The 53939-nt window shown below is 36.5% G+C and overlaps 1 protein-coding gene across 3 annotated transcripts; it reads left to right on the forward strand.

The window, feature by feature from the left end:
* Positions 1-3586: 3586 nt before the first annotated feature.
* Positions 3587-45028, forward strand: LOC140169817 (thrombospondin type-1 domain-containing protein 7A-like). Of its 3 annotated transcripts, none has more exons than XM_072193119.1 (21): positions 3587-4124; positions 10648-10800; positions 11691-12441; positions 12735-13001; positions 16243-16391; positions 18194-18361; positions 20569-20774; positions 23117-23309; positions 23990-24218; positions 25269-25384; positions 26313-26549; positions 29977-30171; positions 31475-31708; positions 32156-32337; positions 32886-33037; positions 38760-38913; positions 40345-40614; positions 41488-41605; positions 42704-42849; positions 43347-43569; positions 43939-45028. In XM_072193119.1, exons 2-21 carry the CDS (start codon positions 10698-10700, stop codon positions 44163-44165), a joined length of 4320 nt encoding a protein of 1439 aa, XP_072049220.1. In that variant the 5' UTR covers positions 3587-4124; positions 10648-10697; the 3' UTR covers positions 44166-45028. The 3 variants fall into 3 exon arrangements, with proteins under 3 accessions (XP_072049220.1, XP_072049219.1, XP_072049221.1); XM_072193118.1 differs by lacking the exon at positions 3587-4124 and adding an exon at positions 8071-8195; XM_072193120.1 differs by lacking the exon at positions 3587-4124 and adding an exon at positions 8071-8195 and having other exon boundaries at positions 18197-18361.
* The last annotated feature ends 8911 nt before the right edge of the window (positions 45029-53939 follow it).

Here is a 53939-nt window from a genome sequence, read left to right on the forward strand (position 1 = left end):
CTATTCTTTGATTATTAATTAATTTATTAATTAATTTATTTATTAATTAATTATTAATTAATTAATTTATTTATTTATTTATTTTACGAGGCGGTATTGTCACAGACAAACACTGTATGGGCTAAGTGCTCATTGGTAGAGCAAGGCGACTAGTAATGCCAAGGTTGTTGGACGAGTCCTCATGTCAGCAAAGTTTATTTTTGTGATTTTAATGCTGCGCTACGATTTGTTTATTTATTTATTTATTTATTTATTTATTTATTTATTTATTTATTTATTTATTTATTTATTCATTTATTTATTTATTTATTTATCGAATGGGTCTGAGAAGGTGTAGGCCTATAGGCCTGTTTGTTTGTTTGTTTGTTTATTTATTTATTTATTTATTTATTTATTTATTCATTTATTTATTTATTTATTTATTTACGAGTAGAACTTGTGGAACGAAAATTGTAACTCTGAGTTTCACGTTAATGCGATCGTCAGAGTTCATGTGATACACTACCGTCGTATTATTGACACCAATTCCTAATTTCGACATTACTTTTGCGACAGGTCATTCCATAATCAAATTAGTACACTTTCTGTAAAAAAAAACCAAATCACTGGTGCCTGGTCTGTGCCTGATGGGAAATACTAGTACGCCACCACCGGTTTGCATTCGGGTCTCATAGTGGGCGCGCTTTCAAGCTTGCTACTTGCATTGAACAGGCAAAGTTCGCAAAATTATCGGCGTGGTTATTTGCCAACCTTTAGTCAAGGGACGCACCATTAGATACCAAGGGGGGGGCTGGGTAGTTTTTTGAAAAAAAAAATTTTGTCGCGCCATCTGAGCAAAAAAAAAAATTTGCTCCACCTCAGACTAAAAAAAAAAATCTGCTCCACCTCGGACCAGAAAAAAAAAAGATTTGATTGTAAAGGGTGAAACAAAATTTGTCACAGTTACTGAAGAAAAATTAACCCCATATAGCTTATATATTGCAAAATTTTTCGCGCTTCGCGCAAATTTGCTCCTTATTTCATCAAGATTATTTATTTTAGCTTAGAACTGGTATGTATTTTGTGTGCATTTCTTTGTGAAAAGTTATTATGTGAGCCGGGTCTGTGAGTGAAAACACTTGATTACTTCACAGATTTTCACCAAATTCCCCCAATATTTGCTAGGGAGTAGTCCATACAATCATCCCCAATGTTGACGCCTGTGTGGGTTTCTGACGAAATTAACCTAAAAAACCCCAAATTTTGCGCGCTTCGCGCGCATTTATTCTACATTAATGTACCATATTTCCCCAGTTTAGTTTCAATACTATACCGTATGCCAAAATTGTTCGCGCCAAAAGGGGTTCATTATACTTCAAGAAAATTTTTACACATAAAAATAATGATGTTTTTTGTGGCATTCGAAATTTAGGTGCTACAAAACGTAGAAATGATTAAAAATATGGACAAAATTTTACAACTCGACAAACAAATTGTTGAAAATTATAGGACTTTACGATTGCAAAAAAAAAATTTTGTCTCTCCGAGGTGTTGAAAAAAAAATTTGCTTCATCCAGGGGCTAAAAAAAAACATTGCTTCACCGAGGTGCAAAAAAAAAAATTGTCACGACCCCAACTACCAAGCCCCCCTTGATATCTAATGGTGCGTCCCTAATTACACAATATGAATTTTTGATAAACGATCGATAACTGGCCTCATTTTTTGTGTCAGTTCCTGCAGAACTGACACCTTTAGTACAGGTTTGACGATCACGTGACAAATCGAATCTCTGACGTCAATATTAATATCGATATCAATTTAAGGCTGTTCTAGTTAAATTACATACCCATTGGCATTTGGCTGTTCCATTTAATTTATATACTCAACATTTCCCTGTGCACTTAGTCCATGAATTAATCCTGATTTGCATTGTCGTATAGAGTTATATTTTTGTACACAACAGGGATGTTACTATTGTTTTAACTAAATGAAGCATACGTTTGCTTAAATTAGTTTGTCCTTTATTAATTATAAATTAGGTGATTTAATTAATATAATTCTTTGTTTCAGCGACCCAGGGGTAAACAGACAAACAAAAACATGGGTCAAAATCCTTCAATTTCTGTTAAAATTGAACAAAAAGTACCCCAATCCCTACATTTTATATCTCCCTGTGTTATAGACAAATTGTATACGTCACATTTAAAATCATTTAAAATGACTTATAAATTGCCTTATGCTATAATGGGGTCTTTTATACATTTGTATTGTGTGAACTTTGTTTTTAAATGCCTTTGGCTTCCAGGTTAGTTTCTCGGAGCTGGTGAGGTGTATCTGGGTGTAACTTGGTAGGGTGGTGGTAAGTTGCTGCCCTAAGACTTGATGCATTTTTTGGCGCAAAATATGCAAATTAAGTAGCTAATTTGCATATTTAACTTAATTTTTTTTTGCCATTTCGAAGAACTGGTGAGGCGTATAGGGATATAACTTGATGAGGTTGTGGTAAGCGGCAGTTTCACGGAGCTGGTGAGGTGTATTGGGGTATAACTTGGTAGGGTGGTGGTAAGTGGCTGCCCTAAGACTTGATGCAATTTTTGGCGCAAATTAGGTAGCTAATTTGCATATTTAACTTTCAAAATTGTTTTTGGGTGGGTTTTTTTTTTGCCATTTCGAAGAACTGGTGAGGCGTATAGGGATGTAACTTGATGAGGTTGTGGTAAGCGGCAGTCGTAAGATCCGATGCAATTTTTGTCGCAAGATATGCAAATTAGTCACCACATTTGCCTATTTTTTTATTTGTCGAATTGCTTTTGGCCAATTTTCGGAACCATCTTTAACATTACATTCAAATAATAATTACATTGAAAATTGGAACTGACACCAATTTTTTTCAGGAATATCTTGTTTAGCAAGCAAACAGTGGGATTTGTTATTCGGTTTGGCGTGCTTCATAGAACAACCGTGAATTTAGTGTTACCCCCTTGGTGTTGATCTAATCTTCCTTCAAGGTGACCTACTACCCAGTATATACACTATGCATAAACCATCATAAATCAGAACTTTAGCATGTATGTGTTTTAGGGCAAAAATTGAGGATGTTAAAATAAAAGCTAATAACTCTAAATGGGGTCAAGTCACATTAACCGCATTTCAAGCAAAGTGGCAAATAATAATATTATGTCCATGTTGGTAAAATGCAAGGTGGAGGTTATAATGTTTCGATACAGCATTACCATGATTACCACACTATTTCACCATGAAACTTGCATAGAGGGTGCGGAGAACCCACTAATAGCAGAAACTGACACTATAATAATAACTCCATTATCAAGACATTGTGACAACTTTATTTTTAGATATTGGGTCCTCAATTTATCAACCTAACAAAATCATCAATCTTTTGAAACTTATGTATATCGCAAATAATATTTAGTAAAAATCCGGAATTGAGAGAAAAACAATTAAAGGCCCTTTCAGAGATCCCAGCGAAAGTGCAAAAATTAAAATTGTTTATAAATTGCCTAAAAGTAAAGAATAGGTCATTAAAATTGTAAAAGGTATTTTTGAAATAAAACAATTTGGCAAAAAAATGAGGAAAACAGCAGTATTGTCAAAGTTGAGGGCCCATTCAAATACATGTAGCTAATTTATATATTGTCAGTATATAAATTACAGATTTCATGTAAATGCCTTATTTTGGCTATGTTAATAGCACATCTATGACAATGACAAAGGTACCAAAATCTGAATTTTGAAGATTTTCACGATTGTCCGGATGAGCAAATCACTCAATGGGCCTTTAATGGATTATCCTAAAACAGATTTTTTCCACCTCATAGACACCATTTTAATTTTTTATTTGACAAACTATAAAGCATAACGTTGTATAATGAACTAGTGACCCAACCTCCTAAATCTTGGCTTCATGCCCTGATCAGGACACATTTTAAAAGGCATAATCATTGCTACTTCTGTATTCAACCTCAAGGCTGGGAACACTTTATACATCCTGCTTCTTCTGTAGTTGCGGTTATTTGAAACAAGGACATAATCAGTAAAGAGATTTCAACGGGTGTATTTCTTGACGATCTAAATCTGATTTGTGTATTCTATAGTTTTTAATCTTTCTTGGAGTGACAAACAAGTAAGTGTATACAATTAAATAGGAAACTGACTTTGCCTTTTTTCATGTGAAAAAATCTTCGTCTTTTTTCTTTTTTGTTGTTGTTGTGTATTTGCGACGTATGAAGCTTTACATGGCCATTTAACCAATAAATGGAGCTGTATACAGCTATCTCGCCTGAGAGTGTTTATATAGCTGGACAAACATAGTGACATACCAATGTACACCAACTTGACATAGGGAAACAAGTAAAATACAAAGGAAAAAAACAAATGTGCCTCGTCGACACACATTTTAATTAGTTATTGCAGTAAAAAGACTCATAAAAATAAAACAGTTTTTGTGATTTAATTTATTTTTTCACAGAAGGTGACTGTTGAGACCATTTATAGACACAGTATATCGCGTCTTTGCCCTAGTGCACTTTTTTACTCGCCCTGTACTTGCTGATTGACATTATAACCCATTAATCCAGGTATGCAGTAGACGTGTTCAAGTTTGCCAAATTGGGCATCGGCTTAGCGGAGATACACAAAAACGACAAATGTAGGCATAGAAGTAGGTAAAGTTCGATAGCCAGAAATGACCAATTCCAAGGCCCACAGAAGTGTTAAACAACAGAGATCAATGTGATTACAAAAGTGCACGTGATAGCAATCCCCGGCCCATAAATGCGGACATCATTTCAGCAAACCATGATATGGCAATGTTCATGTAACATTTTACTTGTTGGAAAACCCCGGGTAAGTTACCGTCAAATCCCGGTTCTCACCTGTCTAAAATTCCCACCCAATTTTTTCCCGCGCTTTGGCCGACGTCAATTCTTATAGCAGTTCCCGGCCAACATCCTCCACAACAGTAATTTGAATCAATTTCCGGGTACTACGATGTCAAGACCCGTGCCAAATCCCGGGTACAAAAGTTGCAGGTATATAATTGCCAATGAACTTTGCTTTAGGTGGCTTGCATTTTGAGTTACTGGAGTAGGCCTACCTATAGCAATCGGTTAGATACTTAGGTCTGTATGCACAAAACAAGTTAGACCAGGTCTAACTTCAGACCAGGTCTTACCATGGAGATTGGTCTTACGGAGAATGAACTTTTTGGTATTTACATACCTTATTCTATATTATTGCAGATCTTGTTATTGGGCAAATACATGTAGCTTAATATTAGATGGCGGTGGTTCAACTTTTGTACTTTGCTAGGAGTAAAGGAGGAAAAGAAAAGATTAAAGGATCCTTCCCTAATTCTAACCTCCATGGGTAGACCAGGTCTAATGTTAGACCAAGTCTAACTTGTTTTGTGCATACGGACCTTACAGTTTGATCAGCTCGTAATCGGCGGGCCTCATAACATACAGGTCAACTATATCACTTTTAACGTAGGTCTACTTTTCGGCGTACGAGCTGATCAAAGTATAGCTGTTGTGGCATTGTTACAAGCCGACGACAAAGTCGGCTTGTTCTGTTTTACGCTAATTCTTTCTTTCTTTCTTTCTGGCAATCTGCCTCTTCTTCTACAAACAAAATGCGCCGAAGCTCTAATTAATACATGTTGGTCACTAGTGGCATGGGTATTCAGGGTGTTCACAGCTTGACCATTGCTTGACCTTTGACCCCGTATGCAATACAAACTAAATTTGATCAACAAGATATGTCAAGTTATAGTGCTGCATATGATAAACCTTAGTGAGACAAAACAAAAAGTCAATGGTGACATCTTTGTACAATGTTTACTTTGGGGTCAAAAGGTCAAAATGTGTATAATTTGAAACAACGAGGTATGGCAAATCTGAGTGCTGCATATGATAGACTTTAGTGAGACAAAACAAAAAGTCAATGGTGACCTCTTTGTACAATGCTTACTTTGGGGTCAAAAGGTCAAAATGTGTATAATTTGAAACAACGAGGTATGGCAAATCTGAGTGCTGCATATGATAGACCTTAGTGAGACAAAACAAAAAGTCCATGGTGACCTCTTTGTACAATGCTTACTTTGTGGTCAAAAGGTCAAAATGTGTAAAATTTGAAACAACGAGGTATGGCAAATCCGAGTGCTGCATATGATAGACCTTAGTGAAACAAAACAAAAAGTCAATGGTGACCTCTTTGTACTTGGGGTCAAAAGGTCAAAATGTGTAAAATTTCAAACAGCGAGGTATGGCAAATCTGAATGCTGCATATGATAGAGCTTAGTGAGACAAAACAAAAAGTCAATGGTGACGGTCAAAGTTATGATAGACCTTAGTGAGACAAAACAAAAAGTCAATGGTGACCTCTTTGTACTTGGGGTCAAAAGGTCAAAATGTGTAAAATTTCAAACAGCGAGGTATGGCAAATCTGAATGCTGCATATGATAGACCTTAGTGAGACAAAACAAAAAGTCAATGGTGACGGTCAAAGTTTAGGGGTCGAAGGTCAAATTTTGAAATTGGTCAAAATTGACCCATTAATGTTATATTTACTGCCGGCGGCTTGTACTCAGAATCTATTGACTCTAGTTCTGTCTTACGCTAATTCTTTCTTTCTTTCTTTCTTTCTGGCAATCTGCCTCTTCTTCTACAAACAAGATGCGTCAAAGCTCTAATTAATACATGTTGGTCACTAGTGGCATGGGTATTCAGGGTGTTCACAGCTTGACCATTGCTTGACCTTTGACCCCGTATGCAATACAAACTAAATTTGAACAACAAGATATGTCAAGTTATAGTGCTGCATATGATAGACCTTAGTGAGACAAAACAAAGTCAATGGTGACCTCCTTGTACAATGTTTACTTTGGGGTCAAAAGGTCAAAATGTGTAAAATTTCAAACAACGAGGTATAGCAAATCTGAGTGCTGTATATGATAGACCTTAGTGAGACAAAATAAAAAGTCAATGGTGACATCTTGGTACAGTGTTTACTTTGGGGTCAAAATGTGTAAAATTTGAAACAACGAGGTATGGCAAATCTGAGTGCTGCATATGATAGACCTTAGTGAGACAAAACAAAAAGTCAATGGTGACCTCTTTGTACTTGGGGTCAAAAGGTCAAAATGTGTAAAATTTCAAACAGCGAGGTATGGCAAATCTGAATGCTGCATATGATAGACCTTAGTGAGACAAAACAAAAAGTCAATGGTGACGGTCAAAGTTTAGGGGTCGAAGGTCAAATTTTGAAATTGGTCAAAATTGACCCATTAATGTTATATTTACTGCCGGCGGCTTGTACTCAGAATCTATTGACTCTAGTTTCTGTCTTTATTTGTGTATGTATTAATTTAAATCTACTCTTTCGGTCTCTCCTACATTCAAAAGATTATAGGCCCATTCAGTGATTTGCTCATCCGTACGATCGTAAAAATCATTAAAATTCAGATTTTGGTAGCCATGTATTTAAGACAAAATAAGGCATTTACACGAGATCTGTACTATGCTATCAGTATATAAATTAGCTACATGTATTTGAATGGGGCATCAACTTCATCAATACTTAATACAATTATTTATTTATCCATTCATTATAATTAATGAATTAATTCATTAATTCATTCATTCATTCACGCATTCATTCATTCATTCATTCATTCATTCATTCATTCATTCATTCATTATTTAACTGAGTACTCTTTCTTTCTTTCTTTCTTTCTTTCATTCTTTATTTCTTTCTTTCTTTCTTTCTTTCCTTCTTTCTTTCTTTCTTTCTTTCTTTCTTTCTTTCTTTTTTTTTTTTTCTTTCTTTCTTTCTTTTTCTTTTACATTTCCTCCGTGCATTTAAAAGGATAATTATGGAAGGTTATTTTATATTTATACGAACTCTGCCAAGTTCTCTCTTTAGAGCAAGTGCCAACAGCCTATCGCGCATACATGCACATGCACCTGTAGGCCTACTTAACTTGTTGATTGACCCCGGGATTGACCTTATAACCCATAATCCAGGTATGTAGTAGACGTGTTCAAGTTTGCCAAATTGGGCATCGGCTTTAATAGCGGAGATACACAAAAACGAAATAGGGCCCAGTCCTAAAAAGTAATTTTGATGCTGGCTGGCTTGCTTGCTTGAGACATTACTATTTCACTCAGTGTACTTTGCTTGATTGCATGGAAAGGTAAGCGGAATATGTTATTGTAGAAGTGCGAGTGATTGACTAGTGCATGGGAGGTTCTGCATTCAACACGGGGATTCAACCGATGCTTGCATAATACATTTTGCATGCTAGGCCTATAAATGTAAATAATCATAGTCAACATTTGGACACCTATGAAAGGAAAGATATGCTACCCGGGATATGTTACTGCTTCGGTATGGTGTGTTTCTTGATGGTTTAGCAGTATGAATGAAGGAACCAGTTTCATCTTCAATTTAAGACAATATATGGGGCATGGGGAAAGTATACATTGGGTACTCCCACGCCACGTCTGTTTGAAGACACTGGGTCTATTCATATAAAACCTTCGACCCATGTGACCCATGCATAAACATCTTACTGATGTCATAGAAGGATGCACTTGAATTTTTTAGATATTTTGAATAAAACGCAGGAACCGTCGTTTTATCATTACGATGGAACTATTCGTCGAACGCGTACACGATGTGTATAAGACAGTACGTACATGGCGTGCGGGCAGTCGTGACATATCAAAAGAACAGACACGACTCATGTTCGAATGGCGACATAATGCGCTGGTATTAAGGGGGGTCGATCTTTTGTGCGTAATTATAGAGGGCAAGGGGATTCACTATAAAATAAAAAAAATTATTTGAAGAAGTCAAAGAGCCCTAGGAATAAAAACTATAGTGTAATTCACGCCAGATACAATTTCTTTATACGACAAAAATTAATTTTTGTAATCGATCAAAAACAAACGTTTTATATCAATTTTAAATTTAGCCTGAATCCGTAAATATGGTACCTCTCGCCCTTTTTTTAGGTCAAGGCTATTTTTACCATTATGCAGCGAACCATTGTTGAAGCTATTTCACATACATGCACAAAACATTCTAGAGAAAGAATGAGGACATATAGTGTTGAAATATCTTTTGTTGATTTCGAATGATAATATCATGAAGTCGTAAATTTTAAGGTCAAATTCCTAAAACCAAAACAAAACATTGCGACGCAGATAATTCCCGACTTACGCAATTTCATCATCACATCAGTGTCTTTATTATTTGTTTGAAACCTTTCCCAAACGTTCGTGCTATTTATGCATAAAACGGCTAATCTATCTTTACAAAACGCGTCTTTTTTAGTAAACAAAAGGCTAAAGATGGCATTATGAGATTTATCTTTTATCATTACACTCATCCGCTCAACTGCCACGGTGGCCGAGTGGTAAAGCGCTAGACGCGTAATCGAAGGAAGTTTAGGATCGCTGGTTCGAATCCCAACGAAGCCTGTGGAAACTTTTTTTTCTTCAAAATTCATGATCGCATTCCGAAATGAGTCACTTGTCGGTAAATCATGTATCGTATCCTTAATGCGTCTGTTTGCATGGCTTGGGTCCAAATTAAAAGAGGACATATCTGACAGTGAAAACTAAAACTAACATTTTATACCAAAAAAATAAAATTCTATTTCTTATAGAAATGTTATAACATAGCTTTAAAAGCAATAATTCATCATATCTATCAAAAGAAACAATGAATCCTGCTAGCAAAATGACTTTGGCCATTCATCAATAATGTCAGATTCAGTCTAACTAGTATTATTTTTACGTATTTTTCTCCATTTTACTACAAAGTCACAAGTATATTGATGGTAGATTGTAAATGGTGGATGGACGGAAGCAATGATGAGTAATTTTGATTTGTTGTAAGTCAACTTATATTCTAGTCTCGCTCCCAGCCGCTTTGCGCTCCTCCGTCAGCAATCAAACCTTTTTAGCGACGGAGGAGCACAAACGGGCTGGGTCCGAGACTACTTATATTCATCCAAAAATACTTTACTATAAAACATCATTACATCATTTAAATAAAACTTGAAACTACTGGCAGTTAGGGAACAAAGATCTTGGTGGATAAAGTTACACTCCAATATAAAAGTGACGTACCTATGCCTACTGAAGTAGGGTCTATATATTGAAAAATGGGGTCATTCAGTGGCGGCTCCAATAAAATGGGGGTCATTATGTGTAAAAAATTGGGTGTCATTGAACGTGAACAATAACTTTCTGGGTCAAAGTGTGCATAAGTTTGAACGAGTTTGCCATTTTGAAGCTACAATTGATACCAAAATGTTAAAAAAATTAATGTGCGTATAGCGCTTGCAAATTTGGTGCAAATTTCTTTAACAAGTTGGTCATTGGGTGTAAGCTGAAGAAAAAAGGGGGTCATCGGTGCGACAGATGCAAAAAGGGGGTCTATTGACAAGCACATTGCGCGTGCCAATCCTCGGGAGAGTTACCTGAAGGAATATATTACTTACAACTTTCCTTCTATGTGGTGCTCAGTTACAAATATGGATTAATTGATTTTTATGATAATGTGAAGCACCGACAACGAAGAAATACTTGAAACTAATTAAGAAAGTTTTTTTGATTTACATTATTAATACATAGTTGCGTCGTTTTGATGTCATAATACGAGCCTACCAAGAACGGGTTTGAACATGGAGTATTTAGCAATGGGGTATGTGCTTCTGTTCTGTTCGCTGTTTGCATTGGTGAATGGAGTTGGTGTGGTCAGCCCATCGGAATATGTATGGATGACAGGTAAAGTGTAAATAAAATTGATTAGAAATAAGTTGACGATTTGCATAGTAGAGTATATTAAATGTCATAGGCATGGGAAACATGCACCCCTCGTTCATCAAAGTAAACAAATTAAAGTATTCTGTAGAAAAATGGAGTTTACCCCTCAATTAGGCCTTAATAACTTGTATGTAAACAATGGACTTTACTCTTTGAACAAGTTCATTAGGAATGTTGATTTCAACTGTGAATTGTGTTCATAATGAAAAATCCCAATTAAAAACGAGGGTGATTTACTGACGTTTTAGTAAACAAGAAGGTTCGATTCCCTTCCTCCACACCCTAATTACCAGAACACCAGTGAAACTCTGCATCTACCGCAAGAAAACTCACATTGACCAATATCTTCAGTTTTCCTGCCACCACCTCTTATTACATCAAGACCTGCGAGTTGTTAGAGCGCTGTTAGACAGGAGTGACGCGTTGGTAACTGAGCGAAAAGAGAAAAGATGACAGTGAGAAAACCAAAGCCCCCCATCAATTAGAGGACTCCAAAGTAATTGATCGTGAGTCTCATGGAAGCATCCTAGAGGCTCCAAACACCAGCTGTACTACATCCTCATCTACACCGTACCATCCACAGTATGCTCGTTAATTAAAAGGATAGACTTCTCCCTCAACAAAAAGCGGAAGCCATTTACGAGATCCCTCCGGTGACTGCTCCAGTTCCTACATTGGTGAAACGGGCCATCTCTTTGGTATCCGACTTAAATAGCACCAAAAAGAGGCGGAGACTCTTTATTTATATGATTAAAGTCCTATTTATTCATTCATGATCTTACTGTGGTAAGTGAAGAATATGTTGTAATTTTTATTGAATATGTCTTTTTCCAATTTTCCTTCTGTTCTAGGTGAATGGGACAAATGTCAAGGTGCTCAATGTGGCTTTGGTGGAACACAAAGCAGGACAACGTGGTGTGAACACATCGAAGGCTGGACAGCCAGGACATCAGACTGTGACCCCATGTCTGTGCCAGAAAATGAAAGCACTTGTTTCAAAGTGTGTGCAGAACACGCAGAACTATTTGAATGGCAAATAGAAGAATGGGGCCCATGTGAGAGAGACGGTGAACAGATAGAGTCTCCAACAAGCTCAGGTGCCTGTGGGGAGACATCATTAGGAAAACAATACACAAAGATCAAATGTGTGGAAAAGAATACTACCTACATTCAGAGACCACATGAAAGCTTTGTAAGTAATGAAGTCTGTTTGCAACTTCACCCTGAGCTCATTATATCCCAAGAATGTATCACCCCTTGTCCTCAAGACTGTGTTGTCACAGAATTTACACCATGGACAGAATGCACAAATACTTGTGGCAATGGCACGCAAATACGGACTAGACGAGTTGTCATACCGCCCTCAAGAGGCGGCTGGCAATGTCCGCCACTTAATCAGTCGAGAGTTTGCGAGGATACACCCCTCTGTGAAGTGGAACAGGCATATACATATTCTTTCAAGATTGGACCTTGGGGAGAATGTGAACGATTTGAGACAGAGTATCCTGAAGTTATGACATGGGGCACAGGATTCCCAATAGTAGGAATGCAGAACAGAGACATCTGGTGTATACAGAGTGATGGAGCAGAAGTCAATTTATCGTAAGTGAACATGAATTTAGATAAAATCTTATGACAGTGATGTTGGTTGACCAGTTAGTTTCTTTGCAATAGTTACCACAATTTCTGTTATATAGTCTTTACAGAGAGGAATAGTAGGTTATAAAGGAGAGTATGTCATAAAATTTACAACTTTGTTTATACTGATATTGCAGTGTAAAGAAGTCCTTTGATCCAAAATTTATGTAGGCCTAGTTCATTCCTTTTTCTATTTTTGTGATATTTCCATTCATTTTGAATAACAATATTTTCTTATAAATTATATTTAATCTCAGAAATTGTCTCACCGGTTATCGATCAAGATATCCTGCTAAATATCAAGCTTGCATCATCAGCCGAAACTGTGAGGTATCCCAATGGAGTGATTGGTCATCTTGCCCGGTCATGTGTCCACATCCTGATGGAATCACTAATACATCTCAGGACAGGCCTACAGCGTACAGGATTCGTAGTAGACAGGTGTTGCAGTTGTCGTTGGGTGCTGGAAAACTTTGTCCCAATCTGGATGAGAGACAACCATGTATGATTGAAAGCTGTCCAAGGTTTGTATGAGTTGAAAGGTGATAGAAGACTGCAAATTATGATGATAAGCAGTGGTGGTGGGGACAGTGTTAGTGGGTAACAATCATGTAGGATTGAAGAGGTTTAACCATTAGGCCAAGAAAAAAAAATTGTTTGCTTGCCCTCAATTGAATTTTAACAATTGGGTCGGTCGGTCGGTCGGAATTTCTTCTCTTTTTTTTTTTTTTTTTTTTTAAATTACTAGGAAACTCTACTGTTTGTATATGAAAAATCAGACAATTTTGGTGTCAAAATGAATCAACTAACATTATGAAACAACTAAAATGTTGAACACAAGTTCTAAAATATATTTTTTTACATTTTCAGTATGCAGAAATTTGAAAAGAAAAAAAAACTTTTTCAGGAATTTCCAAAAATAGGGTCAGTATTCTTTTGTACAGTAAATAGAAAAAAAAAAAAAAAAAAACAATTTTTTTTTTGATTTCCAAAATTAGGGTCAGTCGGTTGAGGGCAAGCAAACATCTTTTTTTTTTTTTCTTATTGCTGAAGCATTTCCAAGGTTTGTGGGCATGGATAGATAAGATGTAGGAAGAGAACTACATATGATATATGAAGTACACTCATCAAAATGATGACCTGCCAAAGCTACTCAAGTTTGTGTCAGATTTACCGATTTTTATGGTCACATTTTGTTACGAGCCGCAATGAATTAAGGCCAAAATCACCTTTTACCCAAATTCACACGAATGCACAACACAAATACACTGTTTGATTAAGCTAACAAAATCTAAGTCTTTAATTGAAAGTAAAATATGATTGGTACATATTAAACAACAATTGCATATACAATATAATTACACAATCACAGTTTTAACTAATTAGTACTTAACCAGTAGTCTTCTTCTAGGTTATCATAGAGTTCTTGCAATGTTCTGGATGGCTGATGTATATCTTTATGACTTGTGATGCGAACATCAGTCCATTGTACACATGCATACATAAATCCTTGTGTAAAAAAATCCTCTCACAGAAATGGTGCTGCTTTCTCCAAATACTTTACTTCTTGCGCAGTTCTCCTAACACTTAACACCTTGCGCAGTTCTCCAAACACTCAACTCCTTGCACAGTTCTCCAAACACTTATCTCCTTGCGTTCTCCTAACACATAAATCCTCCAGGAAACAGGCTTCTTTTTGCACTGCTCATACTGCAGTTACTGTCCGTTTTCCTATACACAATACACAGTGCTCTTACCATTAACCCGTAACCTCTACACATAGCCTACGTTTAAAGTATGGGGATATGCCTAGTTAACGTCGCTGTGTGAAAAATAATTCTAGAAAATATAGTTTTGTAACATGTCCTAAATTTTTAGCTAATTTTTGTTTGGAAATATTCACACTTTGGTGTTTTAGTGTATGTTATAGATAAAAGTACATTGCCTAGTTAACGTCGCTGTGTGAAAAATAACCGGCCAATATTAAAAGTACTATTCTGAAATTCTAGAAAATATAGTTTTGTAACATGTCCTAAATTTTTAGCTAATTTAGGTGTTTGGAAATATTAGCACTTTGGTGTTTTAGGAAGGATATGTAAACGACAGATAACACCAAAAAATATGAAGAAATTATTTCCAAACCGTGTTACGGCCCACAGCCATTATGTTTCTCATTTTCAAGAATGTGGTTAACAATATGCACAGTATTGTCTCATTTCGTGAACAAAGGCCACACAGTAAGTGTTACCTTGCGTTTGCTTTATACTCGTTCACCCAACTGAAACTATAATACCAGCTCATTGCTCATTGTACAGGTAAAACAGACACACGTGTGTGTGGATTTAACCAGAGAAGATCTGATGTAACATAGTTGAGCTGTTTTCAATGAGTGTTATCTTGGTTTAATAGCTTTTAATGGGGTTTAAGTCCTGCAAAGGTCGTGGTGAATTCTACTGTAGACATGACTGCATCATGTTCACTTTATTGACAGATGTGTTGTTTTATAAGCCAGACTCCATCAAGTCTCTTAACATCCCCTTCGTTGCTGTATTAAAATAGCACATTATTGGCTATGTAAACCTCCTTTTGAAGCACAATGATGAACAACACACACATGTAGAGAGTCTACAATCTCTCTTCACATTCTGTCATAATAAAGATTATTGTCGCCTGTCAGATCTGTATCCAGATGATAATAATTGTAACTTTTTCCATAAAATCCAACACAATCCGCAGTAGACCCTATGTCTTACTTTGGTCCATTTTTGTAACCATATACTCCCAGCATGTCGGTGAAGACAAATACGTAAGCCCTGTGGGCAAACAACGAATCCGCACTTTACGCTCAGAGGCTGCTTTAAGGCACTCTGGGAAATTCATGTTATCCATGGGCCACACTCAGTAATACTCTTTCACAAACAACTCCTTGAGTATCCTGATTTTAACTGGTTAACATTGCTCTCTTTTTGAGAGCTAGCTACATCCATTCACATTACAATCATATTGATACATGTCTGCCTAGAATTCCTAAAAACATGTTTTATAGCAAACAATCTGGGATTTTTCCCAATAATAGACATTAACATTACTTCCTGTGAGGTTTTGTGATGATGTCATATTCTCTTTACAATCTCAGGGATTTTCCCCTTGACATAAAAAAGTCTTGATAAATGATGTTGTTATTTCCATCATAGGGGTTTTCTAGAAAAGTCATAATAAACAAAACTATTTCAGGATTATAAAGGTAACTTCCCCTATTTCATGATATAGGATTATACAGGGTACACCACATGGATGCTTGATAAAACCACTATACCCAGCAAATGTTTTAAAAAAAACTCTCAAATGTCGGTTTTCAAACGTGTCAGTAACAGAAAAAATTAATACACTTTTGAAAATTTGCTTTAAAACATTCTAACATAATGTCAATGCTGACAAAATATTTTGCAAAAAATATTTTACACTGAAAAAACATTGTGACAAACAACATTTTAAAAATGTTGTGGTGTTTTTTCACATAAAATGTTTTTAAAACGTTTTACAACCTTATACAGCCCAACATTTATGTTATTAAAATATTTAAACCAAAAATATATCCATGTTGATACACGTTTGTAATGTTTAACAACATTTTCGTGTTTTGTTTGGTATGTCTCTAAATCACATAGCTTTTGGCCAAATCATACATGCATCAAGTGTATCAGTTATTCACAATTAGATTAGACAATAAGCCTTAATGATTGTTTTCCATTTTTTTTTGTCCAGGTTCATATGGCGTACAGGACGCTGGAGTAATTGCAGTGTGTCAGCAGTCATGTCACAACGTCATGCTGTAGAGTATGCCAATAACAGGACTTTGTGTGGAGGAGGCTTACATAAGAGGCATGTCTACTGTACTAGAATGAATGACACAGGTAGGCTGACCAATGGGGTGTGCGGTAGGGGTGGTATATACGGCATGGTGTGCCCAATGTCATGTCAGAGTTCAAATTCATAGAACAAACATACTCACCAATAACTGTTGGAAGTTCTAAGAAAAAAAAGTGGTATATAATGCAATGTGTTTGTTTATTGTTATTCAGAGGATCGTGGGAAGTGGGGAGGGTCTTGGGCAGGGCCTAGGAAGAGGGGGGGGGCGGATTGATGGCAAAGAGTTATGTCTACTTAAAATGACTGACAATGGGCCACAAATTGACAAATGTTGACGAACAATTGGCTTTGGCCCCTCACAGCAAAATTCTGGCTACGCTACTGATCCTGGGTGTGATGGTCCAGTATGATGGGTTGTCATAATACAGCTAACTTCGACTATGGTTATAGATACGCATTTATAAATATGCATGTGACCCATGGCATCGTCATAAATAGCAAAATTATCATATTTTGGGATTCTAAAATTTTCGAATGTTATGAATAACAACATTTTAAAAGTATTTGCCGGCGGAAAAAAATATTTATCGACCGAAATGTTTACAATAATACAGTCTGTCTCCAAAAAAAACATTGTGCAAGTGAAAAGTGCCCTCTATGGCAAAAAATTAATACCGTTGTAACATGATGCTTAAAACAACGTCAAGGGCGTATTCTTAGCTCTCAAATGCCGTTTCTTCTGTTCAATTTGCTTGTTTTAATCTCGAGATATGTGTAGTTAACACCGAAAGGGCAACATCACAATTGTGCCACTTTTACTAGGGAAGAGAGCTGTACATGTAAATCAATGATAGCATCAGGTTTATCAAGAGTTCCTTCGTGAAATCAAAATAATGCATCAATTACACAACAATACAAAATTGCTTTTACTGTTTTATCACGATACAGGTATAATAATTATTCTATTTTTCCACTTTTAAACAGATTAAAAGATAAATAAATATTTCACATCTGCTGCAAAATTGAATAGATGTGCATGTCAATGATTTTATCATGGTAAATAGGCTACTGTTTTCTTTGTCACTCAAGACATCTTAAAAGACAAACAAATATTGCACACTTATAGGCTAATGAACGCGTATTACTTGGTGGGAGAGAAATTAGGCAAAATGCGCGTGCCCTGATGTTAATGCGTCTAATGCACCGAAGGGGGGGGGAGCGCATTAGACGCATCAACATCAGCAATCACTTATTTACATGTACAGCCCTCTTCCCTAGTAAAAGTAGCACAATTGTGATTTTACCTTTTCATTATTAAGTAACATATCTCGAGATTAAAACAAGCAAATTGAACAGAACAAACGGCATCTAAGAGGCAAGACTGCGCCCTTGACGTGGATTTAAGCATCATGTCACAACGGTATTTTCTAATTGCCAAAGAGGGCGCTTTTCACTTGAAGAAAAAAATTGCGCACATTCCGGTGTCGCTTTATTGCCTTTGCATTTAAATGTCAGGAAGACCACCCGCGGTGCTAAAGGTCACTCTTCCAAACTTCCTGTTTACAAGCTGTTATGGCAGCGGTCACATGCGTATTTATAAATACATATTTATAAATATAAAAGTGGTTGACGCGAGCTGTAATATACGCTGACAAGCATAGGCATAAAAGAATATTCCAAAACTGCTAATGCTGGATGGATAATGAGTGTTGTTAACTTTCACAGCAAAATATTGCTCTATCTTGCAACATCTTGATAGTTTGCATGATAGCACCATTATATTGAATTTGTGTACATCAAGTAGTGGATAATTTTACATAACATTTACCTCCGTGTCTTCCATCAGCAGTTTTCATACCAGTGCCAAATGAGTTATGTGAATCTTCCAGTAAACCACCATCAAATGGAGAGTGTAGTGTACCATGCCCCAAAGACTGTAAAGTATCTCACTGGGGACCATGGAGTGTTTGCAAGACTACATCATGTTCGGTACAATCATACAAAAGAGTGAAAGGTAGGTTTAGTTTGGGGTTGGAACACACGCATTTGAGGCAAGCGTATTACAGGAACCAATTTGGTCCAGTTGTAGTTTAACTATAAAAATGTAATGTAGTTTTAATATTATTAAATTGTTTTACATGATGCAGTCATGTCTACAGTAGAATTCATCTCGACCTTTGCAGGACTAAACCCCATTAAAACCTATTAAACCAAGATAACACTCATTGAAACAGCTCAACTGATTAAATCGGATCTTCTCTGGCTGTGCACATGTGACTGTTTTCATGTGCGATATCGCAATAAAGTTTGTATTATAGCTTCAGTTGGGTAACCGATTATAAAGGAAACGAAAGGAAACAATGGTATGTGTACTTTTGTTCACGAAATGAGACAATGGCGTGCTTTTTGTAAACCAGCATTCTTGAAAATGAGCAATATAATGATTGTTGACTTAACACGGTTTGGAAATAATTTCTTCATATTTTTGGTGTTATCTGTCGTTTACATATCCTTCCTAAAACACAAAAGTACGACCCTCTCCAAACACCTAAATTAGCTAAAAATTTAGGACATGTTACAAAACTATATTGTCTAGAATTTTAGAAGAGTACTTTTAATATTGGCCGGTTATTTTTCCCACAGCGACGTTAACTAGGCAATGTACTATTACCTATAACATTAACTAAAACACCAAAGTACGAATATTTCCAAACATCTAAATTAGCTAAAAATTTAGGAAATGTTAAAAAACTATATTTTCTAGAACTTTAGAAGAGTACTTTTAATATTGGCCGGTTATTGTTCACACAGCGACGTTAACTATTCATATCCCCATACTTTTAACGTAGGGTTATTTGTAGAGGTCACGCGTCAATGGGAAAGAGCACTGTGTATTGTGTATAGGAAAACGGACAGTAACTGCAGTATGATAGGAAATGAGTCACGAAATCGCATTTATATTTACAGAGGTCTTGTGTATCTTGGGTTAAGGCCAACGATTATGTCAAAACTAATAACTATTATAAACTAACTGGTAGATATTTGAATCTTCTATTTCAAAAACAGAGCGGTCAAAAAGTATGTGATAACTGATACAGGGTGTCCCAAGAAAAAAGAGGCCCCTCATTGTGCCCTCTTTTTCTCCTATTTCAGAAATATTGATCAAGTATATGTTGGTATGTAAAGAAGCCTTTACCCGTTAGCTTTAATAAACCGAAACAGTTATTTCAATCGGCTTTTAAAGAAATGTATCCGTTTTTCACTCTGTCCACGGGGGAGGTTTGGCTACTTCAAAGATTAAAAAATGCATGAATATAAAACATTCCTCGATGATAACTTTATAAAATAACAACTTTATTTTAGGGAATGGGCTTTACCGGTGGGCTCATGGGTTATGGATTTTGTTAAGTGTCATTAATTTGGGCGAAATTGATGTGGGATGGGACTTCTTTTGCTATACTTGCAATTGCTTATATTTTTCTCAGTTATTTTATGCCTTTTTGTTTTATTATTTTTATTACTTTCTTGCTTTATTGTTTCTTGCTTTCTTTTTATTGACAACATAAGTCATTTCTCTTTTCGGAATAAAAGGTAGCCCTGAAAAGGGCTGTTTGTCTTTGGTTCTTTTGAAGTTAGTTTACTGTGCTGCTCTGCCCTCTACCTGGTTGCCTCCTTGACAAATACAGGTTTCAGCCCTAGTCCTCATTGCATCAATTGCGTTGCGTACCAGCCGTGTGCGCCGGATACTTGCGAATATAGCAGTAATACGTTTGCAATGATCTTGGATTTTGACACAAATGAAACAATTAAGTGGTGTGAGGTCTGGTGATCTTGCAGGCCACTCCACAGCATGACCCATGCCAACCACTCTGTTTGCTATCCGTGGACAGAGTGAAAAACGGGATCTTCAAAAGTTGTGAGCCGATTGAAATAATTATTTTGGTTTATTAAAGCTAACAATTAAAGGTTTCTTTACATACCAAAATATATTTGATCAACTTGTCAAAAATAGGCGAAAAAGAGGGCGCAATGAGGGGCCTCTCTTTTTGGAACACCCTGTATGTTCCTCGACCACAACTGTTCTGGTATTTAGTTTTAGTTTAGGTTTAGTTTGGGCGTTAGTTAAAGTGCTCAAACATTTCAGTGTCCGACTATTCAGTTCTTTCTGGGACAACATGTACCACAATGTCAATATTTGATGAAATTGTCTGTTGCTTCTAGGACATCGGATTCGAACCAGAGATATAATAACGCAGCCAGACATCGGTGGTAAACAGTGTGCTCATTTGGCAGAGTTTCTTCCATGTAACACTCACATGTGTTATGAATGGGCCATGGAACCTATTGAAGAGTGCGTTATCCAAACTGGTGACCATTGTGGTGAAGGAATTCAGCAATATAGAGTTACTTGTGTTGGACCTGATAAAGTAAGTTAACAAAACCGCACCTATTGAAATTAGCAGCGTATTAGATGATCTTGGAAGGGGGTTAGGTAGTGTAAGATTCCCTTCACCATAAATGGATTAAAGAACCCTGTGAAGTGTATAGTGGTAGCTTTTGTGCATAGTTTAGCAACCAAAAAATATATAATTGTTTGTGATGGACCTAGTGGCATAGCCAAGAGTCACAAAATGGCCCGGCCTTAGTACGTGCCGTGTAATGAGAAGAGACCATAATTTTTTAAGAGACAGTCCCGATTTGAAAGCCATGGATTTATATGCAAGAATTTTTGTAGTATTGATATATAATTAGCCCCACCCTGCATCTGTCAATCACCAATGCACCATGTGCATTGCACATCCAATGTTGAACATACTGGCTATACCGTATATCCTCGAATAGTCGCCCCTTCTATTAAGGAGGCTGTGTACTCAGACATGCATGTTTTTAAAGTGCAATAACTTTGTAATTATTCGCGCAAGACATATAAAAGTATACATTTTTATGAAGGCAAGACATCAATAAATCTTAATATAAATACAGATTTGGGGTAAAAATAACAATTATGAAGAAAATCACAATAAAGTGAGTTTTTGGCAATATTTGTTAGGTACATCATAACAAAAAAACACTATTTCCAAAATAGTTTATTTTGTTTTTAGCTCAATCTTGAGGCTCCATTCCAAAAACGGTTTTTTAATTTTTTTAATATTGGCCTTATTTTTTGAGATATTGACCATATAAGGCAACAAATTGAACTTTTTTAAATTCACAAACGCCTATTTGCACAAAATGATGCCTAAAATCGGAAATAGACCAAAATATAAAAAAATTTATTCTTGAGTCGATCATGTTTTTTACGATGATCATATTTGCTTACCTATAAATGCTGTATTTATTGAGTTATCGTGTACCTAAATCGTCATTTTACCGAGAAAATGAACATTGAAATAATGGCCGTTGAAGTTTAAAGTGGTCACATTTTGCACTTTCATCGAATCTCGCAGGAGAATGCGGCAGTTTTTATTTTTCTACCTTACATTACATAAACAACGGGTAAATCCACGGCCCCTTGAGAAGTTTGAGCGAAATCCATTCATAACTTGATATTTAAATCGGGGGGAAGAACTTGAAAAAACCCACATTTTATCAGCTAAAACAGAGCCATTTGACCACTAGGTTTTTGTGCTTCCGTGGTGTTTCCATAAGATGCGCCGCGCATGCAGATAAGCGTCGCGTATGCGTAGCGTATTTGTGCGTTAACAAATTGCGCGATACGCAACGCGATGCGTTGTTGCGCGCGTGTACCCTGCTGGTACAACAAAGATTTTCTTTCCATTTCAATTTCAAACACGAGTGGAATAGTGAAATAAAATCCTTAAAATATTGCAGTTGGAGTTTACAAATCTAGATTTTCATTCCTCGTATTTATAAAAAACATAACAAAGTACAAACATATCAAAAAAACTCAATTTTGCGATAGAAACAATGTCTAGAGTACACAGCTGCCTTAAACAACCCCACCATTATTTCCATACAATCTTGTGCAGTAAGCTTACCAAGGTGCACACACAATCGCGCGCTATTAAATGGCATCGGTAGTTGACAAAAGTCTGATCGTAAAACCAGAAGTGAACCGGAAGTTATCGTACCTAATTGCATAGTTCGTCACTTCAGCGTGAATTTTAAATTTACCTAATGATTTTAACGAGCAATATCTTCTAAAATGACAACTAATAAACGCCCCCTTTTGGAAAATGCAACGCCGGGGTGGGGGGGGGGCTGGGTGGTGGGCGACTAATCGAGGAATACGGTACTTATGATGAAAATGTAGAAACAAATGTAAATAGCTAGCTAGCCCTACGACAAAGATGCATACTTGGAGCTTCCTGAAAGGTTAAAAAGGTTATGTCTTTTGTTTGTTTGTGTGTTTGTTTGTTTGTTTGTTTGTTTGTTTGTTTAGGGGATCAAATAGGGTGCAAAATTACGCTGAAAATCATTGTTTAGGGGTCGTTTTCGGAAAAAAAAACCTAACATGTTTTGATCTCACGAGTGTAGGCCTCCCGGGGGCATTAGTATTTCAAGTTGTATATCACCCGCGTACAACGGCCTGGGGCAATACGCGACTATATCGTTCAGAGTATCAAAAACGAGCAAAAATGGGGGAAAAGGTTACCTTATCGCACAGATGTTGCTCAAAAAGTGTAGGTAAATTCGGCACCAAGATGCTGAAAGAATTCACTTGAAAAGAAGATTAAATTCTGGAGGAAATGCAGGACTATGTAAATGAATGAACTGAACAAGTGTTTTGATGTGTTTTGTCTCCTAGACACCTATAAATGATCGTTCCTGTGCTTCTACCATCTTCGAAGATAAGCCTACTGCAGAACAATCATGTTCTATCCCATGTCCGGATGACTGTGTCCTTACTGAATGGGGACCATGGAGTGCTTGCTTAGTGGCTTGTGGACGAGGGGGATTAGAAAACAGACGGAGGTCAATAGTGGCAAGGAATAAACCAGGTTTGCTTTCAGCGGTGTTCACTGTGTCTCTGATTGTGTATGTGCAAGCATGACTTGTGTTATCATCTAGTAAAATGTGTACACATATGTGACGTGTCATGTCAAAAGGAGACACTTTTGGGCAGGATATCAATTTTGAGGTTTTTACATATCTTAAATATAGGGATATTTTGCTCCACAACGCCGTTTTCCCCAATGAAATCGGACATTCACAAGCGAAGATATTGAGTTCGTAGGTTATGGTATTATAAATTTGGAAATTGAGATATTGGCCTTTAAAAATATTATTGACAATGTTGAGATTAGTAATTACCTTGAATAATGTCTCAAAAAATACAAGATGCCAGTTATATTCCGGTCTGAAACTATCAGACGATATTTTAAACATTAATAACATCACAAATTTGCAACAAACCCAAATTGTGAAAAAATCTTCCCCGGGCAGATTTTTGGCTATTTCTCCATTATATTTTACGATCCTACCCAAAAGTGTCTCCTTTTGACATGACACGTCACATATTTTAAATGTGTAGTGTTCCTGTCCAGACATTGCATGTCAAAACCTATTCATATTCTACAGAAGAAAAGGGATCTTACTTTTATTCAACACTCAGAGATGCAATTTTAACATTCAATTTGTGGCATGATGAGCTTTTGATGTTGTTCATTGTACGCTGCAGGTTCAAAGGAATGTGATTCGGAGCTTACAGAGGAGAGACTGTGCAACAGTCATAGTTGTGTTGGTTTTGCTTGGATGGCTACCGACGAGTGGACTACATGTCAAATTGTTAACTATCCCATTCCCCTTAATGAACTGATTGAATTAACCTGTGGAATAGGGCGTCAGAATAGAATACAGGAGTCAGTGTGTGTAAGAGTCAGTAACTTTAAGGAGGCACCTGATAAAAGGTTGGTTAAATGTCACATTTAAGGTTAAGATGCAACACTAAACAGTGGCAGCGAAAATGATCATTTAGGGGGTCTGGGGATGAGCATATTTTCTTCCGGTTTTACTGATTTCTTTTTCAGGTCATTTTAGGCCCAAATGAGGTGTGTTTTGCCATTTTGTGGGCCAGTGCGCCCACAAAGCGTGCACAATTTTGCAATTTTCCCCTATTTGGACCCAAAACACACATATTATTTATTGACGGGACCTGGCCAACCCATCTCCACCCCGCCCCCGCCCCCGCTCCCACAAACACACACCCCCACACACACCACCACCCCTCCACCGCATATGACACAAAACCAGCACGGTAACAGCATTATTATAAAATCACATACAAATATTAATTTCCATTGATTTGCCTGACCAGGACAAATTCATCAAAATTCTATTTTTGACTTTCATTTTTGGAGCAAGCATTCATGTGGTAATAAACTGGGGTTTAAGTCACTATAGTAACATCAGTTGCAAGATTAGGATGTGCTGTGTTCATCAAGGTGTTTACTATAAAGACACATGTTGAACTGTATAGCTTAAAAGAACAAGTGGGAAGTGTAATGCATCTTGTTTGAATGTGAGGTTTTTATTATGATTAAACTACGATTGAGCTACTTATAATAATGTGTAGATGGAGTAGGTATGCAAAATATTGTACAGAAAATCGGTGAATGTTATTGTACTGCACTGTTCACTACTATATGTGACGTGTCATGTCAAAAGCAGACACTTTTGGGCAGGATCGTAAATGGAGAAATAGCCAAAAATCTGCCCGGGGTGATTTTTTCTCAATTTGGGTTTGTTGCGAATTTGTGATGTTATTAATGTTTAAAATATTATCTGATAGTTTCAGACCCAAATATAACTGGCATCTTGTATTTTTTGAGACATTTTTCAAGGTAATGCCTACTCTCAACATTGTCAATAATATTTTTAATAATATTTTTAAAGGCCGATAAAAGTGTCTGCTTTTGACATGACATATCCGATATGTTTATGTATTTATTTTACAACAGATGTAGCGATATGAAGAAGCCACCTATCAGCCAATACTGTAAAATCCCCTGTCCAAGTGACTGTGAGGTCAGTGAATTTGGGGAGTGGTCACCGTGTCCAGAGTCATGTCCGGAAGGTAAGTGTATCGGAATACTTAAGGTGGCAGTAAGGGTCACTATAAGTGGGATATGTTGGACATTGTTTTGTATTGTATATTAAAGTAATGAATGTAAACTTACCTATCGTGCAAGTATACCGCCCCTCCCTAACAGACCTTTTCAAATCAAAGTTTTCCGAAATCCGCTGCCGTTTGTTTACGTATGACCCAGTAAATTTATAATAGATATCAACAAAAACACTACCGCAACTCTTTAGCTTGAACCCAAATCTGCCTGGAAGACTTGATCAAGCGCGGGGTATGTCTTGTGTAAGAGATTGATGTTTATGTTGCAAAGTGTCAATCTGTCGAAATCTATAAAGTGCCGAAAACTGACGAACATTTATTTGCACTTTGCTTTTCCATTACTGGCATATTGTGAAGTGCCAAATAAGGGAAGGCGTACACAATTTACATGATGATTCTGTGTTGACATTGGCTAAATACGCTGCATTTTTGCTCAAAATGGTACCGTGATTCATGACATTTCTTGTCTGCCATTTTGACCCCCTAGCTTCCGAATAAATACCGCTCACTGCACCTGGTTTGAAATGGTCTATTAGAAATTATACGGACAATCTCATTTAGGCACCAGAACCAAATCTATTCGATCTTTGGATCGACCGTCGATGCTGCTTCGATCCTTGTTATTAAGGAACTAACAACTAATTAATGATAATCAATGCTAAATTTATATTGGTCAATATCAAAACATACTAAGATTTATCTGTCACAATTAACAATAGTCAATTAATTGATTTCATAAATAATAAGGATCGACCAAGCATCGTTGGTCGATCGAACGATCGAACTAATTTGTTTCGATTGCCTTACAAGTAAGAATGTTGGTCCATTACAATTACATTTAATAGTATGATATTGCATCTTCTTATCATGTGAATTTCAGGTCGAGGAGCAGATTTCGTCCAGACAAGGCAACGTTACATCCTCAAACATGCTGTCCATGGTGGGACTATCTGTCCTGCTTTAACAGAGAAGAGGTTATGTATCATTCCAAGTTATTGTTACAAATTTAGGTGGTTTCCAAGCGATTGGAGACTATGTGAACCAGTTTCAGAGGAGAATGGGATACCAAGATTGAATGAAGATAATCAGAAGTGTGGAATGGGACTCAAAACTAGAGGTAGGTCTCTGTGTCAACCAGTATCAGAGGAAAATGGGATACCAAGATTGAAAGAAGATAATCAGAAGTGTGGAATGGGACTCAAAACTAGAGGTAGGTCTCTGTGTCAACCAGTATCAGAGGAAAATGGGATACCAAGATTAAATGAAGATGATCAGAAGTGTGGAATGGGAATAAAAACTAGAGGTACAATACATGAATACATGAATACAAAACCCACCCAAGTCCATGGGACGTGATTTTGAGAGAAAAACCTGTGTATCATTTTAATTCCTTCAGTTAGATTTACCTGGTCAATATGGTAAGTTTACGTGCAAATGAGTGGATTAACCTGTATTAGGTATGACGATTAGCATTTCAGGGACTTCGTGGGGTTCATTTTAAATTCTGGACTTGGGTGGTTTTTTGAATCATATACAAAGACATCAATGTTTGAATGAGATTACCACTAGTAAGATAATGCAAAATAAAGCACACAGGTATGTATAATGTTGACAAGCATTCTGCCATGTAATATAAACCACACACTTTTCTTTATTAAACCCATTTTTTTTTTTTTTTTCACTCTCCAGCAATGAATATGTTACAAGTGGACTTTTATACATACTGGATTTCAATCAATGTGTTACAAGACTCAAATCATGGAATTGGGTGGTTCTTTCATACATGCTATTTTCTCATGCTCAATTGACACAGAGGATGAATTTGAGTTGTTCTTTCATACATATGACAGGCCTATGTATAGCAACAATTTCCCATGCTTAACTCAATTTGGCCAACGTATGGACTTGGGTGGGTTTTGTATTCATATATTTAATTGTAAGTCTCTGTATAAGTCAACCAGTATTAGAGAAGAATGGTATACCAAGATTAAATGAAAATGATCAGAAGTGTGGAATGGGACTGAAAACTAGAGATAGGTCTCTGTGTAAACCCATATTGGAAAAGAATGGTATACCAAGATTAAATGAAAATGATCAGAAGTGTGGAATGGGACTGAAAACTAGAGATAGGTCTCTGTGTAAACCCATATTGGAAAAGAATGGTATACCAAGATTAAATGAATATAATCAGAAGTGTGGAATGAGAATGAAAACTAGAGGTAGGTCTCTTGTAAACTAGTATCAGAGAAGAATGATATACCAAGATTAAATGACGATGATCAGAAGTGTTAGGACATAACTAGTAGGTCTCTGTGTTAACCAGTATTAGAGAAGAATGGTATACCAGTGTTTAACGAAGATGATCAGAAGTGTAGAATGGGAATGAAAACTAGAGGCAGGTCTCTGTGTAAACCTGTATTGGAGGAGAATGGTATACCAGGATTTAACGAAGATGATCAGAAGTTTGGAATGGGAATGAAAACAAGAGGTAGGTCTCTGTGTCAACCAAAAATCAGAGGAGACCAAGATTGAAAGAAGATGATCAGAAGTGTGGAATGGGACTGAGCGCTAGAGGTAGGTCTCTGTGTAAACCAGTATTAGCAAAAGAATGGTATACCAAGATTAAATGAAGATGATCATAAGTGTGGAACCAGTATCAGAGAAGAATGGAATAACAAGATTGAATGAAGATGATAAATGTAGGTATTTATAAAGCGCCTTTCACATAGGCACATGTATCAAAGTGCTTTACATGGGATGTATGTAGGTCTCTGTGTAAACCGGTACTAGAGGAGAATGGTAGGCTATACCAAGATTGAATGAAGATGATGTCACATGGGCACGTGTATCAAAGCGCTTCAAATGAGAGGTAGGTCTCTGTGTAAACCGGTATTAGCGGAGAATGGTATACCAAGATTGAACGAAGATGATCAGGAGTGTGGAATGGAACTGAAAACTAGAGGTAGGTCTCTGTGTAAAACCGGTATTAGAGGAGAATGGTATACCAAGATTGAACGAAGATGATCAGGAGTGTGGAATGGAACTGAAAACTAGAGGTAGGTCTCTGTGTCAACCAGTATCAGAGGAAAATGGGATACCAAGATTGAAAGAAGATGATCAGAAGTGTGGAATGGGAATGAGGTAGGTCGTCAGCTGAATTAAGCACATGATATGAGAAACATCACTTTCAAAATTTGATGGGTAAGCTTGTGGAAAACCATGCATTGCTTGTCGCTTTTATACTCAAGCTGTAAATGACATTGTTTTGTAGATTTCATTAAAATGTTTTTGAAACAGCACAAAGAACATTTTCAGGGCATCCATTGATTATTGCTATAATGCATTGATTCACTTCTGAAACTTTATTATCGATAGGAGTTTAAGGTATGTGACCAGATGGACAACCTCATCCCCTCCCCCATTTCTTCTCATTAAAACTGAGATTTTTAATAAGCTCATATTTTTCTTATTACCCCAGGAAACATTAACACCCGATAAAAACGTGTTTTGTTTAGATGGTGGAGAACAAGTATGTGAGAAATATGTACTATCATATGGGCATTGTTATAGATGAGGTGACATGTGTTTACATTTGATACGCCCTCTGTTGGTCTGTGATCAAAATTGTCAGGCAAAAAACACTATAGTTTACATGGAAGAAGTTGATTTTTATTCATTAACTTTGGTTTCAAAGCAAATAATACAAAAAAATGGTATCAATCTTGTTTATAAATGCATCAAGCTATATACATAATATCACACAAAACTTCAAAGGTTTTTAAAAGTTGAGTTTTAAAGAGATTTATGTAGTCTGTCATAGACACTTCTGTGTTATTTTGCCTGCTTTGAAACAACAGAGGGCGGTCTGAATGTAAACATGTGACATCATAGGTCACCTCATCTATACACTTGTTGTTTCTCATATCAAAATCGCTGGAGCAATATAGGCCTATACCTTAAAATTTGGAAACATTGTATTAGTGGTATACCTCAAGATAGAAAACAGTCATAATTGGCGGTCATTTCAAATCATCCCCAAGTCAACGAGGTTTAAGAAAGTTCTCTCATTGTTAATTGTTGGTTATGCATACCTATACAAAATACAATGCCTGGTAACCCACCACTTGAACAGGATTTAGCAAAAGGAAACAAAGACCAGAGCTATTAAAAGTTCTATAGCCATCAGGCTTCATAAGGTAGAAGCTTACTATCCACTTCAACAATAGGATAATTGATTAGTGTTTCACTATCAAAATGAGATCGATGTCGGGCCAGCTTAAGTTACCGATGAATACGACCTTCGTACACATTTTACACCGTAACTCAGAATACAATTTAGGGAATGTACGGTTCATTTGTGCTGCCGGGTCACAATTATTATTTAGGCGATGATTGGTCAATGTAGTTCATGAGACAATAATGACATCGCTCGGTGGTTAAACATTTTTTAACATGCAAATGCGACTATTCATAATCTATTTACTTTACCTTATATATTTTGCTAGCCCAGGCCATTAACTAAATTTGAATCTATTTTTCCACAGAGATCCGTTGTGAGCGTAAAGACGGCTATCCTTATCGTGTAGACGAGTGTTTGAAATACAGTGGTCCTATGCCGACCTTATCGGAGCCATGTCATCTGCCATGTGATGATGAATGCGAGTTTATGGAATGGGGAAGATGGACAGATTGCCCCACATATTGCCAGGGAGAACAAATTAGAAGAAGGAAACTAACTGGTAAGGAAGCTCGCTTTTGCCATCATCTACTAATTGTCTCATGGGTGGTCATACCGGGTGTCCCAAAAAAGGTTACATGTAGATTTTTGAAAATAATGTAAGTTAAAGTTAACAAATATAAATATCCTTTTCATGACATAATCTATGTACCCTCTACTAGTTACCCTGTGAATGTCAAGTTCACAACCTACGTACTTAGTCCACATTCCACGCATTCCTGAGCAAGCTATTTACGTGACATAATGCTACACGAGGTTCTGATTATAGCACCGTCACAGCCACCGTGCATTTAGCGGGGCACTTGAGTAGGCCCAGCCATATCATGGCAGATGCAGTATTTTATTCTGATAAACAAAAAATAAAACTTGTTCAGTTTTATTTCAAGAGTTCAGTCAGAAATGTCAAAAACAAACAGCAGCGATTTCAAGTCAACAAAATTCAAACAAGGTCTAAATGCAAGGATGTTATTCATTTCACTATGTTGATGACAGGAGATACAGCGTGCAGAACTGCTTTCACCAAAAACATGTTCTTCTCTAATGACCTTCTTCCTTTATTTGCTTCTACCAAGAGTCAAGATTAAGCTCTAAAACTGATTTATTTTCAGTGTACAATTTATAATGTTTCCATATTTTTCTTTTGTGCAATAAGTTCAACAATGAAAAATAAGAGAAACATAAAAAGTAATAGAGAAAAAAATCTGAAAACAAAGGTGTGCGTGTGTTCACTTTCGTTGTGCGATATTTTGATGGTTAGTCACTCTTGACACCCCTGTCATCTTGCGCTCATAAGTTAAGTTGCTTTTAAGATACGGAATTGAAACTTATCACACAGTTAAAATAAGGAATAAGGATCAATAAATAATATCTGAAAAAAAGACATTGTTTTGTTGTACCATCACTAAATGCGGTCCATTTTCTACATGTAACCTTTTTATGGGACACCTTGTAGATCACACCTCTGCTACCACACCGGGCCACCACACCAATATTAGGATTAAAGGTTACTCTGATGTGATAATCACATCCAGAAACATATTTTAACTTCACTTGTGTAGCATATTAAAAGAGTGAAAAAGCAAGCTTGATGTGGCTAAAGTTCAAGTGAATTTTCCCAAGTAGATTGTGATGTCTTGCCAATTATTGGACCTTGGCCACCATAAGCACAGCATCTTTTTTAGTGCAGAAACTTCCCACGCCCCAAAGATGACCTCAGATGCAACATTCAGAGTTTATCTCTGCCGGTGATTGAGACACTGATTGCATAATTACTGCTAATCAGTCTTCACATTGTTTTCTTTCAGGTATAAGTCGTAAGAGAGAAGAATGCAATGATCGGACACTATTCATAGAGCGGCGGTCTTGTACATGTTCGTCGTTCTATCTGGTTCCTGCTGGTAGAGAATCAAATTGCATCTTGCGTGCAAATTCTCCCTTTGGCTTTGGTGACTGTGGATTTGGGTACAAATATAGAGCTTGGCAATGCCGAGATGAAAATGAAAGAATTATGCCTTTCTCCTATTGTAGTTCTGATTCAGGTGAGTTGATTTATGTCCTTGTGTATGCTCTCAGCGAGCATTTTGAATGCCCAAATGCCCAAGTCTTAATTGGGTTTTGTCCGCCCTCCTATCAAAACAAAAATCATGAACAAATTCCACAACTTTGGTCAAATATTGTCCAATTTTAAGCTGATTTTCAGATTGTAATACAATGCTGAAATTGACTTTGCCCATGTTCCCCATCCCTCAAAAGAGAGAAAAATCCTGAAAAATGTTGGCGGTAAACAAACTTGAGGGAAAATGTTCAGCTGAAAATCCCCAAAGGTCTTATTGACTTCGTGTAGTTTGGAATTTTATTTCTGTGAAAAAGCATATAAATGGAATATAGCTTATATTAGCCAATACACATACAATGAAATATAGAACAAGATCACTTATATTGTAAATATATAATATCTTTTAGCATTGTTGATCATTTTCCTGCAGAATTCACAGAGTCTTTGTGCGAGACACCATGTGCACGTGATTGTCAATTAAGTCCTTGGTCTGAGTGGATTGAATGTGGTCAACTGACAGACAGTGTTGGACAGAGAACTAGACGACGACATATCCTGAAAGGGCCTGTCAACAATGGAAGGCTATGTCCTATGCATGATAGAGAAGGATATGTAAGTAATGAACAGGATCTATTTTGGGGATAAATTTTGATTAAAAATAATTTACCATATTGTGGTCCACAACATGGTGTTGCCGTAACGGGGACCATGCACAGGGCAGTTTTGGGTAAAGCCGGCTCTCAGTAGCGTAGCGACGGGGACAGGGGGGGGGGGGGGCACGTGTCCTAGGGGGCGCCGAATTGATCAATTCAGCATCGCTTCTGCGACGCCTCCTAGCGATGAAAATCAAAATGTTCGCGCGCATTTCAACACAAAATCATTAAAAAAGATCAGTTTAAGACCGATAGGCTTTTCCACTTCATTGTAACCATAATTAATCAGTGACAGGCCCTATTTGTTCAAATGTTTGAAAAAATTGGGGAGGGGCGCCATTGTGTATCCTTAGGCCTGGGCGCCACAACCCCTATAGCAACGCCACTGCCGGCCCTGCTAAAAGGGCCCCGTAGCTACTGTTTCTTTTCGTCCATAGGCCCCCGAGGCTCTTGCTACGCCCCTGTTGTAACTATTATCATCATTTATCGTTATTATTTCCAATTTAGATTTATGAGATCAAGCCATGTCAGTTATTTAATGATAGTAATGTGGAGTACTATTGGAGTACTGAGATGTGGCAGGAATGTCATTTAGATGTCAACATTGCACATGAAAATGCTTCTTGTGGGTCTGGCGGATTCCAGAGAAGAGCTGTCAGGTAATGGGCTATTCCGGTTAAAATCCATAATACCTCTAAGGAAATAATGATCTTGATCTCCCACACAGGAGATGTATTTCAAATGGAGTCTCCCATTGAGGTTTGAAATCTACACTCCGTGTGTGGAAGATTAGCGTAATGTCTTCCATATATGGGTTTTAAATTGAATAGCCCACTGGTCTTTAGAGGTATGTTATCAGTATTTAAGATTAGGAGTGAACGTTTCCGGATGTTTTTGTAAAATTTACAAAAGCAACGTTAACAAATAAAACTGCAACAACATTTTTCAAAATGTTGTCAATAATGTTATTGCAAACATATTTGCAAACATATTTACAAAATATTGTTGTCAACACTTGGATAACATGTTACAATGTTTTGCAGCTAGTTTTCACGCTTTTCTAAATGTTATTAAAACATTTTATACCCTTTATCTTGACATTTGTATTTGCAGGATAAGCACCGCCTTAAGGGCTGGGGTAGCAACGTTGACACAGTATTTATTTTGGGACCTGAGAGCACATCAGACACATCAAATTGCATTCTTAATATGAAGAATGTCCTTCTGATATCAAATAATTTTGATTTTTTGAAATTGGCGCTATAATACAAATTGTATGGCAAATTATTAAAAATTGATATTTTTACCATTTCACAGTCCTCGAAGTCCGAAAATTAAACTCCTTTTGCAGACAGGTAACACACATGATTAGGAAAAATTTCCAACCGTTTTTGCTAAAAATCACTACTGCCGGCAGTAAATATGAATATTTTTTCCGAGGAGCTTACAATTTTTATGCCTTTTGGGAAACTTGATTTATATCTTCAATACGGACGGTCAATTTCGTCGCAATTTCGTCTATATTTCATACACTTTAAGTACATAGCATTAGATTTATGAAGAAGTTTTGGTGAAAATGTGCACTTTTGACATGACACTCGGGGCCGAATACAGCGAGAATATGATTTGTAAATATAACAGCTGAATGCTGAGACGTTTGCAACCCCGTCACTTTCACACCCAACCATTTACACATCCTGTCACACCCATGTCACGTACTTTTACAAGGCAAAAAGCAGCTTTTCTAAGCATTGTGAACATGGTGCCTTCGCCAAAGAAAGTTTCCTACTATAAAGACCTAACTTTTGAGATGGTTTGCATGTCGAAAGGTGCAAAATTAACAATAAGGCGCCCGGTTATAAATCCGCGTTCAGCAAGTCATCATCACGACACTTGTAAACAAACCGTGCTCGAATTTGATTGACAGTTGACGTCAGACGAGATAAATTGTTTTTATCTTTGTCTTTCATTATAGTCATAACTCATTACGGCAGCAAACACCGCTGGGAGTGGAATGCACAGCACGGGGCCAAAAATATCTCACGTTTGTTTTGCTGTGCACATTTGTCTTTAAGAAATTGGATAATTATTGTTTTTTTCTTTAGGCCTACAAAAATATTGGTAAAAGATGGGATCTTAAAAGAATTTTGTTGGAACTATAAATAGGCCTATGCCTATCTGATAACAATTTATTTAAATTTGTGACAATATTTCTGTAACAGAGTATCTTCTCTGATATAATACTCGTAATTATGTTTATAGGACTATCAATAACATTGTAAATAAGAAAGTTCAGAACTCATAATCGACCCAGGCCCCACAGCTGAAAGGCACCAAGCCGTGCAAAAAAGAAATAACAATTATCATAGCTGGCTCAGTGATGGTCTCCCGTAGAACACCATAGGCCCCATACTAAAATTGTGTTGAAAGTAATGTAAAATTTTGCACTTTCACTCTATACCCAGCAAACACAAAAACGTTTTAAAAACGTTTTAAATAAGTTATATTTTGGCTTTTGGTTTAGGTAAAAACGTTTTAATAACATTAAAATGTCGGGTTATATAAAGGTCATGATAACGTTTTAAAACGTTTTGTACGAAAACACACAACAACAATATTTTTAAATGTTTTCAAAAAATGTTATTGTAAACTATTTTTGCAAACATTGTTGCCAAATATTGTGTCAATACTTAAATAACATTATGTTAAAATATTTGAACCCAGTAAACACAGAAATGTTCTTAAAATGTTTTTTTCAAAATGTTTTAATAACATTTAAATGTCGGGTTATATAAAGGTCATGAAAACGTTTTTAAAACGTTATTGAAAATATTTTGGGCAAACATTTTTCGCAAAATATTTTTTCAACTAAAATAACATTCTGTTTAGAATGTTTTGTATCAAGTTTTCAAGAATGTTTTTGGAATGTTATTAAAACGTTTTTATACCCTTTATATAACCCGACATTTAAACGTTTTCTGTAAAACATTTTTGTTTGCTGAGCAGTAGATTATCAAAAATGTTGTTTAAGGTTATGAAAACGTTTTATATTCTTAATATACCCTTTATATAACCCGACATTTAAATGTTTTCTGACAACCTTTTATAACCTTTTGCGAATGATGTCGAAAACGTTTTGTGTTTGCTGGGTACCTAGGTAGTGAACCCTCGTTCAAGTGCACATTTCGCTATATGGAGCTATATGGATATTAGGCTATGGGACTGTAGAATTAGTAGGAACCTATATTGCACTAATTTAAAATAGATTTCCGGGGAAACAGCCCTAAATTATAATTTAAAATCTTCATTCATGAAAACATACCTGCAATTTGAAATTAAGTGCAGAAAGATTTTAACACTAAATATAATTATAATGCTATGGAACTGAAACAGATTTAATTTCCACATTATTATTTAGAATTAGAAATGATATATCACTAATGCTTTAATTTCAGACATGAATTATTTTTCATGAAAATGCAATGTGATCAATGGTGTATGCAACGAGTGTGTATTAAATAAACTGAAGTTATGTACATCGTATCATTATATCCACATACCGCAGTTAGTCCGTTCACATCATGCATTAGGCCTACTATGTTTATGAATATCAATTTTCTTCATTCGAAGCACATCGTCCCGGAGGCGTTATTTCTTTCTGCAACCATAATGGGCCGCAATGCGATAACACATAGTACATACATGTAATTAATAGGCCTATGAGGCTAGATATAACACGAGTTTATTACCATTATTATTTCCTCTTACTTAATAAAATAAAAAGAAATCGATATAATTAAAATTCTATAACGGTTTACCTGGGGTTCGAACCCACAACCTTTGTATCCATAGTCTAATGCCTACACGACTGTGCTATGATTCGTTGTGCCAGAAAGGTGTTTGTTTATGATACTTATTGATTACGGAATAAACTGCATACACACAATATACTATTACTAGTATAATAAATACGAATATAATCCTAACCCTAACCCTAACCCTAACCCTAACCCTAACCCTAACCCTAACCCTAACCCTAACCCTACTAACCCTAACCCCTAACCCTAACCCCTAACCCCTAACCCTAACCATAAGACCCTAACCCTAAGACCCTAACCCTGACAATAATGAACCTTGCCTCGGACTATGCGGTTAGTGATATATTGTGGCCCATTATGGTTGCAGAAAGAATTTACGCGTCCCGGAGCACATTATACATGTAGGGCTACCGGACATATAATCAAACCGGAGAGCACCATCAGCATAATAGGTATGCCACTTGTTTATTAGTACACACCTGGGCCGGGCTTCAAGCAATCGATCATGCCGCTACCCGCAGTATAGACAAAAGTGCACAGGAGTGTGTAATTGAATGGGAGTGAAATTGCGAAGGTGCGCATAGGTGCGAAGGTCCGCATAGACTGCACGGTGTAATTACGAGTTACCAAAAATAGAGCGTACAGTGCAAAGTAAGTTCACGGGGTCACGTCGGAAAACTTGGATTTATTTATTTATTTTATACTTTGAAACACTATATGCACTTTATAGATAGTTAATATATTATTTGCTGATATAATACGGTACTTCTATTTGATTTGGCATCGTAAATTGCTGGCATGATGCAGTCATGTCTACAGTAGAACTCATCTCGACCTTTGCAGGATTAAACCCCATTAAAAGCTATTAAACCAAGATATAACACTCATTGAAGCAGCTCAACTGATTAAATCAGATCTTCTCTGGTTGTGAACAAGTGTCTGTTTTCAATGTGCGACATCGCAATAAAGCTGGTATTTATAGCTTCAGTTGGGTAACCGATTATAAAGGAAACGAAAGGAAACAATGGTATGTGTACTTTTGTTCACGAAATGAGACAAAGACCTGCTTTTTGTTAACCAGCATTCTTCAAAATGAGCAACATAATGATTGTTGACTTAACACGGTTTGGAAATAATTTCTTCATATTTTGGTGTTATCTGTCGTTTACATATCCTTCCTAAAACACAAAAGTGCGACCCTCTCCAAACATCTAAATTAGCTAAACATTTAGGACATGTTACAAAACTTTATTTTCTAGAACCTATTTAGAATAATTTAAATGTAGCTTTTACCGTTTTTTGTGGCATCCTTCAGAAGTGAGCGGTCCGATACCAATATTTTTGGTCAAATCTCCATTCAATTAACACGGGGAGTTGGCTAGCTATGCCTTGCCCTCACTCATATTTTACAAAAGTGCGACCATTTCTGAACATCTAACCTAGCTGTAATTTTAGGTCATGTTAGAGAAATATATTTGCTAGAAGTTTTGGAGAATAAATAAAATATTGACTGGTTATTTTTCACACAGTGATGTTAACTAGGCAAGTGTCCATTCTCCCAACATACATCATTTATAGGGGTCACGCGTCAATGGTGAGAGCACTGTGTATTGTGTATAGGAAAACGGACAGTAACTGCAGTATGGATTTTCGATCCAACAGTATTGATCACTTTTGCTAAGATTATTGTATAATTAAATCGCTCTCAATTCAGCATGTAGTGTAGTGGTTTGATCGCTTGCATGTTGATGCAGGAGTCCCGGGTTCGATTCCCACCAGCGGGTTATTGAAAATAATGAATACTTCATCCTTTTTCAATTTTCTATTACGAAAAGGAAAAATTATATTGTAAATCAAGATGTGTGATTAGTTATTAGCCTATTTTGCGCACACTTTTAGTTCATACTCTTCTGTGGCTATTCCGTTTAACGACAACCCTCCCTCTGGAATCTACCGGCGGATGGGTACATTCCACTGCCCTTAAGTTACCTTATATCAACATTTAAAAATTATTGATTGAATGTTATAAAACAATTAAGGGAAAACAAAGAAGAGAAAACATTAAACATATGATATATCAATCTGACCCAGACAAGGAATATGGCAAATATAGAAAGTACAAAAGCCCTCTAATTGTGTTTGTCACTTGATAGAGTGAAAATCTTAGCGTTCTTAGCACTAATACTAATGTTGTTTCTTATTAGGACAGACAATGCCCTTTAACTTTTCCTTAGATTCTACAACAATATGAGTGTCCTTATTTAAATTTACATTGCAGTTACACACATTCCCTCCTTGTACAGATACACGTTTGCTTAGGAACCGGGCCTGAGGTGGGTGTAAGTAAGAAAATGGGATCATATACTGGAATACAACATTTCCTGATTCCCAAACATTAACAGGTCATCAACAGAATTTAGTTTTGTCAGCCACCACCACCACCCTCCCCCCCCCACCCCCACCCACCCCATGTTGACAATCTTCATAAACCACTGTTTTTAACTATAGACATTTCTATGATGTACTATAATGATGACATTTTCGCTTTCTGGTTATATTGTAGGTGTATCATGAAAAGTCTATTTGGTGTTATAGGCTGGGCAAATCACACCATGTGTGATTTAGAAAGTAAACCAGAAGCAACAAGAGAATGCACAAAACCGTGTCCGGGAGAGTGTGTTGTCAGCGAGTGGGGAGAATGGTCCATTTGTCCAGGGGTAAGTTGACCATTGATGACCTATTCTTCACAAGGTATGGTTAATAATGACAAGCAGAGACATCTTGATAGAAATAGTAGACGGTAAGTTTAAATTAAGAGAACTCGTTCACATGCGCTACAAACAAATGATGTTAAACTTGCCGTACATGGCAGAGTAATAGTAATTCTATAGAGTTGATTAATTTAGGCTATGGAGCCATTTCAAGAGCACCCCCCATTTTGTACAGAGAGTCAAGTTCAAAGCTACTCAAACTTGTTCAGAACCCACATAATCATAATTATCTGGCCATAAAGGATTCAGAAAATGAATTTCAGTTATGGAGTTAAGGGTAAAGGTGATGTCATAGATCTGATGGCTGCACAACGAACGTGCCTTATGTTTTGTCTCTTAATTGACTATAATTTTTATGTGATACCCGAAATGGCTGAATAATTTGGATATGTCAGGTGGCCTGTTCTGACACCAGTTCCAAAATTGTTGTTTTGAACCAATGTGAAACTTGATCACAATGTGAAAAGTCAACGATCTTTCCCCACCAAGTCGAAATGGCTCCATAGCCTAGAATGATCAGCGCTATTATAAGTACTGCATCACTGCCAAATATGGCATTCCATGTTGACCTAAAACGTTTCTTAAAGCCATATTGTAACATTTCCATAAGAAATAGAATTGTATTTTTTGTTCATAAAATGTTCGTTTTCGCTGTTAGATATGTCCTCTTTTAATTTTGGTCCAAACAGATGAGGCAATACAAACAAAATCGCTATATAAATGCCAGCACATATGTCGCCAATGCAAGCCACTCCTTTGAACCTGAATCGGTCGGTACTTTTGATATGTTTATGACTGATGGTATTAGTACAATCACAAGTTGCTATTGTATTTAATTTGTGTGAGTTTGACAGAATAGTGTTTATATTACTATTCAATCATTGAACACTAATGGTGGTTACAACCTAACATGCACTGGTTCAAGGAGTTGGCCACATTGGACTATCCATTTAAAATCCACATTCCCCCATGGAAGATTTAGCTAAAGTCTTCCAAAGATGGAGTATAAGTTTCCAATAGAATAGACAATTGGGTAACTTCCATTTGAAATACTCACTCCAGTTGTGGAAGATATAGGTAACACCATAATACAGGGGATGGGTTTCAAAATGTTATATGTTTTGATGACACCAGAGATATTTTCCAAATGGGAATGTCCCGCAAATTTAAACAAAGTTATTCATTATAGATTAAGTAAGGTTTTTGCTGTCATGCAATCTTTGTCTGTAATATCTTGGATATGTTTTGGATTGTTATTTGGTCGGGGATCAGAGATATATTAGGCGATAAAATTAAAAGATGTAAAAGTACATTTTCATTGTATGTGCACTTGATCTTACATCAGCAGTTGGTTAACCATTTTCTTATTAATCCCAGAATTGTAACTTAGTCTCCTTCATACATCGAACACGAGAAATCATCCGCGAGCCATCGCCTGAAGAAGAGGACCTATGCCCGGACCTCTTGGAACAGCAGCAATGCATGTTGGGTATTAATTGTTATGAGTATGTTTGGAATGTGACGTCATGGAGTACTTGTGAGCTAAAGCCAGGCGCTGTATGCGGTGAAGGGACCATGACTAGGATACTACAATGTAAGGAGAAGAATGGAGCTGAAAATGCGGTGGATATGTCTTACTGTGAAGAGGTGAGATGACATTACAAACGCTGAAAGCCTTAATGTACGATTTCCATCAAATTTTAGTTAGTTATTCTGTACTCAAAATGCTCAAATAATATTAGTAATAACTGATGGGAAGCCTTTCTGTCCACTACAAACGAAAGTGAAAGAAACCCCATTGGCTATTTTGGTCGTTTAACTTATGTCACGATTGCTCTGTTGACCTACAAACACAACAAATTAGGCTGATTCCATTTAGATGTAAGTTGGGACATGTGTAAACATTACAAATATGCCAAAAAAATCAGGTTTGAAAAAAAAAATTTCATATTATAAGATCGTACATTATGACTTTAAAAGAATGGGTTGTGACCGGAGGGCACTTCATTATTGGAGTGCATTTTGGGCTGTTAAGGGTACCCTTAGTAGCATAGCAATCACCCAAAAGTTTGAAGTTGATCGGTAATTATGTTGGAGCGGGACGGTTGATTATTGGTTTTGCTTCTGCTCGGACAATAAGCCAGACATGCAGACAACCTGACAGTACCAAGCAACCATCCAGGCCATAACCTAATAACATAAGCACCCACTTATGTCTGGGGCCAACATGATAACACTAAAAACTTCTTTTGTTGATTTCTCTCACATTCTTTGATGGGTTTCAATAGTACGTGGACACAATGACCATTGGGTACATTGGCATGTTTGTGAGCTGTGATGTCGGAGGTCATCTAAGGGTAATTTGAGGTCATTCTGCAAATATGTTTAAAAAGGTGGTTTTTTTTAACTTTGAAAGGGGTATTCAGAATTTTCTTTCACATTTGGTTCAAGAGGCGGCCTTCTGGCGGGGACAAATTGTATGCACCAGGTAAAATCTACTTTTTATTTCTTGTCAAACAGCGAATACCACCATTCAATCAATCTCTTGAAGGTAAATGTCACGTAGGATGTTCTATAGACTGTCTGCTATCCGAGTGGTCAGAGTGGACCAAATGCTCTGATGTATGCGAGCCTGATGGTAAGTCATATGTCATATAGGATGTTCCGAGCTGTCTGCTACCTAAGTTGTCAGAGTGGACCAAGAGCTCTGATGTCTGCAGGCCTGATGGTAAGTCATATTATGTCATGTAGAATGTTCTATAGACTGTGTGCTGGGTGATTACAGTGGACAAAATGCTCTAATGTTCGCAGGCCTAATGGCAAGGTCAACTGTCACGTAGTCTATAGACTGTCTGTTATCTGAGTGATCAGAGTGGACCAAATGCTCAGATGTCTGCGGGCATGATGGTAAGTGGACCCTTATTCCAATTCTCCAAGAAATTTAACCCATTTTAAAACTTAGACCGATTTTTTGCCAAATTTGTCAAATTTGGGCTCCAGTTATGTGTAAATGGGTATTTTTTTAAATAAAAATTGAAAACAGTGACCAAGTTTTATACTAAAATGGATCGAATTGTTTCTATTGTTATTCCATTATGATCATTTGTACTGAATACTGGGTTTTATTAAAACTGATCATATTACACTAATTTCAAAAGCCAAGGAGTAATACCATGCCTAAATATTCCTAGTCCATTTCTCCCTGCGTTATGAACCTGTACTTTTGTTTGTTGTTTTTCTTGCCAGACTAATAAGTTACCCAGTGGTATGCAGGCACATGTACAGGTTCGGTCATGTAAAGCCATGGTGGTGGTAATTAGCAAGATATGAAAGAAACTGCCGAAATGACATCAAATAACATTGATGAACCATAAAAGCCTACTTCTAACATGACGTCATCCTTTATTATAAGGAATGATGGGCAAGGTCCATCCCATCAGCACCAGTGGAGTAGTGTTACAGTGGATGGGGCATCCTTACTGTAGTCTAAATTTGAACAATTTGAAAGTTGATAAAGAAGTGACTAAACCTGCTAACATACCTTATAGATTTAGTTTCCTCAAATAGAAGTCAGAGCTTTGCCTCTAGGCAGATATTCAATCACTCTATTTCACATAAGATGTTATTTCAATCACAGGATGAAGATCAATACATTGACTTGAATAGCTATAAATTTAATTAATGACTTTCGTTTTTCAACAATATAACCTTTATGCGTTTCTATTATTGTTTTCAGTTGGTCAAATTAGGACACGGAATGTGCTTCGTGAAGTCGCAGCACTAGGTAGACCATGCTCAACTCAATTACAACAACAAAGACCCTGTAAAGCAATGCCATGCTTCCAGTGGGTTATGTCTGAATGGTCTGAGTGTATTGTACAGGTAAGCCAACAAAGACACTGTAAAGCAATGCCGTGCTTCCAGTGGGTCATGTCTAAAAGGTCTGAGTGCATTGCACAGGTAAGCCAAAAAGACCTTGAAAAGCAGTGCCATCCTTCCAGTGGGTCATGTCTGAATGGGCTGAGTGTATTGCACAGGTAAGCCAAAAAGACCTTGTAAAGCAATACCATGCTTCCAGTGGGTCATGTCTGAATGGTCTGAGGTTATTGCACAGGTAAGCTTACTTAATGTATGAATCAATGTTCCTACACATTGGCTGTCCAACTCCCGACGCAAGCATTCCTAAGTGGTTTCAGAAACTATTATATTAGCGCACTATAATAGGCAAAACTCGCGGTCCATTGCAACTTGGCTATTAATTTTGTGCTACTGTAATGAACTCACATCTTGGCTGATTTGTTTCTATGATTTAATAATATCTCGTATTTAGTGAAATCTTCATTAATTATTCTTTTTATTTCTTTTAAATTACATTTTAGGATGGTGAGTGTGGTATGGGCATCAGAACACGCAATCTCTCATGTACACAAAATGATGGCGTTGCCATAGAAGACGGTTTCTGTATTGGTAATAAACCATATAACAACAACTTTAATATAACAGCAGAAGGGATGAAGTTGCTTGAGAAAACACAGTTATGTACAATCTCTTGCCCAGGAGAATCAGTCGGACCGCCAGCTGTGACCTCTAGTAAATTATTAGGTGAGGACGCTGTGTACGTATTTTGAATTTGACAATTTCAAAATCAAATAGTTGCATGGTCAAAATCAACAAGGAATATGTCAAAATAAGAATCTCGTTTAGTTTTTAAAACAACAAACAAACGCGAACCAAACAGCATTACAGGATACAGATTCGGTGAAACTTCCGTGATTTGTTGAGGGTACTTCCATAAAAATCGGACATGCCGCAGTCACTAAATGCGTGGAAAACTTGATAGAAATAGTATTAGCCGAAATATACAACAACTCCATTCAAGCTGAAGATAGTATTTATTATTATTTAGCTCTCCAATTATTGCAAGGAGTGACATGATATTAATTTATAATAATATTCTTCTATTCTCTCCAGCAACTCCAACGATGTTCCCAAACAAAACATCTACTGCATACCCTCCTATATTCTGCGATAACAAAGCTGACGGAATACACCCATGGCCCGGTAGTTGCTCTGAGTTTTACATATGTCTTGAGGGAATCACGTACGAGGGTTCCTGCACTCCCGACGCCTATAATCCAGATAGCCATCGTTGTGATGATATGGCCAATGTACCTGGCTGTGAGCATTACATTCCCTGAGTCAACTAATGTGATATTTACTCCGCACGATGTACTCGTGCGATACACTCATGTTCATGTTTCATGTTCATTCACCTGTATAGGAAGGACATTTAATTTTGTCAAATGTCAGCGTAAACAGATATCTGTGGAATTTATGAATCTATCATTTGCTTATTTTGGCTGGATTGGACTGATAGCAAATAGGTGCGTCTATGATTAACAGCTCAGAGTCACTGATGCATTTAAACAAAATGCGTGATACGGGACAAAATTCATAGCCAGAGTACCAGGTCAAAATCGAATGCTCATAGTCGATTTTTTACTCGGGTTTCGCGGTCAATAATTGGGTAGATCCCAAAATCAAAATTTCCCAAAAAGTATCTTATAATAAAAGACAGAGATAAAAAGACTAGTTCGCGTATGAAATACTGACAACTAGACAGAAAATGGCGTACTGCGCAAGTCGGCAAACAATCACGGCGCGCCTTTGCCCTGACGTCAGACGCGATTTAGTCTTTTTATCTCTGTCTTTCATTATAATATGTTTTCATTATATTTTATTATTTACTAATTGTACTTTTGAATTTTTTATCTGGTTTAATGATTCCATATTATAATTTTATTGGTGTTTTCATTCTTATTCCACATTGTATCATCATCAATATTGTAGTGTTAGATTAATTTCCATCTTGAGCAAATTTGGTGCCATAAGCTTCACGCTTTGAAACATCGACTTCTCTTCACTCTTTATATTCTTATGGTTTCTCTTACTGTCTGTTCAATTAGCTTAGATTCTTGTTTTAATTCAATATTTGATAAAGTAGCGATAAATGTGAAAAATAATGAATTAAATTTTGCGAAATATGGTCAGACCCAACAAATTTTCAAGTTGCACTTGACAAATTTGATGATAAGCACTCAGTTCTTTACCAATATGGTGTTTCCCGCCTATAGATTTGTAAAAATCTGTAGAACGTCAGGTACCATACACTTTTCCGACGAACTCTAGATTGTGCCATTAGTTCAATAGGCGTGGTAATTACTGTTTCATTTTATCATCGGGTGGCATGTGGCGATGTTAATATTATGCAACCAACCATAGGCCGAATAATGATTTTGGTGCAAGTGCTGTCAGACAAAAATTGTATTTATTTATTTATTTATTTATTTATTTATTTATTTATTTATTTATTTATTTATTTATTTATTTATTTATTTATTTATTTGTTTGTTTGTTTTGTGCAGGATGTGTGTCATAATTTACAGTAAATGTAATATTCAAACATGTTTATATTCAAACAAATACAATATTGAACTTTGTATGCAGCACTCACGGTTCATTGGTGTGCTTGTTTAAAACAAATTTGTAATCATTTTTGGTATAATATTATAAAACTTACACTGGCTGCAGACAAACTATATCGGTAGATTGTTTTCAAATAAAAAGAACCTTTCTTGTACAAGTAAATATTATCTAAACAAATCACCTAAGGTGGGCCTACATTGTTCCCAAATGAATGGTATATAGAAAACAATATTTTTGTTAAGTCAATTTGACATTCCAAAGGACATGCTGCTTATTTACTCATAGGCTAGAAAGAAGAAGATGATACCAATCAATTCCATTTCCATTTCGATTTTACCCATGAAACCAGTAATAGTAAGGATCGCGAAACCCATATATTTCAATGAATTTTGCATGAAACATGTACAATGCTCAGAACAAAAAGTAATTGCACACGAAAGGACATCACCTCACGACGCGTCTATGGCAAGTATATTGCACAATAGAACAGAAAAACCTGGTTTTTCGATCGAGAAACCTGGTTTTTCGGTGAAAAACCAGGTTTTTCGGCAGAGAAACCTGGTTTTTCGCCGATAAACTTGGTTTTTCACTGATAAACCTGGTTTTCAATCGAAAACCAGGTTTTCAAATTCGATTGTCATAGTTTTTCGAAAACCTGGTTTCTCGGTCGATAAACCTGGTTTATCGGCGAAAAACCAGGTTTCTTGGTCGATAAACCTGGTTTATCAAAAACTATGACAATCGAATTTGAAAAACCTGGTTTTTCGATTGAAAAAGCAGGTTTATCAAAAACTATGACAATCGATTTGAAAAACCAAGTTTATCGGCGAAAAACCAGGTTTCTCGGTCGATAAACCTGGTTTTTCAAAAACTATGACAATCGAATTTGAAAACCTGGTTTTCGATTGAAAACCAGGTTTATCAAAAAACTATGACAATCGATTTGAAAAACCAAGTTTATCAGTGAAAACCAGGTTTATCGGTCGATAAACCTGGTTTATCAAAAACTATGACAATCGAATTTGAAAAACCTGGTTTTCGATTGAAAACCAGGTTTATCAAAAAACTATGACAATCGAATTGAAAAACCAAGTTTATCAGTGAAAAACCAGGTTTATCGGTCGATAAACCTGGTTTATCAAAAACTATGACAATCGAATTTGAAAAACCTGGTTTTCGAGAAAAACCAGGTTTATCAAAAAACTATGACAATCGATTTGAAAAACCAAGTTTATCGGCGAAAAACCAGGTTTATCGGTCGATAAACCTGGTTTATCAAAAACTATGACAATCGAATTTGAAAAACCTGGTTTTCGATTGAAAACCAGGTTTATCAAAAAACTATGACAATCGATTTGAAAAACCAAGTTTATCGGCGAAAAACCAGGTTTCTCGGTCGATAAACCTGGTTTTTCAAAAACTATGACAATCGAATTTGAAAAACCTGGTTTTTCGATTGAAAAACCAGGTTTATCAAAAAAAACTATGACAATCGATTTGAAAAACCAAGTTTATCAGTGAAAACCAGGTTTATCGGTCGATAAACCTGGTTTATCAAAAACTATGACAATCGAATTTGAAAAACCTGGTTTTTCGATTGAAAAACCAGGTTTATCAAAAAAACTATGACAATCGAATTGAAAAACCAAGTTTATCAGTGAAAAACCAGGTTTATCGGTCGATAAACCTGGTTTATCAAAAACTATGACAATCGAATTTGAAAAACCTGGTTTTCGATTGAAAAACCAGGTTTATCAAAAAACTATGACAATCGATTTGAAAACCAAGTTTATCGGCGAAAAACCAGGTTTCTCGGTCGATAAACCTGGTTTGTCAAAAACTATGACAATCAAATTCGAAAACCTGGTTTTTCGATTGAAAAACCAGGTTTATCAAAAAAAATATGACAATCGATTTGAAAAACCAAGTTTATCGAAAAACCTGGTTTCTCGGTCGATAAACCTGGTTTTTCAAAAAACTACGACAATCTAATTCGAAAAACCAGGTTTCTCGGTCGATAAACCTGGTTTTTCAAAAACTATGACAATCGAATTCGAAAAACCAGGTTTATCAAAAAACTACATTGTAATAGTAATGGCGACACACTTCATGGCGCGCGGGCATGGTGTGATCAACGAGGTAGAAAGGATAGAGGTCCTGCCGATTTGGTAAAGGTGCTCTTACATATACCCGTTACGGTTCGCTATCTCTAAGGTTCGCTATCTCTAAGGTTCGCTATCTCTAAGGTTCGTTATCACTAATTACGAAAAAGGTTCGCTATACCTAAGGTTCGATATCACTAATTTTGAAAAAGGTTCGGTATTTCTAAGGTTCGATATCACTAATTTTAAATAAGGTTCGCTATCTCTAATTTTAAATAAGGTCCGCTATCACTAATTTATTGAAGGTTCACTATCTCTAAGGTTCGCTATCACTAATTTTAAAAAAGGTCCGCTATCTCTAATTTTAACAATCCCGGTATCCCTAAGGTTCGCTATCTCTAATTTTAAATAAGGTCCGCTATCTCTAAGGTTCGCTATCTCTAAGGTTCGCTACCTCTAAGGTTCGCTATCACTAATTTCAAATAAGGTTCGCTATCTCTAATTTTAAATAAGGTTCGCTATCTCTAATTTTAAATAAGGTTCGCTATCTCTAATTTCAAACAAGGTTCGCTATAGCGGTCCTTATTTAAAATTAGAGATAGCGGACCTTATTTGAAATTAGAGATAGCGGACCTTATTTAAAATTAGAGATAACGAACCTTATTTGAAATTAGTGATAACGAACCTTAGGTATAGCGAACCTTAATCGAAATTAGTGATAACGAACCTTAGAGATAGCGAACCTTAATTAATTAGGGATAGCGAACCTGAAACAAAATTAGTGATAGCGAACCTTAGGTATAGCGGACCTTTATTGGAATTAGTGATAACGAACCTTAGAGATAGCGAACCTTCAATAAATTAGTGATAGCGGACCTTATTCAAAATTAGTGATAGCGAACCTTATTTTAAATTAGTGATAGCGAACCTTATTTATAATTAGTGATATCGAACCTTAGAACTAGCGAACCTTATTCTAAATTAGTGATATTGAACCTTAGAAGTAGCGGACCTTTTTTTATGTATAGCGAACCCTTTTCTCTATTAGAGATAGCGGGATTCTGATCTCCATAGACTTTACACGTTAGTGATAGCGAACCTTAGAGATAGCGAACCTTAGAGATAGCGGACCTTAGAGATAGCGGGATGTCACCTTGAAGATTCCACATCCATCCTACCAATATCATGTTAAAAACCTGTAAGCACATCATGATTTATCACTAAATGGCGGACGGAAAATTGCTGAAAATTTGCTGGCATGGAGTGTACAGTACCAGGGGGAATCGATGCGTGTACGAAGTTGTGGTACTCGACAGTTTGTTTTCAAGCTCCTTGTAGGCCTATGTAGCGTACAGACCACAATAAATCAGCAAATCCACTCGGCTTCATAAGCGTCTGTTGTTTTATATTCCCCGTCTCTGAAATCAATGACGTAATCAAAATCTACTCAATATTCATATTTTCGAACGTTGTTTGCTCCAGTCCAGGCCCTGCTCCAGTCCTCAATACAACACAGTGAAGCGGCCGTGCGTGAGTACCGGTATTCGAGGCCTGGAGGATCTAGCCTAAGTGCAATCGGGGAGTGCAAGCGTATAGTACTCGATTGTCATAGTTTTTTTTGATAAACCAGGTTAATCAAAACTATGACAATCGAATTCAAAAACCTGGTTTTTCGATTGAAAACCAGGTTTATCAAAAAACTATGACAATCGAATTGAAAAACCAAGTTTATCGGCGAAAACCAGGTTTCTCGGTCGATAAACCTGGTTTTTCAAAAACTATGACAATCGAATTTGAAAAACCTGGTTTTCGATTGAAAAACCAGGTTTATCAAAAACAACTATGACAATCGAATTGAAAAACCAAGTTTATCAGGGAAAAACCAGGTTTCTCGGTCGATAAACTTGGTTTATCAAAAACTATGACAATCAAATTCGAAAAACCTGGTTTTAGATTGAAAACCAGGTTTATCAAAAAAACTATGACAATCGAATTGAAAAACCAAGTTTATCGGCGAAAAACCAGGTTTCTCGGTCGATAAACCTGGTTTTTCAAAAACTATGACAATCGAATTCGAAAAACCTGGTTTTTTGATTGAAAACCAGGTTTATCAATAAAAACTATGACAATCGAATTGAAAAATCAAGTTTATCAGTGAAAAACCAGGTTTCTCGGCCGATAAACCTGGTTTCTCAAAAACTATGACAATCAAATTCGAAAAACCTGGTTTTTCGATTGAAAAACCAGGTTTATCAAATCGAAAAACCAAGTTTATCGATTGGATTGTCATAGTTTTTGATAAACCTGGTTTATCAGCCGAAAAACCAAGTTTATCAAAAAACTCTGACAATCGAATTGATAAACCTGGTTTTTCGATTTGAAAAACCTGGTTTTTCGATCGAAAACCAGGTTTTCGATTGAAAAACCAGGTTTATCGACGAAAAACCAGGTTTTTCTGTTCTATTGTGCAATATACTTGCCATACGCGTCACCGAATTTCTTCGACTAGACCCGTTCTGAACATCACCACCTGTTAATTGAAGTAAATTGATGTATAAGATAATAAAAAAAGCAAGAAAGAAAGAAAGAAAGAAAGAAACTATTCATTCATTCATTTTAACATTATTAATACAATCACCTCCGAATCACCTATTCTTACCATTTATTAAGCCCTTTTACTGTAATCTCGATTACCCGGTCTATCTATCTTCACGAGTTCTATATAAAGCCGTCAATATTTGGTGATATTAGAGTCCCACTCTGAAAATGGGTAAGAAGAAAGCACTCACGCTGGAGCTGAAAATACTAGAAATGCGGGTAATCCATTGATTTCCGCGCATACAGGCTGAGTCAAACAGAAGTAAACTCATTTTTGAGGGGCTGTAACTCGAGATCTGCAAGGAATCTGCAAAACATCAAAATACCACTGAAAAGAGCAAATTCTACACGTCTAAATAAAAAAGAATTGTTGCAATTGCTTACAGCAAATCTAAGTTATACGTATTTGAATACAACCACCCATTTTTGTAGCTGCACACGGCTGATTGATTTTTATCCATTTCAATTTCGACGAATCAGCAAAGTGCTAACAGGATTTATTGTTGAAAAGACAACTTTTGCTTTTAATGACGGTACTATAGTTTGTAGGGATACCAATTCAAGTCTTTACGAACGATCCGGCAGAAGCTTGATTGGGGAATGTTGGGTAAAGATTGAGCTGATCTTTGGTCTTGCTGCAACGCATGTCTAACTCTAGCAATGTTCACTTGTGATCTAGCAGTTCGTAGTCTGCCTGGAGCTTCCGGCTGTCTGTTTCTTAGTGTCCCATGCACAGCTTGTTCACATTATTATATACTGCTCCCTTACATGAAACCCGGTCAGCTGCAGGAAGTTGGAGACGAAAACGACGCTGAACTTCAGTGGGACTCTGAATTTCATGATACTTCGTCGACAGAAACGTGCGCTCCTGTGCGGTAAATTGTGGTGCCATGTTGTCAGTTGGCCCGTGTTATTTATAATGTAGTGCAATGAGGTAAAATTCATATTAAAAAAGCCCTTTAACATGTAGGAATTATTGATCGAAACCACACCTGCCACAGAACTTTATTTGCATTTGAATATCGCGCCTTATAATAGGTAGGCCCCTACTTGGGAAGTAAAACCGTGTGCAGCTACAAACATGGGTGGTTGTATTCAATTGAGTATAACTTGAGTTTGCTGTGAGTAATTGCAACAATTTTATTTTTTATTCAGACGTGTATAATTTGCTCTTTCCAGTGTTATTTTCATTTTTAGCAGATTCCTTACAGATCTCTAGTTACAGTCCCTCAAACATGAGCTTACTTCTTTTTGACTCAGCCTGTACGGCTTGCCATACTAGCTCATATTATTAAGCACTACATTGTACGGCATACACTATTCACATTAATACTTTGGCGTAATGTCCTCCCTAAGCTGAGAATGGACCATCTCAATAGATCTGAGTCGAGGTCGCAAACTCATTCGGTGAACCTAGATTACCTTCGATATGCGGTCAAAATGAGTCAAAATTGAATAAAAATGGGGTTAAAAAATGGAATGAAAAAAAAAGCATAATCATATCGGGTCTAAGAGTGTTCTATTACTTTTCTTTGATAACTTGGGCCAATTTTTTTTTTTTCAACTATCTTATAAACACCAAAAATCTAAGCTAATTAAACAGACAGCAGTAATATCATAGTGCATTCTTTATCTTGCATTTTTCATTTTTCACAACGTTGATGTGAATTGAGACGAAAACAAATAAACGTCAACTTAGAACTTGAAAGTGAGCCCTCATAATGGTTTTATTTTTTCAAAAATGGACTATGGCATTATCGACCGGAGTATCAGTGTTACAATGACCAAATTGGGCATGTTGTAGGATGGCATCACGCGATTATCCTATATAAGTAATTGAACAATAAGGCTTGCACTTGAATTTATGTGTTGAAAGAACATGATAGTCTTTAGCCAGCGTATTGACAAACAACCGTGCGTTTTAAAATTTTAAAAAAAACATGAAAAAAAATCAGATTTTATATGGCGCAGGACAAAAAAATGACAGCTGCCCTCATTCAAAAACACTCGGTTCACGGAACATAACACGGTACTATATTTCACTGTATACCACTGGTGGAGGCAGTCTAAATGGGATGACGTACCAGGCCCGGACATCTACAGAGGTCAGTCACCAGGCTATTGTCAATAGCCTAAGTCGGATGTCCCTCGGCCCATTATGCGTCTCAAAACTATTAAACAGGTCCGATAAAAATGGTCATACGTGGCTGTTGAAGAACAAATGGATTCGTTCTACCATCATGGCGATTTCTGCTATGAAGAATTGTCACGACCCCAACTACCCAGTCCCCCCTTGATATCTATTGACGCGTCCCTAAAATGTTGCATCGACATAATGTGACCTTACAACTCTCCCCCCGAATTATCTTGTATTACTCAGTATTATGTACATTGACATGACCAATTATTAATAGAACAGTTGAAACAATTTGATAACAAATCTGTCAAAATCGCCCTCTAAAAAATGAACTCGTGTTTATATACATGATATATGTTCAAAGTTGATTACTCTATTAAAGTCGACCAAACCTGAATGCCAATGTGCGTATATGGTCGAATCCAACCAAAAGTGTCCACGGGCCAAAAATAAATGTCCAAAATAAAAATGTCTCCACAATTTTTTCCTTTTGCTAGGAACCAAAAGTGCTCGTTCCAAGTACTAATCTTGAAAAATAAATCCAGGACGTGTGATAGTAAATGTGACATAATAACCCAATGTTACCTACGAATACCACTAGGATGCTTTCACTATCGCAATACGAATCAACCTAATCAAATGGAATATTCCCATTAATGCTTTTTTCGTGTAATGTAGAACACAGGGTGTCAGGAAATGCTAGCTCAACCAGAAAATATTTGTTTTTATTTTTATAACGCGATCAATATGATCTTATTCAATTTATGCTAGTTTATTTTCGAAAATGAAGTTTAGGTCAGTTTCTATATTTTATTTATCAAATGAGTATGAATCAATTTACATAATGTATAAGAAAGAGTGGAATATCAGTTTTCAGGAATATTAGGAACTATACGCATACACCTAACGCTTTATAAAATGATAGGTGAAGAAACCCGGATATTCGTAGGTAACATGATCGATTTAACAATATCTATATTGAGTTTAGAGGTTCAAATTTTGCTATTATGTCAATGAATGAATACAATGGTAGTTTTTAGATCTGTTTCAGATGGTACGTCCAAATTAATAAATGTTATTACCTTAGATCAAAAATTTTTGATGCTTTTAGCAAGATTTTGAACACTTCATTTTGATATACAGGTAGTTAAACAGCAAATTTACATAATAAATAATTGTTGAATGAATTCGTATATGGGTAATAATATTGTCCGGGGTATCGCTTAAAGTTTTTGACAATTAATTTCCATTAGTAGGGACACTTCATTACACATGTGATGTATTATGCTGTTTTCGTAAGTAACATTTCAGTATTTGTATGTAAGTATTAGACCTTTGGTGGATATCGCAATCAAATCTTCATTTTATAAAGCACTTTGAATGTAGTATTATTTTCTTTATGTGCGTTAATTGATACTAGAGACCCTATCATGTATTGATAATGTCGGTTCACAGCGGTTGAATGAGGATTGAAGTAAGAAACAAAGGCACTAAAGTGAATTTAATTTGCTTAATTGCACACAAATCGCTCAAAACCGTTATTACATACAGACTTGTGAAGTCCATCTTGGAGTCAGTTACGTCTTGTGGCCTTTCGTTTGAGGGCAACTACAATTATCTTTATACCCGGGTCCATCACTGTGTTGTAT

This window comes from Amphiura filiformis, chromosome 14 (assembly GCF_039555335.1).
Source record: "Amphiura filiformis chromosome 14, Afil_fr2py, whole genome shotgun sequence".
Taxonomy (NCBI): Eukaryota; Metazoa; Echinodermata; class Ophiuroidea; order Amphilepidida; family Amphiuridae; genus Amphiura; species Amphiura filiformis.

What these genes read in the sequence shown, in the direction of transcription:
- LOC140169817 (XM_072193119.1), top strand. Translation starts at nt 10,698, where the DNA reads ATGGAGTATTTAGCAATGGGGTATGTGCTTCTGTTCTGTTCGCTGTTT. An exon ending in CTTGTGTTGGACCTGATAAA is followed by an intron (nt 20,775 to 23,116) that starts GTAAGTTAACAA and finishes TTTGTCTCCTAG; the next exon opens with ACACCTATAAATGATCGTTC. An exon ending in TTCCAGAGAAGAGCTGTCAG is followed by an intron (nt 33,038 to 38,759) that starts GTAATGGGCTAT and finishes GTTATATTGTAG; the next exon opens with GTGTATCATGAAAAGTCTAT.